Consider the following 60,948-nt stretch of genomic DNA (forward strand, 5'->3'; position numbering starts at 1 on the left):
GGACAAGTTCTGGTTGCATATTCTGACGATTAAGTTCTGAAGAGTATAACTCAGAACTTGTATGAGGATTTACTCAGATAGGCATTCCTTTTTCGAGTTAAGAAATTATGTTCTGATGACTGTTAAGTTCTGATATAAGTCTAAGTTCTGATATTACAGTCTAATTCTTTACTTGACTTATCTATGGATAAAATTTGATAACAGTCTCGGTTCAAACTAGAATATGTTGAAGTGGAAGATTAATAGTCACTATGGTTAGGGTTAATGGTATTCGTACTTGAACGGTCCACTTTTACTTGTTTCTTGTGCGCATTCAACCATGTTTTCTCCTTCCAATGAATGTTATTCTTTTTCCAAGTCCGGGGAGACGAGGTAGAATTAATTCTACCTGTCAGCATTAAATACTTTTACGTCTCCTGACATTCTCTTGCCTATATAAGCAGCCACTTCACATCAGCCTTCCCATCAAATTCTTTCTCACAAACTTACCTTCATACTTTTTCTTTCAAAAACACAATGGTCAGATACAACATGTTTTTGAACTACCAAAACTTCAATATGGAGCTAAGCTGTGCCGACTGGCAGCAGGAATGGCACGTCACGGCCATTCCTGAGGAGATATGGGACTCTGTCCCACAGGAGGTACTGACCCACCTCTTGTTCTTCTATATGGACTACCATCGCCATCTGGAGCGATTGGAGGAGGAAAGGTTGGAAGCTCTCCGCTAGCAAGAGCGAATCATCCGACTCGCCATTCTGTTTGTCGAGAGTAGGAAGAAGAAATGATTTAATCTCGTCTTCTTCCTGTTTTTCTTCATCATCAGCCTTGCCCTGCTTCTTGAGCTAGGACTAAGGCTGTTGATGTTAGGTTTAGTGGCTTAGGGAAATCTTGTATAAGTACTGATGTAATTTCAATTTCATGAATGTATTCTCTTGATATATTATTGAAATTTGTTTTTGTCTCAAGATTTTGTCTCTAAGTTATTTTGTAATGCATTGGTAAATCCTGATTTATTCATATTCTGATGACCATATAAATTCTGTTTTAATTTAAGTTCTGATTTTTCTTTATCAGCACTTACTCATCTAATTTATCTTGGTCATTTTCACGTGATTTATTTTCAGAATATTAATGATGCAATGAAAAATAATTAAATCAGTGGGAACAGTTTCAATTTTGAATTAAAACTGTTTCACCTTGATTAATGGAATATCTGGGTAAGTGGAACGGTTTTCCCTTGAAAACAGGCAAGTGGGTAAGTAATGATTACTGTTTTCTCGAGCCCAGTAACTATCCGTTATTACTGCATGTCTGACAGGTGTCCCAACGGTTACTTTTTGTGTATAAGTAACAGAGAGAAAAGATTGTCAAATCTTTTATTTACTTTTCTCTTTTATCTCTCTCTCTTTACTTTCATCATTTCTCATCTACTGACAATTTTTCATACAGACATTTTATCAAACACAATACAGGCAACCGTATTTCTCTCAAATTTTAATGGCACCCAAGGACATAATCTTCCATGGAGCAAAGTTTGTTCCTAACAACTTCTCTGCTATACTCAACATGCCAGAGGCACCCTCTGAACTTCATTTCATTTAGGACTTTCTCACTAATTCTGATATTGGGTACGCTTTAACTGAGCCTGAATCAGTCTCTGGAGTTCAAGTACTGGAGTTCTGGAGGAGTGGAGTATATGATGATGGTGGTGCTCAAGGGTCCCCGAGTATTATCTTTTCATCAGGGGAAAATGAGTATGTTGTGACTTTGTCTACGGTTCGACAAGCACTGCAGCTACCTGAGAACTGTGTTTATTCTACGGTCGACGAACCAGTTCTTCGAAACATGATGGCCAGTCTGGGTTATGAGGGAACATTGGCAAAACTTGGCAAGTTGAAGAGATCTTTCATGAGGAGGGAATGGAGTTTCTTCTTTGACTGCATTACCAAGGCTTTCGCCAATAAATGCTCAAATTTCGATGCAATTCCCATATTCAGCCAACAAATCGGGTATGCTCTTATAAATCAAACTGATTTTGATTATGCAAGTGTTGTCTTAGGTTTTATTGGGGATAGGATGACAGAAGATCGAAATACTGTATATTTTGCCAGATTCTGTCAGCTTATTTATAAATTCTGTTGTAATCAGCCCCAAAATTTTGGTGATTTAATTACATCCTTCAGAATTGCTAAATGAGCTTTCACTGACTTATTATCTACTGATAATAAGAAGGCTGTGTTAAGACCCCTCTTAATACCTTTATCTCTCAAACAAGCCTTAATCACCTATGACCCTGTTAAGTACACTGCACTTTTTCCTGATATTCAACCATCAGAACCTCATCCCTCAACATCTACTGCGAAACCTTCTTCTTCTAAATCTAAGAAGAAAAAGAATGTTCCTAAAACACTTCAGAAGAAAAGGAAGTTTGTCTTGAGAGATGAATCTGATACTGAGGAACAGGTTCCTTCTTCAGAACCTGTTGAAAGTAAAGCTGAGAAAGAGACTTCTCAGAGGGATTCTGGAATTGGGGGAGCTAGGCTTCTCAAGAGGCTTAGAAGAATGACAGTTCCTGAAACTCCCAAGGAATCCAAATCAACAAAGAGATACAAGAAACAGAGGGCACACAGGCCAGTTTCAGATGATGAAGAGGAAGCAGCTAAGGAAGGGATCAGGAATCTCTGATCTCATAAGAAAAGGAATTTGCTCCAGTCACTTCTTCTCCATCAACTCCATCTAAGGAAGCTGTTTCTGAAAAGGCTAACACACCTTCTGTGTCTCCTGTTCATCCAGGCACAAGTGTTGATATTGATGTTCAAAACTTGGTTGTGCCTGAAGTAATTCTCTTAGAAGCTCCAACATCAACTAATCTTTCAACAACACCTGTTCCTGATGCTGTTCAAACTCCAGAGTTATCTACAACACCTTCTCTGCATCAAGATGCTGATGATCAGACTTTAGGTGAGCATCAGGATATGGCTGTTGATCAGAACTTAGAACCAGATCAGCAATTAGAGGATGCTGAAGCCTCCATTGCTACTCACACTGTTGTTTTAGCAGAAGATACTGATTCTTTAAGTTCTGATGCTGCAAATGATGGAGATACTGGTGATGCTGCTCCAACTGCAAATGCTGATGCAGCAGGTCCTTCAGGACATGCTCCTCAACAGACTATTCTAAAGTCTGAACTGGTTAAGAATTTGTTATCAGAGAAGCACCAGTACCTTGGAGTGAAACTCCTGCAGGACAGGAGTGGACTAAGGAATGGAACTCAGTTTCATGTGTTCCAACTGAAAAGCATCTTGCTGAGCACTTGACTAAAGCTGATAAAATGTTAAATTCTGATGATTTTAAAACCCAGCTTAGAGTCACTGTATTGAGTACTAAACATCTACAAGGTCTTCACTCAACTACTCATGCAGAGCTACACAAGATTCAGGAAGAATTTATCAAACAGGAACAAGTTTGGAAAATTGATAAGAAAAAGTTCTTCCAACCTACCTTTGACAGGATTGCTTATATAGAGAAGACTCAAGATCATCAACAAGCTCAGATTGATGATATTCTGAAAAATCAAGCTTCTCAGCAATCACAACTGACTGAAATCCAATCCTCAGTGGAATTGCTTATCTCTCTTCTACTACCTGCTGATGCCAAAAAGGGGGAGAAAGTAATTAAGTCCAAATGCAAGACTGACAAGACACTGACAGGGAAGGATGATGAAAAAGATGATCAAGGAAACCCTGGAATGGGTAGAGATCATAGTCAAGGTAGAAGATTCATATCAAGAAAAGCTGAAATCACAAGTCACAGGACAAGTTCTGATACTGGGAAAAGAATAAGTTCTGCTGCTGGTAAAAGGATAAGTTCTGATGAACTTTTAGATCTTGATGAGGAAATGTCAAGACAGTTATTTCTTCAGGAAAATCCAGGAATGGACTTGGAAAGTTTAATGGAAGAAGAAGCCAGACTTAAATCAGAGAAAGTCACATCTAAATCTGAAGCTTCGGGTAAAAAGCCACTTCTAAAACTCAAAGGCATTGTGATCAAAGAAAGGACACATACTGAAGCAACATTGGCTAGATCACAACCGCAGATAGATCCAAGATCCAAGGGTAAAGAAAAGGTTGGTGAACCTATCAAGGTTTATGTGCCTCTTGAGGATGAAGAAATTACTGATGAAAAGGATAATCTTGCTCTGACTTCAAGAAAAGTTCTTAAAACAACCTCTGACATGACTCAAGTTGTTCAGAGTCAATAAATTGTAAGTTCTGATATTTAGAAGAAGCAAGTAACCTCTGACATAGCTCAAGTTAACTTGATATCAGAAGATAGACCAAAGACACTCTTACCAGGATTCACTAAAGCAAAATAGACTCAACCTTTGAAGACTACTGCAAGTGGTTTTGAAGCAAGAGTAGTTATTGGAAAGGAAGCAAGAGATAAAACTGGATTGGGAAGTGTTGATGAAAGAAGAATACATAACACTACCAATGATCCAACTTCCTTGAGTGAACCAGGTATTGGAGCAACTCCTGAGAGATTGAATCAACTGGAATCTGTACAGATAGTTTACTATACCTGCTTGAAAGAATACATCTTGTTGTATTTCATAACAGATGGTAGGGTTTATCATATAAGACAAAATGCCATTCCATTGAAGTATTGTGAAGAATTGGAGCATGTATTATTCTTACTTCAAGTGGATGACAGAATAACAGGAACTGCTGCAAACTATTTGAAAGAACAGATTCAGAGACAGAAAAGGCTTTATTCTGTTAAGTATGACAGCATATACGTTCCAAAGTACAGAGATCACAATGGTGATATAGTTGAAATGAAGCCCAACACTGCTAAGATTATAACTACCTTTCTGGGGTACAGGGCTGTTGAATTCAATCTTGAGTCTGATAAAGCTTATTTGATCAGACTGGATCAGGATATAAGAAAAGCAAAGATCAATGATCTCAGAGCTGCAATCTTTCAAATTGGTGAAGATACTGCAGAGCTTAAAGATGCCAAAAGGAGAATGATTGATGAACTTAGATATGCTGAGAGATGTTTGTTGAAGAATTATCTCGGAACAACTCCTGACATCAGAGAGATCAGATGATGAAGCCAAGTCGAAGATCTACAACTGCTTAAATTCTGATATTTGTACAGACTGAAGTTGTTATCAGAAGTTGAATATTGGTAAAGCTTTAAGGACTGTAAGTTGTAGTTATCTAGTCTAATTCTCATGTATTTGTACTTAATGTTTTTGACATCATCAAATATCTGTTAAACTTGTATATTATGCTAATTTACAAGTTGGGGGAGATTGTTAGATATATTTGATAATGTCATGGCTAATATAATTTATGTTTAGATTTCAGATCTTACTTAACAGGACAAATCAGTACTTAACCGTTGATCAGTACTTATACTGGAAGTCAGGACTTAAGGATATCAGTACTTATATTATTAGGAGATAATCATCAGAAGTTAGATATCAGAACTTAAGTGCTGAAGGATGATCAGATAAGGACAGTAGCTGATTAAAGAAAAGAAGATCAAGATAAACATAAGAAGAGATATGCATGAAGAAGGAGTTCCGTGAAGAATGGAATACTTGGAAGAAAAGATATCTGATTGATATATTTTAGGAAGCAGAATTATATTCCATATCAATTAGCGATTATCTTGTAACTGTGTAGTATATAAACACAGACATAGGGTTTACACTATAAGTGTTATCATATTCGAGAAGATTATTCATTGTAACCCTAGCAGCTCTCGTGATATTTGTTCATCACTGAGAGGTAACAGTTCCATACTGTAACAGAGTTTATTATTTCAATAAAGTTTGTTTTCTGTTACTTAATATTTTAAAGTTCGATTTGATTGTATTATACACTGTATTCACCCCCTCTACAGTGTGTGTGACCTAACAGTATAAATATTTGCTGCAATTTTTGCTTCAGCAAAGGATTTGTACTTCTTATGTTTAATGCCTGAGAATCCTTTTACAGCTTTCTCAGCTATCTCCCATGTAGTGTATATTCCTGCATTAGGACCATTAAACACCACATAATAGGTTTTAGGGCCTTTGTATCCGTTCGGGACAGCTGAAGTATGACCTTCAGTCTTTGTAGGGATTTGAATTCCCCCGTTAGGCCTCAAATTTAAATTAGAGGTTTTTTCTAACGTTATGGAGGTTTGAACCTCAATCTTGCTTTCTAGCAAAGTAACAGCCTTTAACGGATTTGTTATTTCTTTACCTGGAGCCGTTTGCTCAGGAATAGACTCATCTTTGTTCATTTCTGAAGATGGTGATGAAGTAACCATTTGTTGTGAGGTATAAACCTCAGTCTGGATTTTTACCAAATCCACAGGTGTCAACGGATTTGTTGAGCCTTTACCGGTAGCCGTTTGCTCCGGGCTAGTTTCAGATTTGTTCATTACTGAAGAAGGTTCTGAAATAACCTTTTGTTGTTCAGAAGGTTGAAACCTTCTTACAAATTCCATTTCAGCACGAATTATAAGAAGCTCATCTTGTAACAGCTGAATTTTCTTCATAACAATAGCTTCTTGCATTGCTAGTTTGTCCATAGCTACAGGCTTATGGTAATCTCAAAGAAAGAGATGTATGTAGGCAAAGAAGCCTTATATGTATTCAAGGTTTGGAATAAAGATTTGTTGGTGCTTTCTTTACCCTGAAATCCTCTGTATTTATAGCCTGAAAAGTGGCTTTGGATTCCTGAAAAACAGTGTAAAACAGTATAAAACATAACATCATTATAATAATGTGTTTACCTGATCTTTCTGAAATTCTCTTGTTAAAAAGTCTGCTAAGCAGTTTTTAACTCCTTCGATGTGCTCTACATCAAAACTGTAGTGAGATAACCATTGCTGCCATCTTACTAATCTTCCTTGCTTATTATCTCCCTGTAACTTAATACGAAGAAAATAAGTGAAGTTTCTATTATCAGTCCTTACCAAGAATTTGACCGGAGTTAGATAAATAGAAAATTTGTTAATGACTCTAATGACTGCCAGATATTCTTTTTCATTTGAATGATAATTTTTCTCGGCATCTTTAAAGCTTCCTGAAGCGTATCTGTATATTAATTCTTTATCAGAATTAACTGCTTTGAGAACTCCTCCCCAGTATTCGCCTGAAGCGTCTGTCTCAATGATAAGCTTGTGCTCTGGATGATAGAGTTTTGGAAAACCCTTCAGATTCTTTTTTACCTTACAAATGTAATAAGTATCTGAATCTTTCCATTCCCAAGGAATATCTTTCTTAAGCTTAACCTGCAAAGGTGCACGAATGGCTGCAAGTTTTGGAATATAATCAGATGCATAAGTTAATATGCCTAAAAACTTTTGCAACTATTTTTCGTCTTCAAGTTTGTTCGGAAATTTATTAATATGTTCCAGAATATGAGCTTGAGGACAGTGCGTTCCTTGATCAATTTCTAACCCTAAGAAATTAATCTTTGTTTTAAAAAGTTGTGCTTTCTTCTTGGATAAAATTATGCCAAGATGTTGACATCTCTTTAGAACTGCTGCTAAATGCCTTAAATGATCCTGTTCATTATCACTAAAGATAAGGATATCATCAACATAAACGCAGTAAAATGATTCAAATGACCTGAATGAATCCTGCATGTGTCTTTGAAAAATGGAAGGAGCCTGCTTAAGACCGAATGGCACCACGATCCATTGATAATGTCCTTGGGGACATGTAAATGCTGTCAATAACTGTGATTCTTCGTCTAGCAATACCTGCCAAAAACCAGATTTACAGTCTAATGAATTAAACATTTTCTTACCTCGGATAAGGGTGAGAAGTTCATCCTTATTTGGTAGGTTATGGCTGTCTCCTATTGTAGCCTCATTGATTGCTTTATAGTTGACTACCATTCTTTTCTTCCCTCTTCTCTTCTCAGCTTCATTTTCTACAAGAAATGCTGGAGACATATGAGGTGATTTACTGGGTATGATGATCTTCATATCCAGAAGCTCTTGAATTTGTATGCCAAATTCTTTACGATTTTGTGGGTTGTACTTCTTAGGTCGAACCTTGATTACAGTTTTAGGATCTCTGAGCTTGATTGCTGCTTTCATCCATTTCTTGGTCTTTGTAGGATCCAGTGGATTTTCTGAGCAGACAGAGTCTAATAATCCTTCGATTATAGTCTTCTTTTCTATATCAAGAATTAAATTTTTACAATCATTTAATTCTTTGAATCTTCTAATAACATTCTTCCCCCTCTGTAAAAGAAAAATTTATTAGTGCTGATATTAATAGCATCAGGTTTTTTGGTTTTAGAATTCTTTTTCATTGATTCTAGGAAATCTGGAACTCCAACTTTACGAGCTGTTGTTATTTTTCTGATATATACTTCTTCACCTGAAAGGGTTAGTATAATCATTTTTGTATACTGAGTGAATGGTTCATATAATTGGTAGAAATTATTACCAATTAAAAAATCTATTCCAGCTTCCTGTTGGTAAACAGTAGGAATATGAAATATTTCACCTGCTATCAGTAAATTAAGGTCTTTACATACCTTGCTCATTGTAATGGTGCTCCCATTAGCAATTTTTGCTTGTATAGGTCTTTCTGCGTTAATCCAATGTTCTGGTGGAATAACATGTTTACTTGCTATGCAAAGGCTGGGGCCTGTATCAACATAACAATGTAATTCAATCTGTTTATATCCTGTAAATTTTTACTTACCTGAGATATAAATAGAGTTTGGATTAGTGATGTTGGTCATCACTTCTTCTTCTTCAGTCGGATTCTGAGGAAGTTGATTCATTAGAATCTGATTCTATTGGTCCAGGGTCCAATTCTTCAATTGAATATACTTCTTGAGTATCTTCATAAGGGTCTTCAATAGGAATATATCCTAAAGAATAAACTTGTTCTAGCATTTGGACCTTGCCGTCATTCTTCTTTCTATTAGGGCATTCATTTGCATAATGTCCTTCTTCGTTACGGATCCAACACCTGCAATTTTTCTTGCCTTTTGGGCAAAACTTTTTCTTGTCATTAGAAAATCTCTTGGACGATTTTTTCTTGAAATACTTACCTGGTTTATAAGGCTTCTTCTTCTTGATAAACTTGTAAGTAGTCTTATGTTTATAAGACTTCTTCCTGTAGTGCTTCTTGTAAGAAGCTTTCCTACATCCATACTCAAATGGTTTTTTGACAATCTTTTCACAACACTTTTTGCTAAAAGATTTCAACTGCTTTTGTTTATTTGTTAAATCGCAAAATTTTGAGATTTCCTCTTTAACAATTCTTTGAGCATAGGCTAAACTATACTCTGCTGGACCAGTAGCTTGTAGATTAAATCTTTCTAAAGCTTTTAATCCTACCAGTGGAATTTTGAGGAGATAGTATTTTACATACTTCACATATTCCGCTTGGTCATCTAATTGGTATAGATATTTTTCATAATCACAGAAAAATTGATCTAGGAAACATATATCGCAAAGCTGCATATTAGTGATCCTAGTTCTTGCCTTTTCTTTTATTCTTAATAACTCCTGTAGTTTATCAGAAGCTTGATTAATTCCTAAGAACATTGTATAGATGCCATCTAATACATTTTCAAAGGATGTAACGGGACTCATGACTGGTTCCCAAGTGGTGTTTTTAATAAAATTATTAATGACACCTAGAGTCTTATGTTCGATCAATAATAAAACTGTGTTTTGATCATCATAAGCGTCTTTGTTAGTCTGAATAATAAGACTAATTTCTTTTGCCCAAGTGTCTATGAGCTCTTTTCTGTTTGGCTTTCCGTCAATATTTAAGATATTATTACCAAAAATATTAGAATTTCCTTTAGCCTCAGAATTATTAAAAGGATAGAAATTACCTTTTCTTTTTCTGCTTCCTTCAGTTTTCTCTGTACATGATGTTTCTCCTGATTCTCTTTTTGGTGAAGAAGATGCTGAAGGAGGTGCTGAAGTTTGATGAGTGTTCGTCCTGAGGTTTTCTATTTCCTCATCTTCAGAACTATCAACTTCTGTTTCTTGAAGGTCTTCCTGTTCTTTAGAACTGAAACTTTCAATTGTGTTAAGAATGTTGTAATCATTAAAACCAAATAAAGATTTTAATTCATTACTGTCTTCTATTTCTTGGTTGGCTTTAGATTCATCCTCTAACTCCATTAACCTGATTGCTTGTTCGAGGACTTTATAGTTGTCTTCGTTAACTTATAATTTTTCTTCTTTTATGTTATCCCAGAAGAATTTTTCTACTATTTTTATGTAATTCATGTTGATTTCTTATCAACACCGAATGGCCACGTCAGACTGCCAGGATTTTTTCCAGTTCCTAGCTCTTCGTTCCCGACACTATAGTTGGGGTAACTATATTTCCAGATCCTTGATTTGTGCTCTGGATCTTCATCTGTTGTGATGATTTCTTTTCCTTTATGCTGTCTTTCTTTGAGGGCTTCAAGGATTTCATGGTTGCAAGGACATTCTTGAATTGTTGATTTCAATTCAGTAATGATCTTTGCTGCTGCTGCCTCAATGTTACCTGTAACATGGTTAGCATGCTGAATTTTAAGCAACCTAAGGATTTCTCCTATTTGTGGCTTAATATTTTTATCGAAATCCTCTAGTAAATCCTTAATGCTCATCCTAAGATTTTCTTAAGGTATTCTATGATTTCCATTGAACGCTAATATTGAAAAATTAGAAGTAAAGATCCCAGTGAAATTTTTTCAAAATCACCTAGTATCTTCAACAGATATTCCTACAACACCACTGAAGACGTACTTCTTTGGTTCAAGGTCTATTACTTACATAATACATAGCTTAAAACCCCGTTGGGGGTTACTACTCGCAATACATTACTAGTACTCTCTGGAATTAAGAAAGAGTTTTCATTACTAGTACTAAGGCTTAGTTAATATACAAGATTAGTCGTCTTCTAATAATTTATAACGTAGATGTTTAGCATTTGTTTGAAACTTCTTTGCCCAAAACTTTCTTAATGTAACACTTCATAATGGCTAGAGTCCATAACTACCTCCATTTGTCAAACAACCGTGACGTGTCGCGCACACAAACATATATATACCAACCCTCCCCTACAGCGGAAATGAGTTTCATTGGAATAACGTCAATTTACATATAAAGGTGAAAAGACTTGTAGAGTTTATTAAATATAAAGGTTTATTAAATATAAAGGTTTATTTTCAATTATATCCAGAAGGGATTTAGTGGGTGAAAGCCCTCTACTTCACCACATTTCTACATAGTAATATTTAATTTATAAATAATAACTCATACAACATTTCTACTGCCAGTAGGGGTGTTGTTAGTTCACCCCTATTGCCAGTAGGGATAGTGCTATTTCACCCCTACTATCAGTAAGAGTGTTGTTAGTTCACCACTACTGTCCGTAGGGGTAAAGTTATTTCACCCCTACTGACAGTAGGGGTAGTAGTAGGGGTTAGCTTCGATTCCCCATATGAACAAATTGTGTAAAAATATTCATACCGCCTAAACGAAACTACTTATACTTAGACTTCAACTGACTGTCGGACTTCCGTCACAAAAATATTCACACAAAAAATGTATACTGCGTCAGAGGTCAATGCGCATGAGTTGATCGCCATCTCGGCGAGATAGTGTGGATATAATTGATCCTATTCAGGTGTGGTGAAATAACAACACCCCTACTGACAGTAGGGGTGCAAAAACAACACCCCTACTGACAGTAGGGTTGTTGTTATTGCACCCCTACTGTCAGTAAACTACCAGTAGGGAAAAACTAAACCCCTACTGACAGTTTACTGACAATAGGGATGGAATAACAACACCCCTTAGGGTGGAAAAACTAAACCCCTACGCGCAGTAGGGGTGGTTAATTTTCACCCCTACTATCAATAGGGTTTGAGTTTTTCTAGTAGGGGTGTTGTTTTTTACCCCTACTGACAGTAGGGATAGGGGTGTTGTTTTTGAAACCCTACTCATTAAAATAAAATTATACATATTATTCGGATATTCATTCCGGGCTAAAACAATACAATAAAAATACTATATCGATCTCGCTAAAAAATATTTTATCAAACCGGACGATAACATAATGTGTTGGTCGATATAATATCATCAGAATAAAATAAAATATGTTATCTATTTGGCTTAAAATAAAATAATATTTAACCAAAGCTAAAAGAAAAATAAAAACAAACTAAATTTAATTAGATGGTTGATATAACAGGATTAAGGCTAAAACAAAATAATATATATTATTGATCTACACTAAAACTAAAATTAAAATTAAATTCAAACTAAAGGTAATTCTTATATTATTGATCCATATTAAAATAAAATTAAAGTCTATCTAATTCGTTGTTACGTATAATGTAGGCTTAGGATTATGGGATAATTAGGATCCGACCCTAATAATCGAAATATTAAAAGTTTGATTGCAGATCTGTGTGTAAAATGTTTGGGTTTATATAATTACGGGATTTTTTCAAATTCTGTAATATCCAAAACTATTTAAATAAAATTAAAATAGAGATGATTCCTTAGTCAATATAATTACGTGTGACTAAAATAGATCAATACATGTTATTCATCCGGACTAAAATAAATTATACAATTAATTCATGATAAATCAAAATTAAAATAAGAAAATAATTATCCCAGCTAACATAAAATAATATGTACTTTTATCTAGGTTTATCATTGATACATAACCTTTATATCATTGATCCGGGTGTAAACAAATTAACCAAAAATAAATTTAAATATAATTAATTAGATTTGTTCGGTATACCAAAGTAAAAATAATTCGTTTACTATTAATATGAGCTAAAATTTATCTTTTAATTAAAACATAATTATCTTTTGTAAACACACCTAAGAATTTTAACAAAATTAAATCTTTAAGTCAGTGATATTTCTTTAAAAACTAAAATTTTACTAAATTATACACATGCATATATAAAATAATTATCAAATCATATTATCAAATATTTCTAATAAATAAATTTCAGAGTTTAAAATTTGCATTTCAAATTAAATTCAAAATTTATATAATATTAAAAACAAGATGCACGGGTTTTAGGCTATTATTTTTAAAGGACAATAAAATACATCATTTTTAAAAAAACTGCTACATTTGTTAATTTTCTAGAACTAAATACAATTGAACAATGGACCGAAATGTCACTTTTGAGTGCTAAATAGTCCAAAATGTCACTTTTGAAAATAGTTGCCCAAAATGTCATTTCAAAACAGTACTTCGTCTTCCGTTTTGTATTTTTAGTGCAAAACGGTACATAGTGTTCCGTTTTAGTACTTTAATTTTTTTTTAAAATCTTTTTATAATGTGCAAAACGGTGGTTAAAGTAGCGTTTTGGCTCAAAACGGTACATCATATAGTTTTTTAACCAAAACGGAACTTCATCTACGTTTTACGCATAAAAAATTCAAAATGTCAAAACGTTACACGAAATTCCATTTTAGGTGTTTTACATAAACCGTACACGATGTACAGTGACATTTTAGGGTCATTTTTAACCCAAGTGACACATAATTGATAACTGTACCGGAAAACAAGATTGATCAGAACCTCCGCCGCTAAAAATGGCTCCGGCGGCAAACTATGGGTCCCACACAACTAACTCAAGCCGGCTTATCTCTCACAGCTCCAATAGATACAAAATATCTGTATGTATTCTCTCTAATTTCACTTATTTTGATGATTTAACCTAATTTTATTTCATACTTTTATCATGACTATTCTGCCTTTTCAATGCTCATATTGGTTAAGTATTTAGTATTTGTGTACACACCTATTGTTAAGTTGTAGAAGTGACTGAGTTGTGTACGTTTCGATTTTAGCAAATTGTTTCTGGTTTTCGAACTTGAGATGATGATAGAAAGGAAGTTCGCTATAGAGGAGCTCTGTTAGTAAGTTGTTAAGTGTTTATTATTGCAATGTTTGGCGAAATATAACTCGAAAACAGATGCAGATTATAAACAAATATTAGAATGTAAAAATTAATAAAAAAGAATACTAAAAGTTACCCGTGCATGGCGAAGGATATGAGGTCATACCAAGAATTTGTGATAAATTCGACCAATGTTTTATACTAGTATCTACGTTTTCAGATTGTCAGTAATTGTTCTAGCAGTCAATTTGTCAAAATGACCTGTACCGAAATATCCTCGTGATATATCTGTTGGCATGGAAATTTAGTTTTCTGGTTCACACTTTGATACTGCATTTTTCATTGTCATCCTTTTTAGTTCTTTCTTTTATTTTGCTATGTATATGATGCTACTAAGAAAATTATTTATATTAAATATTCTTTTGTTTTTTTTGTTGCAATGAAGGTGAGATGCATGTTCAACAAAGAAACTGACCTATCTGGCTATCTATAATGGTCCACCTACCCCTCCCTGTACTAAGTGATATCATGCTCTCATGCTCTGTTAAATTCTTTTCCGGAACTGGCATCTTCATCTTCGTTGGTGTAGTTTGCAATTGGAAACCAATGCTCAAATGGACGGTCTCATGGATGCTCCATTGCTGTAGTTTGCAATTGAAAACCATAGTCCCATGGATGGTGTAATGCATGCTTCATTCTCAGTTTTGCATGCCATCAGCCCATCACTTGGAAATATTATTGGCAAATATTGGTATATCCGTTCCTGCGCGTGTATTTAGTCTCAATGTCACAGAATTGGTGGGATGGCAAATTGATGGGGCATGACTCATTAAAGCTGTAAGTGTATTTCCTTCGTTCTATACAGGTTGTGATTCAGTGTAGACCTTAGTAGCTTATACTGGGGTTTTTTCTTAAATCTCTTGGTCATTAATGATTTCAACTGATGTTTTTTTTGTGTTTTCACGATTTCTTATATATATTTCATTAATGATTGCATTTGATGCTGCCTGCGGGTGTAATGGTGTTTTTTTGGAGGTTTTACATTAAAAATATTTAAGAAGTATTGTTTTTTAGTTGGAAAAGTTAGTTGTCTGGTTTGTTGTTATTGATTAAAATATTTTTATTTATTTAGTTATTTTATTGAATAGAATGATCGATCAAAAATCAAACCGACAAAATTCTAAAATTTCGGCTTTAATATTGTTAAATATCAACAACAATTATGACTCATCAACAATCATATGTCATCAAGATATATTCTTAGTTTCTCATAAAATCCGAAAATAATATAGTATAGAAATAGTATAAATCTGTTTATTTGTACATAAGTTTAAATAAAATTATTATGTAGATTTGTTTTAGGGAGAAAAGCAAGACCATACTAAAACAATTCCCACCACTACTAACTAGTCCTTGTGCTTCAAAAATTTGTAATCATTGTTTTTCTATCAACAAGATTTCGTGCCTTTGTTTTTCTTCATATCCATTTTTGTTTGCATGTTTTAATCATAGTTTCCTGGTAAATTAATTGGCACTGGTAAATTAAAACCTCTGTTATTTTGGTTTATTCACAGATTTGATTGTCAATTTAATTAAAATCAGACTATGTATTTTTGGTTGATTTACAAATTCGTTTATAAATTTTAAAAAGAAATATTGTGTACGTCACTAGGTAATTTAGGTTAACTAAAATTGCATATAAATCTTTCTTGGTTCATATTCATAATTCATTGTTCCTTAATAATACAAAAATTATAGATCAAAATTTGACCCTCTTTTAGCAACGTCAGCTTTTGCCTTTCACAGTTTCTGCGCTTTTCGAATGTGTCGCATTTTGGAACCACTTTTTCCTCTTTGAAAAAGTTAACATGTCTGAGTGTGACAAATATCATCATACTTCCAATAAAATAGTTGAGGCCCCCAATTTTAATCATTTTAAATAATATTCCCCGGCCAAATCTACCTCTGTTTGACATATCTCATAACTATTAGACTTGTTTAATTGGTAGGAACCATTACTTGGAGACTCTTTTATTTTATTTTTATTGTTGATATATAAAATAGATAAATTATGCAGTTATATACTCTTTCTCAGAATGCAATAAGTTATATACAAGCAACAATAGTGTGATTATACTTTTGTACTTTAGTATATACACACATGACACAACACATTATTAATATTCTTATATGAAGAAAGGTAGTTTGGTCAGAGAGAGAGAAACAAGAGTTTATTGGAAGAGTTTCCAAAAATACATATTCCAATCATTTATCTCAGGATTAATAAAAAACGTAATTTATATGGTTGATTTGCATGTTCTATATGTCTTCTTAAAATTTATTGGTATTAGTTTACTTGGGTTGCACATGGAATGCATATTTGTATAGAAGATAGGTTGATAGTTGAGATATCATGTTGATTGTTGATGTTTTTTTGAAGGTTAGCTTTTGTTGTTCATTCGCTCTTTCTTATGTCTGATATGATGTTTGATGGTTCTAGTTTCAATTACTTAAGATTAATATACAAAGTAGTGAGTAAAAAATTGGTCCTTTTTGTTGCAATTTTTTCTCAGCTCTTCAAATTTATTCTTACTCTTTTCGTTTTTAAAGTTGCTGTTTTTTGAAAGTGCACAATGAAGTTCATATAGTAGCAAAAAAAATTCTTTAGTCAATGTCAATTCTATAATTTAAGTACCCACACACATATACCTCCAATAAAGTTTAGATCCTCAACCTCCAAGAGGAGAGGTTATGCGCTAGGCTAAGCCTTGTAGAAAATAACTGTGGACGCCGGGTATGTTAGTGTATGGAGAGTAATTATAAAATTGTAAATTTATTCATTGCATCTGTTACATTTCTTAAAAGCCTTGCATTGCATCTTAACATGTGATGCGTGACAAGGGCGGGACAAGGAAATATAATCTCCGCAAAGGATTAACTAAAACACACAAAATTCCGCAGATTCAAATCATAATGTTCAACTCTATTCAATAAATAAGATTACAATTGTTTATATAAACTTCTATAACTTAATCACCAAGTAAGATCCTCCTAATAAAGGAAGCAAATCCTTTTTTATTCTGAATCATAATCTAGAATATTTCTACTTATATATATATATGACATAACTATATTTTAAATAACAATTAAATCTATTTTTAACTAACAATATTAAATACATACAAACTAGTATTCTAGTTTTTTGTTCCACAGCATTCGCCTAGCATTCGCCTAGCATTCGCCTCGCCGTTGAAAAATACCTGTCCACGAGTTTTAGAATACTTGAGAATCAACGAACAAAGGGATGACTTGTCATAGCCCTTGAAGACATCCAATTCTAACTCCATAGCAAGATCGTAGGGAACAAGATGCGAAGAATAAAAGTTTTTTGTGGTAGTCGTGCTCAATATGTTGTTGATGCCTACAAAATCAAAGTGCTCCACTATGATGATGTCGGTTTTCTTGCTCACAACTTCAATTTTAGGCGCATCATCCTCATAATGTTAGGTAATAGGTCATAATGTTGGGTAATTGGCGGTCTTGTACTTTTTCTCCATCAACAACATAAAGTTTCACATTCTTTCACCATTAGGTTGATTTAGAGGCGGAGATGGAGGTCTTTATGGTGGAGAATTATGTTGCAGACCAAGTTTACCTATAATTAATTTGAGTGTTGCTTGCACATCTTGCATTTGCAAACTCATACCTTCAAATGTAACTTCCAAATTTCTTAATCTTGAATCGTTATTCTCAATATACGTATCAAGAATGCTGTTTACTTCGTCAACATGAATTATTATTAAAAAAATTGCCCGATTTACAGGTTCTGGAAAATTTATTATTGTTTTGCAAGTTCTAGGGTTTGGTTTCTGCTCTTCTGGTAGCAACTGGAGCAACTTCTGGTGGCTGCCGGGAGCAGTTTCTTGTGGCGGGCAGTTGCTAGGACAGTTTATGTTGGCTGCCGTGAAGTATTTGATTAAATTCCTGAAAGACAAGATGGCTGGGCAGTGATTTTTCATGCGTTTGTAGGCTAATTTTGGTAATGGAATGGTTGGATATGGTAATTGGTTACTGGTGAGGTTGGTGTTTGGGTGGAGGAACAAAGGCTTTGATACACTGACACTCTCTGATACTACTGGATTGGGTAAAGGGTTAAACAAGGGATAAATGACTTATCTCTACAGAGAATCAGTAAAAACACACAAAAATCCGCATATTCAAATAATAATATTTAACTCTATTCAATATATAAGATTACAATTGTTTATATAAACTCCTAAAACTTAAACACCAAGTAAAATCTTCCTTATGAAGAAAATAAATCTTTTTCTTATTCTTTACCGTACTATACTAATACTTATATATATAAAAATGTATTTTTAATAACAATGAAATCTATTTCTAACTAATACTCTCTCCGTCCCAACCATTTGTTTACATTTGGTTTGGGCACGGAGGTTAAGAAAAATGATAAAATAGTGGTGGAAAGTTTAAAAAGTGAGTAAAGTGGTGGGACCGATTAATATTTTATATATAAAGTGGGTATAGTGGATGTAAGTAGTGGATGGGTTTACTTTTTATATTATAAAAACTTTACTACTTCTGGAAAATTTTGAAATGTAAAGAATTGGAAGGGATATCCCAAAAAGGAAAGTGTAAAGAAATGATTGGGACGGACGGGAGTAATATAAAATAAATACAAACTAATATCTAATTATTTGTTTAGCATCACTATGCCTCATGTAAGGAGTTTAATTTTGAAACTTCCATTGAAAGTGATGAAACTTTTTCCTTGACATGCATTTAAAAGTCATATTCATTATTGATTATGATGTCTAAATGAATATGCATTTTTTTTAAGTTTCTCAATTTTTTAATATACATATGCTTTTATCTTTACGATAATAAAGTTAAGAAAATGGAAGGATGATGAGAAATGTGTACAGAAGTAGGTCCCATTAGATCTAATAATTTTATGAATGTTTACTATCAACATAAATTAGATATAGGTCCTATTAACTTTAAGAAATACAATTGTAATCAGGAAATCCTATTCTCAAGATTTGTAATTACTCCCTCCGTCCCAATAGGGATGACAAAATAATCCGATCTGACGGATACCCGATCCGAAACCCGAAATTTTGGATTTACCGAACCCGATTTTTTGGATTTTGGATTTGGATATGGATTTAATTTTTGAACCCGAAATTTTTTGGATTTGGATTTGGATATTAGGTATACCGATCCGAAACCCGATCCGAAATCCGAAACTCCATCTGAACTCGATCCGAACCCGATCCGAACCCGATCCGAACCCGAAATCCGAAAAAACCTGAATTGTTATATATATATTAATTATATATATAATATTAGAATTTTATATATTACACATTATAATATATATGTATATACTATGTTACCCGGACTCGGGTATGGGTGTCGGACACGGGTTCGTATCCAAGTGTCGGACTCGGCAATATTCTGAAAAATTTACATGTTTTTGGCCTAAAATAAGTGTCCAAATGTCCATACCCATGTCCGAGTGTCGAGTGTCCGACACGGGTACTCTAAGTAAAATGAAGAGTCCGGGTAACTAAGTATATATATATATTAATAATATACATTATACATATTATTATATAATTTTTAGAACATATATTTTTATATTTATGTTAAAAATTAACTAACTATAAAGTTTAATTAAATATAATTATTCAATCATTTAAACGGTTGATAAGGTTTACAGGGTTAACAAAACATCTTTTAGTAATAAATCTAAAAAATTGGGTATCAATTGAGTTGATTTTTTAAATATTAGCTATACATATAATAACACAATTAATGATGTGGTGTAGTGGTTCAAGATGACACATTAAAGCTCTTTCTCTACAAGTCGCGTGTTCGATCCCAAGCACTTCCACTATCAATAATTTATACAAATTTTCAGATTTCGGGTTCGGGTTCGGGTTTCGGGTTCAAGGTATGAATATCCAGTTCAAAAAAAATTCGGGTTTCGGGTATACCCGAATCCGATCCGAAATCCGATGGATCGGGTTCGGGTATTCATTTTCGGGTATTTTCGGTTCGGGTTTGGGTATGAATAAAATTTTCGGGTTTGGATATGGATTCTGCAATACCAGACCCGACCCGACCCGATTTCCATCCCTACGTCCCAATGAATTCTTAACATTTAAAACATTAAGTATTTTAAAAACTTTTTTTGTTTGAATAAAAATGAAATGTTCGAATTTTTATTCAAAAAAAAGGAAAATCTTAAAAATAAGTTATTGGACTATACTAGATAAGAGCATTAAAATGTGTGTCGAACTTTCCATTTCAAATGTTAAGAACCTACCGGGACGGAGGGAGTACAACTTTACAAGAAATATTGCCCATGATGATGGGATAAACTTACTATTTGTTTAAATTAGAGTTAGGCCCGTATAAATTTAAAAACTGAAAGGTTACAAGTATATCATAAAGAGGTCGGTTTTATTAGATTTTTACTTTGTTAAAAATAATGTTTATTATGAGAGAAAATTACTGAATGCGTAAATTTGAGGTAGGTCTGCTAAAAGGTTAAAAAGCCAAAAATTTAGAAGGTGGCGTAAAATGTTATATAGAGATGAAGTCCAGTCAGATACGGTAGAATATTGATAAATAAAAATTTGATAAATGAAAAACGACAATGAAAATAATATTTTTTCCCGGTTCCAACATAATAGAAATAAGTTAATTTTGCCTAAATAAGTGACGAAATTCGTGGTCTCAGGGATATTCATTCATCGAGGTTCAACTCTTAGTTAATTTATCTAACGAAAAGCATGAAGATTAATGAAGGCTTACAGTTAAATGAAAAGTAACGGAAGACAAAAGGACTATTATGACAAGTGGGTCCTATTCGTCTAGAACTTATGATATTAAGGTACATTCCTAAGGATGGAAAATATAGATTACTTCCTTTAATTTAAGCACTTAGGAACTTTTTATGATGACCGACAAATTATAATAAAGCTTACATAAAATAGATGGCTATACAAGTAAAAACAACAAGGTGATGTTTCAGTTTTATATATATACTCGCTTATAACATGTGAATGCACATGTTTTTTTCTTAAATACTTTAGTTATTAATGATTTCAATTGATGTGGGCGAAATTGATGCTTTTCAGTGTGTTTCACTAATTTGTTTTTATATATTTTATGAATGATTGCAATTGATGCGGGTGTAATTGGTGTTTTGGAGGTTTTATATTAAAAAGATGTAAAAGACAATGCTTTTTAGTTAGATAAGTTAATTGGCTAGTTAGTTCTTATTGATTATAATAATGTTATTTGTTTAGTTATTTTATTGAATAGAATGACCGACCGTAAACCAAACTGACAAATTTAAATGTTTTGGTTTTAATGATATTGTATAAATATATTGTATATATGTATATTTGTACATATGTATATCTGTACATATGTTTAAATAAATTATTATGTAGATTTGTTTTAGGGAGAAAAAGAAGATCATACTAATGCAATTTCCCCCCACTAGTTGCCAACTAGTCCTTGTGCTTCCAAATTTATAATCATTGTTTTTATATCAACAAAGATCTTGTCTCTTTGTTCTCTTCATATCTATTTTTCTTTGTTTTAATCATAGTTTTATGTTAATTTATTGGTACCGATAAATTAGAATCAGACTATGTATTATTAGTTTATTTACAAATTTGATTATTAATTTATTTAAAATCAGACTATGTATTTTTGGTTTATTTACAAATTTGTTTATAAGTTTTGAAAAAGAAATATTGTGTTTGACAATATGCAATTTGGGTCATCTAAAATTGCATATATATTAATTTTTCTTAGTTCATACTTATTGTTAATTAATACTAATACACAACATTATAAATCAAATTTTGGCCCACTTTTAGCAACGTGTTCTTTGCCTTGCATAGTGTATGCGCTTTTTGAACATGTTGCTTTTTGAAACCGCTTCTTACTCTTTCAAAAAGTTAAATGTCTGAGTGGGACAATATACATTCACGAGGAATGTTCCTTATGGTGGCAAACGTCGCACTAATAGGACCCACTCTTCAGAAAAGTTTTATCATCATATAATACTTCCAATAGAAAGTTGAGGGCCCCCACTTTTATTCATTTTAAATAACATTTCCCGAGTTTTTTTTCCAGCTAAAGCTACCTCTGTTTCACGTATCTCATAACTCTTAGACTTGTTTAATTGGTAGGACCCGTCTTTAATTGGTAGGACCCGTGTCTTTAATTGGCGGGACCCGTTTCTTGGAGACTCATTAATGTATATTTTTGCATTTGATATAAAATAAATAAATTACGCACTTACAAGCTGTTTGTAATGAGCAGCAATAGCGTGACTATAATTTTGTTCTTAGTATACAGAAAGCCGTTGATATTCTGATATAAAGAAAGGTAGTTTGATTTTTGAGAGAGAAAAAAGAGTATTTTTGGAAGAGGTTCCACCGCACATACATATCCCAGTCATTTATCTCAGGTCTTATAAAAACGCCTAGTTTTTATGGTTGATTTGCATGTTTTATATGTATTCATAAAATTTATTGGTATTAGTTTACTTGGGTTGCACAGGGAATGCATATTTGTGTATAATATATGTTGATAATTGAGATATCATGTTGGTTTTGATGTTCTTCTGAAATAAGGTTAGCTTTTGATGTTCACTCACTTTCTTATGTCTGATATAGTGTTTGATGCTTCTTGTTTCTATTACTTAAGATTAATATACAAAGCAGTGTGTTAAAATATTGGTCCTTTTTGTCGCAACTTTTTCTTAGCTCTTCAAGTTTAATTCTTCCTCTTTTCCTTATTTAACTTGCTATTTTGTGAAAGTGCAATATTTTTCTTAGTCAATGTCAATTCCAGAATTTTAATTACTCACATACACATGCCTCCTATGAAGTTTGTATCCTCAGCCTCTGATTGCCAGGAGGAGAGGTTATGCGCTAGGCTAAGCCTTGTGGAAAATACCTGTCCGTTGTGGACCCCGTGTGTATAGTATATACGTTCTGTTCTCATAGTAGTAGCTTACATTTCTCCCCCTTTTTCAATTTAATTTACATTTGACTTTTTTGCACGTATTTTATGGTGTTAAGAATAAGATGTAAAAGGTAATACTCATATATAACATTAATTTTTATTGTAAATCTTATTTTTTTACACCTGAATATGCATGTGTAAAAAGTTTAACATAGCTTAAATTAAAACTGAGGTAGTACTGGTAGTAGCTCCACCGAGTTAAATGCAATCTGCTAAATATTTTGTCCATTAACGTTTTGTCAATTTTAGTTATAGATTATAATTGTTTATACTAGAGTAGTATTTTATAATATAAGTATATAGTTTAAAGTGTGTTGAGAGTAATAATAAAATAGTAATTTTTTTTACTGCATCTGTTACCTTTCTTAAATGCCTTAATCCTCTCTACCTACTACCTACTGGCTACTACTATGCAATCATGTTAAGAGTTTACATTTGAAACTTCCACTGAAAGTGATGAAACTTTTATCTTGACATGCATTTAAAAGTCAAATTCATTAAAGATTATGATGTCTATATGCATTTTTGCAAGTCTATCAAATTTCTTGATATTCATATGCTTCAGGATAGTTAAAACAGATGCAACTATTATCTGTCACATTTAGTAATCTCTATGTCAATCTCCAGTACAACTTTTTGTTCATATATCTAAATTTATTTGCTCACAAATCTTCTTGTAACACAGGTCACATCTAAATAGTAAAGTGAAGAGAACAAAATCTATCAGACAACCTTGTTGCCAATACCATGTCTAAAGCTGAAAGAGAAGTGAAGAAACCCGTGGTAGTGTTGTTTTATGATCCCTGTGCATTCTTATTTTGTCCGATTTAATATCTTATTTTGTCCAATTTAATATCTTATTTTGTCCAATTTAATATGTTATCTTAGTATTTCCCCTCTTTATATAATTTACTGAGAAATTAACAGAATGACTTTCTTTGATATCAATGACTTCCTTTTTGTATCATTTCTCCCTCCGTCTATGTTGTTACGTGATTGAATGTTTTTCAGCGTGTAGTGACAACTGGCAATCTTAAAGCTTAATACTTAATAGTAAAAGAGTTTATTTTTTTACTTAATATTCTCAGTTCAGGGCTGTTTTTGGTTTTGATTTATTGCTCACTTTAAGAATTTAATCTCGTTTTTATAAGGGTTAAATAGTGATTTTGAAAATCTTTCAAATCAATTACCCTGAAATTTACTTATTTAATTTAAAATCAGGGGTACAGCAGAAAAAGTTTGGTTCTATAACTTCTTTGTTCTAATGAAAAGCTGAGACTGGTTTTTTATAATTACAAAATAGTGCACATATGTTCCAAAGTTAAAAAGAACACAAAATAAGTGATTTGTTTTGCTTGTGTTGCTAATAGATACAAATAATTTACAAAACTATGATACTGTGTAGTGATTGGCTATTTTTTTTAATGTTTACTAAAATAGAAACTTTTTGATTAAAAAATATAATGTGGCTCCATGGGGTACCTAACATTCCTGAAGTATTTGTGTTGAAAATGAGATCTCATGCAGCATACATAATCTGTCTTCGCTGCCATAGAGTTTGTACTCTGTACCCTAAATTCATATGGTTTTATTCTTACGATATTTTATTGTGGATTATAGGCTATGGAATCCTGTGCATGGATTCAAACTGCTGACGGTTCTGTACAAGAGGTGGAATTTGAGGTTGCAATAGCATGCCCCAGAATTCGTCATGAAATGGAATCAGGAGCTGGAACTTCGAAGAACAATCCTATAACACTACCTGAAAAAATTACACCTACTACTTTGAGTTTAGTGATTGACTATTGCAGATTTCATGCAGGACGCCACTCCCTCCAGGTTAGATATAATTGCTTGAAACTTATGATTGGTATGCCATTTCTTTTCTACACTAAGACTGCTGTAAAATCTTTTGTACTTCTCCCAACTGTAAGACGACTAAAATGAAAAATGCAACACAAAAAATCTAGTTCCTTACATCGGCAAATAAAATTAGAAGGGGGATATGAAAAGTTCATCTTTAAAAGGTTGAAAAATGTGCAGAATTTAAGGTTTCAGGTAACTCTTTGAATTCAAAGCAATGACCAGTAACTATGTAAGCAAGTGAATACAAAAGAATTGATTCCTTTGGTATATTATGTGGCAGAATTTCCTCTGCAATAGCATGAAGGACATCAACAATTTAAATTTTAGAGTTGATTTCTTTTTGAATAGGCGCACGAGAGTTTTAATGAAAACTTCCTCCAAAGGGATGCAAGAATTCTGTTGGAGTTGCTTAAACTTTCAAACCACCTGCAACTGGGAAAACTGTTTAAGGACACCAAAAATGCACTGGCCGAAAAGATTTGTAATAAACCTACTGAAGAGATATGCCGTATGCTGAACCCATATTTAACTGAGGATCTTTCGAAGGTTTTCTTCTTGTAACCAGCATTCTTATTGTCTAATATCAAGTTGTGAAACATATTGTGTTTTCTTTCTTTTGTTAATCTAATGTTGATTAAGCAATTGGGCAGGCCAAAAAGTCGAACTTACGAGAGTGCCCTAAGTATGAAACACGAACGAGGCTACGTAAGAAGCTCTACTCTAACAGGAGAGAGTCATTAGTGAAGAATGTAGAGCAACTGAAGGTGAACTTTGAACGTTTCATCTGATAAAGATTAACTGAGATTTATTCAAAATTCCATAGTTATTTTAAAAATTTGACTGTTGATTACTTTACTATAATGATAGGACTTCTTGGCTGGAGTAAACCCTAGTCAAGATAAAGATACTCGTGAAGTCGATGATCTCGTATCATTTGTTAATGGAGATGGAGGTACCTTCCTTTCTTCACCCCTTCATTTCTAGCATGCAAACCTTTTTTACTGGCTTAAATAATATATCTGAAGCTCTTTGTGTGCTACCTGGGCGCACACATCACAATAGACAAGCATGTTTAGTAAAAAGTAATGGAATTTATCTATGGTGTAATCATCTTATGGTATCTTCTTGTGATGCTTTTGGTACTCTGTTAAGTCTGGATGGTTGTTTGGAAAATGATGCTTATAATTGCATCAGAGCCTACGGTTGCACATTGTAGTTTGAAAGATGCTAAGGTGCTTTTGCTTTTCATTATGCAAACTCCAGAATTAATGAGTTCCGTTACTTTGGCAGATACCCAAGGGGTCAAAACTACAAAGGAAAAAGATAAACATAAAAAGCAGGAGCAAAAGAAAACCTCTTCCAGTAGTGCTGCTGCTTCTACTAAAGCCTCTACTTCAAAGAAAGTCATTGAAAAAAATGATGAGGTCAGCCACCTGATATCCATTGTGATATTGTTGGTTTTTTATTGCACCTCTTTCAGTAACATACTGTTTAGTTTTGGGCTAAATTTTAAGTACCTAATAAAGATGAACATTGACATTTTTCTAGGATATAAATGCAACGGATTCTGCAAATTCTAGTGGTTCCAGCTTTAATACAGCAGACCTATTGGGCACACAAGATGAAAGTTGCAATGTCAAAGAAGACACATTTTATGGTAACTTGGATCCTGTGAAGGATGCAGAGACTACTAGGTTAGCCTGTTAATCTTCTAGGTCTTCTAAGCATAATTAAATTAGTTATACCCGAAATTACATTTTGCCTTAGTTTTCTCTGACTGTGCCCCTTATTCTTATAAATCATGTTTTTTTCCAAGTTTGGAAATTTCAATTAATCCTGTTGACAGTACTTTTGTCATTTGCAATCTATTTGGATCTCATACCTTGAGATACTTATTTTGGGAGCTGAATAACAATTTGTCACTACACATGATTGATTGGGCCACTACGGAGTGGCTAAGTCTTTTATAAATGCTTCATTCCTGTGTGGAAGATGTAATATATATATGTGTGTGTGTCTGTGTGTAAGTAAGTGTTTGTGCATGTTAAATTTTAGATTTTTAAGTCTTCACCTTAGGAATAACTTTGTTTTTTATCCGGTGGAACATTAAAAAAGTTGACTTCTAGTAAGGATTCATAGGTTTGTAATCGGATTAAGTAGCAAAGTGGTCACTGAAGTGACAGCCATATATCACTTTAGTCACTGATCCCAATGGGGTATCATTTAAATCTCGGAAGTCATAATAAATATCAAACATGTAACTCTAAATATGTACTCGAGAATTAAAAATTAGTTTTATGCCGTTCTATACATTTATCTTGAATGCTACGGCAACCAAATGAAAGTTATGTATTCTACTATTTTAGATAATATATTTAGATTTTTAAAAATTTATCTACTATTTATTTATAAATTTATAGCTATTTTATTTGATTTAAATAAAAATTATTAGAATATAGACTTAACCAAATCTAGATAAATTATCATAAATACTATAATCCATAACTTTTCATTTGGTTGCAGCACCATTCAAGAAAAATGTATAGAACTTCATAAAAATAATTTTTAATTCTCAAGCACATATTTAGAGGTATTTGTTTGATGTTTATCATGACTTTAGTGATTCAAATGATACCCTGTTGAGATTGATGACTTAAGTGATATATGACCTTCACTTGAGTGATCACTTCGATATTTAACCCGTTTGTAATCATATTTTCTTGCAGGTAAATGATGAAAATAATTCACTAACAAATGATAAAAATGTATCATAAAGACATTACGATTAGCTAGCACATTAAGTAGGATTGCCTCCGATAATCATTATTATATTTGTATTCTTGTGTTTTGCCCAATGAAGCAATAACAAAATAGTTCTGAATATAGGTAATGTCACAATTTTTGAAACTCATGTTATTTGGAGAAAGTTAACATATGTTATGTGAGCCAATATTAAAGTTTTTCTGGGCTAAGGGATTGTGATCATTGAACATGACACAATTTTGACCGACTACTTTTGCCCATTAGTGCCTATGTCTAAATAGAGGTTAGTGTTACTTACCGCTAGTCTTAACCAATGTTCTGATGATTTCTTAAATGTCTAGTCTTTATGCTGTTTTATACATTTATCTTCAAATCTACCTAGTATACTAAATACATCATATAGTAGATGTTTACTTCATGAAATTACTTGGAAGTGTTGGATTGATTGCTACTTGCATGTTTTTGCTTTTTGCTAGAGTTAGCTCGGTGTTTTGTCCATCGGATATATAGTCATTATTCGATGTTTTAACAATATATCTACCCGTTGGCTTCTAGAGATTTTGTTATGCCAATATTAATCCGATTCTTTTGATTATACTCGGAATTGAATTTGTATTGGTGATTATAAGTTACAAAAGTTTGATAAAATTTAATTTTTTTGCCTCAGAAGTCAGAACTATATATGGTCAAGGGGAGATCTAGGTTCCCATATCAAATCATCACTTTCATGTGTATATCTTTTTTGACCCTTCTCTTATCATCTTTTACTCTGAACTAAAACATTCAGATTGACTACTACTCCCCCTTCAAGCAACGCTTTAACTAGAATAGCTATATGAATTAGACGTATTATCTTAATATGTAAACCTGAAATTACTTATGTTATAATATCTAGTCAATTAACAAATTTGACATTACCCATAGTATTGGATTCTCGTTACATATACTTAGAACACACCTATTAAAGGATTTAACCGTGAAAGATTAGGAAAACAGATCTTATCCATCCGGCAGAGAGACTAATATGAAACAAATTTTGTTGGATGTGATGGAAGTGAATTAGCGGTTACTAGATTTACCTGGGTGAAACATGAGATATTAGTTACTATGGAAATTAAATAAATTTAAAATGGTAAAGCTCTTTTCCAAGAAAATGTATACGTACCATTAAAGAGGTTGAACTTAAGTGGGTTACACATCCTACAGTGGATAATCTTTGTCAATATAAATTATTCCAATGGGAGTCTATTAACAACCCTTTGGACTTTTTTTTTTCTTGAAGGCTATTTTTTCCAAAACAGAATCTAGGAGTCGTTTAGAGCATTAAATGTTTATATATTTATATTTATATAAATATATAATGATTTAATGATATGCAACATTCTCTCCTTGCCCCCCAAATTCCCAAGGCTGGTCTCTTTTTTTTCATCAATATTTGTTTTGGTGATTTTTTTTCTAACAGGAGCTGACTGAGATAAAACCTAAAGGATCTTAATATAAATTTTAAAAATGTTAAGCATGTGCTTGACCGGTTGGAAGAATTCAGAAAGACAATAGTCACATACAAGACACAACACACACTTTTTTTTATGTCAGTCTTAGACTTTATTCAATGTGTGATGTATCATAATATTTTTATAGAAAATCATATTGTAGTAGTTGATGCTGTATATGGATTGTTTTTAAAATTTAACGTAAAAAAAGAATCAAAAGTAAATATCTAGATCCAAATTAATCGGGTTTCTATATTGGATCAAATTTATTTTGGATATCCGAAATTAGAAAAAAAATCTAAATTCAATCGGAATATATATATATGTATATTTGGTGCCCGTAGGAGGTTTACCTCCTGGCTCAGCCATTGGCCGGAGCTTTCATGGTCGAATATGAAAAGATGTATGGTGCCTTCATGGATAACATTTTTTCATCACAATTGCTGACAAGAAGATTTTCATGTTTGATTTTTATGTCATTGACTTGATGTATTAAACTTGTGATGATGTCGTAAAATTTTAATGGACCTCTGTAATTTTTTTGGTACAGTAGTATAGAATATATAAAATATTAAATAAACTTGTGAACATGATATAGTAATTTAGTAAACTTGTTTGACTTGTATTTTATGAAGTAGTAAATGGACTTCCCAAAGATTGCATAAATGTAAGCGCTACTGCCCCAAGATATCAGATCTTGTTGAGCTGGCTTTTGTACCACATTCGTATTGAAGGTGAATCATGCCTTGTTGCTCAACTGATAACACTATATGAAAATCTAAAATGAAGGGAAAAATACGGGATACATTCTTTAGACGCATCAAGTGTGAAAAAAATAGTACTAATTCAGAGATACATAGTAAAGATGAGTTATAGCGTGAGATTTTTTTTCTTCAGCAAGTGGCATGCTATGTTTAAACGTATGTATTGCGATAAGTTGCCATTTTACATAGGCGTTATTGAGATGCATTAATGCTATTTTCCATGCATATTTTAGATTCATTTCCTTAGTGGTATCTAGCTCACTCCCTTTCCGGGTGGTCAAGGGTTCAAGTTTTATAATATATATTATAAATATATATATAATGTTCTATATTTATTATTTTTTACTTACTTCCTACTTTTAGCTCAATGATCTTGAATATATGTAGTATTTTTGAAAATGATCTTTTTGGTTTGGTAATGGATCTTTGAAACTACTTTTGTTTTTTTTTTTTGTGATAAAGTAATCAGTCTTTTTCATACGAATTCCATTTTGTTAAATCTTGATTTCGGGTAAAACCACCTTCATTTATTGTAGTTCGCCATTTTTGTGGTAATAATCCTAACCATCTAATCTGAGATAAATTGTATTAATATTGACCTCTTAACCAGTTTTTCCATTGTGTCATTTTCACACGCATTGCGCATACCCCTGCACACAAGGAAAAACAAGCTCACATCCACATACTTGTTCTTGAACAGTTTTCTATGTTTGTCTCTTTATAAAGAATCATGATATTGCATCTTCTCAGATAAATTTCATATACTGAAACAACTATTTTTTTTAAATGCTCCTGTCAACGTTTTAGTGTTCCACTTTTATGTGCCATATAGTTAACCAGGTCTAGAATGCTGCATGCGCTCAAAGTTGTGCTATTGTTCTGCTCTCAGTTCTGTTCCGGTCACATTCCCGACATGTGATTTCTTGTCAGTTTGATTTCGACAATGATATATTGTTGTTCGATGCTTAATGATAGGGCTCTGAAGTGCGAGTATAATTATGCACCTCATTAGCATTCCTTTAGACTATTTATTTATTTGAGGGTTCACTTTAGTATCTATTTTATACATTTATCTTTGTGAAATTATTGCAGCTATTGTTTTGCATGCTTATTGGAGTAGTTTCAGTATTATTTTTTATTTTCAGCTTCGAATGTTCTACAACCTTTTTTCTTTTTAATATTAGCTTGCTCTTTTGTTGGCCATTTCAGATTCAGTAAAACGCAAGAGTGGCCTTTCTTCTTAACACTTTTGAAAGCTAGCATAATATTTACCTTTGACCTTTTTTTGTATGGTTACTTATTTGTTCTCGCCTTGTGCAGGATGGTAGAGGAATTAGCTCGGTTACTAAATTTAGATCCTACTCAGATATATGGAGACCCGGAAGTAGATTTTCATGTTACAGATTATGATAAGTTACAAATTTATATTCCTTCTTTAAGTTGTGCAATAATGTTTACTAAATTTATACATGTAACTAGTATATGAAGCATCAGTTCTAATTTCTAAAGAGAGATGCAAATTAGAATCGATGCATCGTATTTATATAAACATGTATATATGTTTCCATTAAAGTTATTATATTTAGACATGTATAAAATTTAACATGCTCATGATTGGTTTTGAAGTAAATAGCGTAAATATATTTTGTATTATGACACAGGATTAAAGACCTGAAAATAGGGTGAACAACAAAATGACTTGTGTTGTTCAGAATCTGTTGTATTTTGTTATCACACCAACTAAGTATTGCCATATAACCCTACTTACCTTGTCTTTTATGCACTAATGTTTTTTCTTAAATCATGTTTTATTCAGTAATTGTTGCATCTTAGTATCATTGGTTGTGCATATAAAAGATAATCGAATAATACAAGTAAAGTTGGATTACAGATTACTATCATGCAGTCTCTAGGAGGATGCACAAGTCTCCTTTAATTTGTTGTTTACAGTTCCCCTTTTAATTTGATATAAAAAATGAACCCTTACTTCCATTATATATTTATTGACATACTCGCTCCCTGAGAACTTTTGGATGTTTTCATCCTTACACATATTTCACTTATTTATGTAAACTATGTTTGGATGGACAGGAGTAGGCCCTATTGCATGATCGGCTGTAATCCGTATTTGTCAAGATTTTCCCGAGGATGGCTCATGTGTACTAAGTGCTTTAGACTTTAGAGTTAGTATCTTAAGTTGGGAATACCTATAGACTATAGAGTTAGTATCTTAGGTTGGGAAAAGCTTATGGTGAATGATTTTGATTGTAAGACGGTGGAGATTGGTTGTGAAGTAGTCGTATATCTTCTCTTCATCTGCCAAGTATAGTTGCTCTTCTGTCTCGAACGGATGAAGGTCATTGTAGAAAAAGAATTCATTGTGCTCAAGCCCAGATGTACTTGTGAGTTAAATTCTTTAGTTTTTAAGTGCAATTCAGATATGCAGGCTATTTAACCTTATAGTACATCGCTTAAATATCTTAAATATGTTTGGTATGAGAATTTAGAATGCTCTTTTCTATGCACATTTTTTACAGTTATAATTGAAATGTGCATAACCTATTTTAGACTTCCTTGTCCAATATATAAAGGCCCTGTTTGGAACCGTTTTTTAGGAAATGCAGTTTCCCCACTTATCTGCTAATCTCCGTAGAGAGCTGGTAGCCAATCTTTTTTTTTTGTTTTTATTTTTCTCATGTCACTTCTACTTGATATTTACACGAGCAATTGATACATGGTAGTGTAGTTTTTTAAACAATCATAGTGATCAATTGCTATTTTACTATTGCTATTTTACTATTGTAACCATGGAGTTTGTCCTCATCTATGTGTATTATATTATTTGTATTATACTAAAACAAAGTACACCTAATATCCGTATAACTTATGTGTCAAGCTCACTTATGTGTCAATCTCTCTTTCAAAAACTTACATCATCAAATCTCATGTGTCAAGCTCTCATTAATTTGATGATGTCATCATCCATTTACAATTTTCTACTCGTTTAATTTACTTTCTTTCAAATCTCTCTTTCTCTTCATTTATACCTCCATTAAGTCTCTAGCTTTATCATTTCTCATTCCTTTTTTCCTCATTTTTATATTCTTAAATTACTAATTTTCAATAATTCCCATTCAAAATTAATTTTATTTACACAAATATTCATTATTATATTTTTATATTTAATAAAAAGTTAATAATCAATATTTGTAGTTTGGGTAATATTACTTTTTAAATTTCTATATTTATAATTTTATTTTATTCTCATTATTATGTTTTAAAAATATTGTATTAATATATATTCAAATTAAGCTACTTTAAAATATTTTTTCAGAAAATAATTAAAATATAACCGGATATCTGCCCGGGAACTAATCTAGTATTATACTAAAAGAAAATAAAAATTTGACATGTGTCACTCTCTCGTTAAATTGGACATTTATCATTTCCTTATTAAATATAGTTGTTTATGTGGCAATTAACTCCTCTAACTCAAAAAAAAAAAAATTCATTCTCCACCAAATCTCTTTCCTCCTTAATTATCTTTTTTTTCTCCACTAATTCGCTCTCTTTTTCATTTTCCTACCTACTTATTTTTATTTTTTATCTCATTTTTTCTTCATTACCGTTGCAAATCTTCTTTTTTTACAAATATATATTTTAAGTGTCTATTCATAAAAATTGTCGGAGTGAGTTAGAGTCGAATTCAAAATTTGAAATGACATAGAATTAACTCATAACAACTTTAGTTATTCAATTGTGATTCATCATTATAAATCTTCACATAACATATTTAAATAAAATATAAAATATGTATATTTGTAATTATATATATTTTATTTCGTAAATATAAAATATACCATCATTAATATATATTTTAAAACTATATATATTAATTTTTAAATATTAATTTAATTAAAATAAATATTATATAACCGGGTATATGTCCGAGAATTAATCTAGTGATCTAATCATTGAAGTCCTGGGAATATTTCTTCGAGATGTTTCCTCGTGCCCTACAAGACTTCAAACTACTCCAGAAATAATCAGAGTAAAAATTAATTAAGTTTTATATTTCAGGTTTTTTATGGTATGCACGTGCACACGTAATTAGTATAAACTCTCGTGAGTCTGACTTGTTTTTATTGGTGGAATTAGTTTTAATCTTAATAGACCCTCCCACATTCATACCAAATTCACCAATAAAAATAAGTCAAACTCTCATAAGTTTGACTTGTTTTTATTGGTGGAATTAGTTTTAATCTTAAAATACCCTCCGACATTTATACTAATTTCACCAATAAAAATAAATCAAACTCACGAGAATTTGTGCTTATTATATGCACACATTAGAAAAATCCTTTATATTTTTTAGATTAAAGTACTACAAGTTTTCAACTAAACCCCAAAATTTGATTGGTTAATGTCCAACTCAATATATGTCTTTATATTGTTGAAGAGTATAAGGCTCGAAATTTTAGAAAGACCGGCTATTTAACATGATATCAATTGAGACATTTCCGAACCATCTTAAGGTTTTGGACTTGGTTGATTATTTAACATACACCAAAATCAAATTTAGAGCTATAAAATTATGCAACAATCACAACAAATAACATGACATAAATTTTACAAAAAAATGTTTTATTATCAGATCAATCTATCTATATCTATCTATATATATCTATATAAAGGAGGATCACAAGTGTCTGACGTGGCACCCCAAAACTCTTATTTTCCTATCCTAATTTCTCAAATTTTCAGTGATTTTATGTGTCTTTTTATTCATGATCAAAGATAAAATCAAAGGTCCAGGTTACATAGGAAAGGTTTGGTCTTTTTTTTGACGAAATGTTATTTTATTATTCCAATGACTCATTCGAGATACAAGATTTAACATTAACTGGGATAGATCCCCAGTCAAACACACGATCAGGGTTCGTGTACATATGAGACACATGAGCTAATTCATGTGCCGACATATTTGCAAACCGTTTAATTAAGTACAACCTTCTGTTGTTTAACTCGTGTACTAAAGTTCTACACTCCATTATCACCTTTCCAAGTCTGGATTGCAGAGATGTAGCACTTCTGATCAACTGAACAACTACTAAGCAATATGACTCAATAATGATAGTATTATTCGTCCAAGCAATATGACTCAATAATGATAGTATTATCCGTCCATTCCTTAGCCTAACTCAATGCTTCTTTAATTGCCAAAGGTTCAGCTAAAGTCGGGTTCATTACCTCTAAAAAGTATGTGGTTTTAGCCGATAACATATGACCTGCATGGTTCCGCACCACCAATCCTATTCCTGAGCTCCCTGGTTCTCAAAGACTGATGCATTCGCATTGATCTTTACTTCATCTTGTTGTGGCTTTGCCCAGTAGATTGCACCATCCCTGCAATAGGAGGTCGAAGAGGTGCACCAGTATACCTACCCTGACTTGTCGTCCACTGTGAAAGATACTCTCATGCCTTAGAAACAATTTTCATCGAGTTCCAGCTTTTATTACTCCACACCAAATCGTTTCTGGCTCTCCAAATAGACCAGCACAAAGTGATGATCTTTGCAGTAGCTTGTGTCGGTTGTCCTGATAAGTTTCTCTCCAGCCACTCAGCAAATTTCATTGTCTCATTCGTACTAATATTAGGATTATGGATTTGCCAACACAGAGCTGCAGCCTTACATTGCACCAAACTGTGGAAAACTGATTCAGCCTCCTCATGACAAACCGGACAAATATTGTCGATTTGAATATGCTTAGTTTGCAAGAGCATCTTAGTTGGTAAGCAGTACGAGAGCGCTCACCAAACTAAATTTAGAGCCTTTTGAGGAGCCTTAATCTTCCACAAACTCTTCCAAATGAAATTAATATTAGCTGCATTCCACACACCTTTCTGTTCCTATAGAAGCTTGTACGCACTTCTTACTGAATCCTGCCCAGAGTTTTCCAGCTTCTAGTACAAAGTATCTTTATTCAGAAGTTGTTCCACCCTCGTGTTTGCAATATGGTGCTGATATCTTGTGTCAAAAATATCTTTAATGATCTCTCTATCCCATTCTTTAGTCCCAGTACGAAACAGAGAGGCCACTCTTTGATTTAATAACGATGGTGAATTAGTAGAAATATAAGGATTATCAACATTATTCAGCCAAGGTTGTCCAATGATTTGTATCTCCATGCTTGTGCCAATCCTTCAACACGACCCTGAAAAAATCACTTGTCTTGCTTCCATGATACTCCTCCAGATAAAATTAGGACTACTCCCCAGTTTTGCTTCCATAAATTCTGTGTTGGCAAAGTATTTAGCTTTATAAGTTCGGGCCACCAGACTTTCTGGATTAGTAATAAAATGTCAGCATTGTTTCCCCAACATCGAAAGGTTTACATCTCGTAAGCTTTTAAAACCTAACCCACCAGCATGCTTGTGACGGGACATTATTTCACAGGCTATCCATGTGATTTTAGAGTTGTTTTTCTGTGAAGTATTCCAAAAAAACTTTGCCATTATTTTTTCCATGTCACGAACAAGCTCTAATTGGAGAAGGAAGACATTCATGGCATAATAGGGCAAGGTTTGAGCCACCGTTTTAATAAGGATTTCTTTTGTTGATTTAGACACTTTCTTTTCATTCCAGCTATGGATACTGACATTGACTTTGTCCTTCAAGTAGCCAAAGATTGCAGTCTTGTTCCTTCCTAACAGATTTGGTAAACCCATGTACTTTGAAAAATTATCCGCTTCAGGAATTTGAAGCACCTGACAGAGCTCCCCTCCTTGTTATATGGAATAACATTTGCACTAAAAAAAATAGTGGATTTACCTCTATTAACTCGCTGGCCTGAAGCTTTTTCATATATCGACAATAACTTCAGCACCTTCCTCGCTTCTTCTGACTCTGCCTTGCAGTATACATAGCTATCATCAGCAAATAGCATGTGACCGATGGACGGGGCTTTCCTGCAAATTTTTATCCCATGCAACCATTTTGTAGTTAAGTTTTTGGTTAATTTTACTTATAAGTCAGAATTTTTTTTAACTTAAATGAATTAAAATAAATAATTTTTAAATATAATTATCTTAATTCATGACTTTTAAATTAACTTAACATTTAAAAACATAAATTTAAACACTAAAATTAATAAAAATTGAAAATCAAAATAAGTTGAGAAAAAGTACGTCGTTACTAACATTCAACTTGTCAGCTTATAAGTTGTAAATTCAACTTATAAATTGGGTCGACAAACACTCATCGATAGTACTTACGAGCTTATAAGCCAAAAACTTACTTATTTAGCGGTGGCCAAGCATGCCTATTAATGTGTTCGTTTACTTTTCGCCCAAATAAGTTGGACTGGTTCAAATTTTAATAAATATTAATCCTCATCCAATCCATGAATATATTATATGGCCCACTTCGAAGCTTTCTTCTTTAATTGTCCAATCCACTTCGAGTTTGGGTTAAATGAAATACTGCTTCATCTATTATTGAAAATGCGATTTGCTGCAAATTAATTTATTTATGCTGTTGTAGTGTTGGTTTACTACTGACTATTAGTATATAATATAAAAATTAATATTGAGAAATTTTTAAACAATTACTTAATTAATCCATAAAAATAATTTTAAAATATAAGAGATGTTTCAGTATTAAATTGATCATTGTGTCATCCTTTTACTAATCTATCTATATAATAAATCCCGATGGCAAAAAAACATGACTATTTACAAGGCCTACCCCATAAGTTGGCACTTAATTACTAATATTGTCATTGAAGTGCTCAAATCCAGCTGCATGCACACGTGATACATAAATCCTGATGGTAGAAAAAACATGACTATTTACAATGCCTACCCCATAAGTTGACACTTAATTACTAATATTGCCATTGAAGTGCTCAAATTCAGCTGCATGTACACGTGATACAATTTTAATAAAATTTAAAAAAAACAAATTGCCTGAGGAATAAAGCAGAAAGCAGAAAGCATCAGATCTCAAAATTTGTTAAACAAAAGCTGCTTTATTGCTGGCCAAAAACACTGTTACTGTAACTTTAATTTAAATTTCAAAATTGAAATCTCTCCACCTTCAGATCTCACTTCTTCAGAATATTGTCTTCCTTTGTTTTGAAGCAGAATGATGAATGAGGTGTTTTTTTAGTCCCAGCCTCTTATATCCTAATTTATAGATTGTTATACTTGCTAATTGTATTTTATCATCTACTTCCTCATCTTTTGCAGGGAAGCTATTCGCATTTGAAGCTCGCAACTTCACATCATTTCATTCAGATTTTGGTAATAAAACTCTGTTAATTAAGTAATAGAGTCACAAAGTAGATTAGGATTTTTAATTTATTGTGTTTGTTTTAATGTAATCATTTCTTTTATTTATCGTAATTTATTGGTAATTATCTATTACTTTGAAGTTATCATTTCTTGATAAACCTAAAAATCTTCTTTATTAACATCAGATTTTGGTCCCTCGCCTGTTTCACATTTCAGTAATCATAAGCTCAGTGGTAATTAATTTTGTATCCTGTTTTAAGTATTTTTAAATTGTTAGGCTTTTCACTTTAAAGTCAGCAATTGCTTACATTGCAGGTGTCACCTCAACTAATTACAAGGCACCTCTTAGTGATATTTCTAACAAATTTATCGAAGGTACATATCTGAAAAATCTCATTTATATTCATATTAGTATGATGTTGTACCTTTAGAATGATTAATTCGATAGGTTGCCTTTTAAAATAATGATTTGTAATGTTTGTTTGTAAGATTCAAACAATCATGGGGAAAAAGAACCCAGTAGTATTAGTGGTTGCACCACTTTCAATCAAGAAATTACGGTCAATCACAGTAAAAGATTAGAGTCTACGGTTAAGTCTTCTATGTCATTGCGGTTGTTTGAAGGCATGGATGATGGAACTGACTTTGATTCTGCAAGGGAAACATTAATTTAATGTCCATTGAAATTTTATTCGTACTTACCTCAAAAAATTATTTGTAGAGAATTTCACGATTGCTGATTTTCAAGCGGAAGAGGGGGAATTATTTTGGGATGATGGTACTTATCTATACAAAATTTTCTTTTATAAAATGGATAAATATTTTCTGTAATTACATCCTATATTCATTTATTTCAGAGTGTCATAATGATCAAGTAAATGATATAATTTTGGATAAAAATTTGGAAAACTCTGAAAAACTTGATCAACCAGGTATGTTTATAGATAAAGCAATCATTTGTCATATTGCTCTTTTTGTACAATAGTGGATTACTAAATCCTATTTTGGTGCAGTTCCAAAAGGTTATTTAACTTTGGGTCCTCCAACCGAAACGTGTTGCAAATGTGGAGCTGTTATGTGGAAAGAGGAAAGATCAAATAAGGATGTGACTAAAGGTACTCTCAAGTTTAGCTTGTGTTGTAGTCAAGGTCAGATTAAACTTCCACCCATCCCAGCAACTCCTACATACTTAATTCATTTGTATAGTCACCGTCGAAAGAGCATTAATTTTAAAAGAAATTTCCGTTTGTATAATGCCATTTTTGCATTCATGTCAATGGGTGGTAAGGTGGATCACTCTCTAAATTGTGGCAGAGCTCCAAATGTTTATCGGCACAATGGCCAGAACCACCATGTTTTGGCTCACTTATATCAGACGAAGGTGATGATCCAAAATTCTGTCAACTCTATATTTATGACACGGAGCACGAGGTTGTAAACCGGATGAAATGGGTCAAAGTTGATGATGGTGAATCTATTGACGCTGAAATTGTAGAAGGGTTGGTATAGATGTTAGATGAAAGCAATCAGTTGGTTAAGAAATTTCGTTATGCCCGGGATAGGTTCAAGGAGCAGCCTGTTAGAGATTTGAAAATAAAATTAAAAATCTGTCGTGCTGAGAATGGTCGTGAGAATCTCATAGGTCCGTCAGACGAAGTTTCTTGCGTAATGGTTGGTGATATTGATACCACTGTAGGTGATAAAGATATTATTGTTGAGAAGAAGAAAAATGATGATTTGAAAGATATTATAATGCAGAAGTGTGGCAAACCGCTTGAACGTATTTCAAGCATTCACCCATCGCTCATGGCTCTACAGTATCCTCTACTCTTTCCTCTTGGGGAAGATGGTTACAATAATCAATTTCCGTATGTAGATTCTGAAACACAAAAAAAAGAGGGAATTACCATGAAAGAATATTATGGATATCGACTACAATATCGGAAAAATGAAGGCAATTTTGCTAAATCTTGAAAGCTATAGATTTATTCTTGATTTTTTAGTCCTCATTCATCAGTTTGCTAATGAATGAATACCGTTCAATTGTTTAGGTCTTCATGTTCGCTTAGCAGGTCATCTCTACCAGCAGTATGTTGTAGATGTTTTTTCATGCATTGAGCAAGCGAGATTGTGGTGGTTGAGAACTCACCAAACTAATCTTAGGAGTGATCTTTATAAATCTATTGTAAATAAGGCGGTTAGTGGAACCACTGATGCCTCCAATGTTGGAAATGGATTTGTATTGCCAGCAAACTTTCTTGGTTCCAGACGATACATGCAACAAAATTTTCAAGATGTCCTAGCTGTTTGTCATGCAGTAGGTCACCATGACATTTTTCTGACCATGACCACTAACCCTTTATGGGATGAAATCCTTCAAATGATGAAAATCATGTCTGGATGTTCTGCTCGAGACTCTCCTGATGTAATTGCACGTGTGTTTCATCTCAAACTAGAACAATTATTAGATGACATAAGGAAGAAGAAGTATTTTGGCACTTGCATTGGTGGTCAGTAATTTTTTACAATTTTCCTTTGATTAATATAACTGACTTTCCCCAAACTAGAATATTAAATACTAAAAAAGTTTGTTAATTTTTTAATGCAGTAATGTATGTTGTAGAATTTCAGAAGTGTGGACTCCCTCACGTCCATATGTTAATTTGGCTTGATTCTGAATCGAAGAAGAAGCTGTCATCTAATGTCGATACTTTTGTAAGTGCCGAAATTCCCGATCCTATCACTGATCCTGTTGGTTATGAAGCTGTTAAATCTTTGATGATTCATGGGCCTTGTGGCCTCCAAAACACCCAATCTTCATGCATGAATAATTGTCGGTGTACCAAGCATTTTCCTAAAAAGTGAGTATTTTTTTGGATTTGAACATGATCAGTGTCGTCGCTTCCTGTTTTTTAATATTTTTACCATCAATTCCAGGTATTGTCGGGAAACTTATTCTGATTAGTCTGGATTCCGAATATATCGCCATCGTAATACTGGCATCACCGTAAGTAAAGGAAAAATTGATCTTGACAATCAATCGGTGGTTCCTTATAACAGAGATTTATTGGTCAAATTTCAATATCACATGAATGTAGAGATTTGTTGTCATGCGCGTAGTTTAAAGTATCTTTTCAAATACTGCCTCAATGGGCATGATCGTTGTACAATAGAAATTACCAGTTAGAGTAAATCTTCTGCAGTTGATGAACAAGCCCCGATCGATGAAATTAATGTATATTTTGATGGTAGATACATTTGTGCCTCTGAAGCTGCCTATCGTATATTTGGTTTTCCTATACATTACCGGTCTATTTCAGTGCTTCGTTTATCTTTTCATCTGCCTGGGGAGAGAAGTTGTACCTTTACTGAGAATGAGTTGCTAGAAAGAGTTGTTCGTCATGAAAAAAACAAACACAGTCAGCTAAAGGCCTTTTTCTTCTTAACCAAAAAGATCCCAGTGCACGCAAATACACCTTTGATGAGATTCCCGAACATTATGTGTGGAATGATACATATAGAATTTGGACCATTCGGAAGAAAGGCAAACAAATTGGTCGTATGTTGTATACGCATCATAGTGCCGGTGAGATTTGGTATCTCTGTCTGCTGCTTTCAAATGTACGTGGCGCTACTTCTTTTGATTCGATGAAGAATGTTAACGGTGTGCGTTATACCACATTTAAAGACGCGTGCAAGTCTTTAGGGTTGCTAGACGATGATAATGAATGGCATTCAGTACTAAAAGAATGTTCAGTAGGTGGTTTTCCTGAACAGATACGACAACTTTTCGTACATATTTTAATTTTTACATCATCTATATATTAAGTAAAGTGCACTTCGTTACTGTTATGTATATTATATTGGGCAATGTTTTACTTTCGAGGTAGATCATCATTATGAAATACAAACATGAATAGCAAAATAAAACCTAATAGGTATTTGCAATTAGCACTTCAAAAAAATCTTTACGACTACACCCAAAATCTGAAATGTGTCTTGACCCCAAACCACCAGTTTCGGCGAATTAGAGGGTTGTCTGTTTATATTTCTCTATTATATATGTCTGAGGAATTATTAGAAGCAACTAATTAATGTTAACTACTGTAAATCTATAAATCTGATAATGAAAGTGTTGCAATATAATTGATTAAGGGCACTTCTCATGTTTGACAACTCGGTAACATTTTTGATGAATTGTAATGTATCAAAATTAAAAGCTTTCCAGGTTTCTAACTTTCAATGAAATAAATTATATTAACATTCACATTAACTAATGTCCTAATTATCCATAAATTTTGTCAACATTTACTGCTAACTAGAAATATGCACTGATTAAAACTCTATATCCTATACGTATGAAGGATAATAAAAGCAAATGTTAAATATGAAATACCAAAAATTAATAAATTCGGTAATAACAGTGTTGGTACATAATTTAAATTTTACATCATTTATATATTAATTAAAGTGCACTTCGGTACTGTTATGTATATTATATTGTGCAATGTTTTACTTTCGAGGTAGATCATCATTATAAATTACAAACATGAATAGCCAAATAAAATCTAACAGGTATTCAGAATTAGCCCTTCAAAATAATCTTTACCACTACACCCAAAATCCGAAATGTATCTTTACCCCAAATCACCGGTTTCGACGAAATAGAGGGTTCTCTGTTTATATTTCTCTATTATATATGTCTGAGGAATTATTGGAAGCAACTAATTAATGTTAAATACCGTAAATCAATAAATCCGATAATGAAAGTGTTGCAATATAATTGAATAAGGGCATTTCTAATGTTTGATAGTTAGGTCACATTTTTGGGGAATTAGAGGGTTATCTGTTTATATTTCTCTTAAATATATGTCTGAGGAATTACAAGAGTTATTTATAAAATTCTAAAATTCAAAATCTTCAATACAGTGATATTAGATGGAAAGATCCATATATAAAAATGTACCACATACACGACAATAATGTCAGGCTGTATAGTCTATAGAGTGAAACTATATGTTTCTAGATTAATTTTACTTTTTTTTTAGTTTAAATTCATTGCGTGACAAAAACTTACAACAGATCTGTGCGAATATGAATTTTAATTTAATTTATATGTTTTTTAGTTATTAAATAAATTGAACAACTTAAATAATTTAAATACAAAATCCCCATTGATTTTACTTTAGATGTAATGGTTGTAAGTTGTGGTGACAGACAATCGTAGTGTGAAAGTTAATATTATAATATTGTATTATTACATCCAAACTTTGCAATGTATTTGAATTTTAATGTGAAGGATGTAATTTTAATATTAAATCAACATTTCCCATGTATCTTACTTTAGAATTAAAATTTCCAATTTTTGGTTACCAGCGGAATCACCCCAATTAAGCGGTGACTGCCAACAAGATGGTTTTTGGCTTATATTCCTCTATTATAATTGTTTGAGAAATTATTGGAATCAACGTCTAAATGTTAAATACCATAAAATATTTAATTCAATAATTAAAGTGTTACATTAACAAAATATTTTTTTGGAGTTGCTTGGTGAGACATAATGTAACGTTTATAAGTTGTAATGATGCATAGTTGTACTGAAATACGAACAAGAATAGCACAATATAATTTTATTGTTTTTCGAATTATCTCTTCAAATAACTATTTGCATGTTTAATGGAATTCTTTTATTTTTATAAATTTGTCAATATTAAAATTAAATCAACATTTACCATCTATCTCACTTTAGAATTAACATTTCAATTATGTGGTTAACAACAGAATCACCTCAATTAAACATTGACTCCCAACTAAACTAAAGGGTTTTCGGCTTATAAATCTATATTATAAAATTATGAGGAAATATAAGAAGCAACGTCTAAATATTAAATACCGTAAAATATTATACTCAATAATAAAAGTGTTCTTGTAACAAAAAAAAATTATTGGAGTTGCTTCGTGAGACATGATTTAATGGTTGTAAGTTGTAGTGATGCACAATTATACTTAAATACGAACATGAATAGCACAATATAATTATACCGTTTTTCTATATTACCACTTCAAATAACAATTTACAAGTTTACCGGTATTCCTATATTTCTAAAAATTAGTCAATATTAAAATTAAATCTACATTTCTCAGTTATTTTACAGTACAATTTACATTTAAATTTTGTTGTTGACATCAGAATCACCCCAATTAAGCATTGACTGTCAAGTAGAGTGTTTTGGGTTATATTTATAGATTATAAATATCTCAGAAATTTTTACAAGCAATGTCTAAATGTTAAATACTGTAATATTCAGTTCAATAATAAAAGTGTTATATTAACAAAATATTTTGTTGGAGTTGCTGGTGCAGACATAATGTAACGGTTGTAAGTTGTATTGATGCACAGTTTTACCAAAATACGAACATGAACAACACAATATAATTTTACGGGAATTCCTATATTTTTAAAAATTAGTCAATATTAAAATTAAATCAAAATTTCCCATCTATCTAACTTTAAATTTAACATTATGCAATATTACAGTTATATGCTATATAATTAAAATCAATAATAAATATTTTGTTAACAAAGTTTTATATTAACAAATGTTTGTATTGGAAAACGGTGCAATTTTTTATCATTTCAATTTCTAATATAAAAAAGTTTGTTAATATACAATGTAACAATTGACCTCTAAAATGTATATACTCACCTTTAACATTTTAAGTAATAGTGTATTAACAAGTCCCAATACTATATTAATTATATGCAAAAAAAAATTCAAATTGGTGAAAATTTTACTTGGTAGCAAAATTGTTCAAATAAGTACACAAAATATTAAAACAATATCTTATTATTGCATCCAACGTTTCCAATGTATTTGACTTATAATTTGAAGGTTCTAATATGTCCTGAGTAAGAAACATTACTGCCATAAATTGTATGGTATGCTTTTAAGTTTGGTATTTAGATGTATAAGGGTTTTTTAGAAGCGGAAACTAAGTGTGAAACATCGTAATTTTTAAAGTTTAATACCAATTTTTTAATATTCAAATAATATTGTCTTTCACATGCGTATTAAAACATGGTATAGGTTTTATATCATTTAAATTCTTCAGCACAATGCACTTTCTTATTATTCTTTGTAGGATATTGTGCAATGTTTTACTAACATGAATACCACAATATAAAATAACAAGCTATTCGTATTACAACTTAAATAAAGTATGTACCATTTTAAAATATAAGATTCTGTACTTTTCTAAAATATATGTCCAAATACTTTACATAGATGCTGTATCACATGTCTCACACTTTATCACGTTCACTTTTAGAAAATATCTTATTTGAAGACAACAACTGTGCGAGGGAGCAAAACGGAGAAATGGAAAACATCTACCACACTTTGTTAGAACTTACAACTGAGAAATTAGTTTGGTCCATTCATGTAAGAGCACAAACCGTGTGGAAAGGAATCAATAGGAAAACCAACGAGTTCCGTGAATTCAATATCTTATTCATTGATGACCAGGTTTGCATACATATATACCTTTTCAAAGATATTTATTATTTTCAACCACATCTGCATTTTCTGATTCTCTTTGGCTTATAGGGTTGTAGGATCCACGCATTTATTAGTGAGAAGATAGCGGATGCTTTTGCAGCTATTCTTACTGAAGGTCAAGTGTATAGAGTTTCTAATTTTAAAGTTATGAAATATAACGGGGATGAGACAAACAGGTGTGTTCGAAATGAAAAACATATATACTTTGAAAACCACATTGAGATGAAGATTTTGAATACTAGTGTTGGTCTACTGAAGGATTATGCTTTCGATCTATTTTTCCTGAAGGATATTCCTAAATTCTGTACTGAAATTAATTATTTCTTAATAGGTACAACTACTATTTATACTTCATAGCATGTAGCTTATAAATCATCCTGGTTTGGGTAGAAAAGAATTAATGTGTGGGTCTTAATTGATCAGATATTGTTGGAACAGTGCAAACGTCTACTGTAAGAGTTGTTTGTGCTAAGGATGATAACACTAAACTACATGTCAAATTTGTCATGTCTGATGGAAGGTACCATGTTTAATATAAATTCCTGAAAGTATTAGGTTGTTGGATATTAATGATACCCTGTTTTAATTGTGTAGTGATGAGGTTAATGTCACCCTTTTCAATGAATTTGGAAAATCTTTTGAGAAAGCTTTGGACGGTTTTATCGAAGAACAAGTAGTTTTAGTCCTGGAAAGTGCCAAAGTAAATAAGTATGAAGGTATAATCTCATGTTACGTAAAATTAAATCCTGTCCATTTAGTTTTTTACTTATACATAATTTTTGTCAATGAAACTCTAGCCACAAAGGAAATCTACTTGACTAACTATCCAGCAACAAGGTTCTATATCAATCCACCACACTGTAGTGTACAATTGCTTCTTAAAAGGTTATATTGTTTTCGCTCTCTGATTGTTTTTAGTCCATATACTTATGTAATAGAAATAGTTATCTAAAGGTTGTTGTACAAAATATAGGATAGAGAAGCTGCATGGCAGAGATGAAATTGACTCTACCATCTACACATTGAAGCAAGTAAAGCAATTTACTGATGAATTTATTGAGGTATTTAATAACACAAATTACATTTGTATAAGTTACATATTTCAGTCACAACAATTTAGCAATTCCTCCTTTTGAAAGGGCGATTTTGTGTGCAGCGAAAGGTTATATGCCACGTAACTGTGAAGACAATTGATGAAAAATGTAATTGGTATGAAAATTTCTACGTTAAATGTGATAACGAGGTGTTTCTTGAACAAGACCGTTATCGATGCCCGGAGTGCAAAAGGAATTTACCATGTCTAGATAAGAGGCAAATAACTTAAAATAGGAATATTATTCATATCTTCTATTATTAATATCTTCTTAGTATTGAATAGAATATTAAATTAATATCCAAAAAAAAATATACATTATTTTATGGTATGCAGGTTTAAAGTATCAACTGTATGTGCCGATGACACTGGTTTTGTTGCTATTATGTTCCCGGATGATGAACTTCAAAGAATAACTGACAAGTATGAAACTGAGAATGAAAACTGCCAGGTAGAACAATGCGGAATGCTTCACATAACTGTAAACTCATATCAGTTTGTAGTAACCTTTTTTTTTGCAGGTTGGTGATGAAAACCGCTTCCCACCAGTTCTTAAGGAGATGGTTAATAAGCAGTACATTATAACTTTGTTGCCTAATGAAGATAATATAAAGAACAAGTCGAATGTTTATGTTGTTAAGTCAATCAACCTCCCCTAGGAAATCACACACAGTCACAATCCAAATGAGTCTTTAAGCCCATGTTAGATATATTTGAGTTGTCATGTCTAATATGATTTGTGTTTAGTTTTCAGAACTTAACAACAGGACAAATCAGGACTTACTGGAAGTCAGAACTTAATATCAGAACTTAAGGTCATATCAGAACTTAAGTATGGGAAGACTTTCATATAAGGAAGGAAGCTGATTTATAGTAGAAGATTGAAACTAAAATAATAGAAGATATGCATGAAAAGAGTTAGAAGACTAGAAGACTTGTAGAAGATATCTGATTGATATATTTTAGGAGACATAATTGTATTCCATATCAATTAGAATATATCTTGTAATTGTGTAGTATATAAACACAGCTTAGGGTTTACACTATATGTGTTATCATTATTGAGAAGATTATACATTGTAACCTAGAAGCTCTTAGTGATATTTGTTCATCACTGAGAGAGAACAACATTTCATATTGTAACAGAGTTTATTGAATATATTTGATCTTTGTTACATACTTGTGTTTAAATCGATTTGATTGTGAGAACACTGTATTTAACCCCCTTCTACAGTGTTGTGTGACCTAACAAGTGGTATCAGAGCTTATCTGTTAACACACATACAGTAAAGATCCAAACAATCATGTATGAAGAAACATAAACTCTAACCAAGCCCACCAAAACTTAATAAACTCAAAACACCCAAACCCACAGTCGATATGAGACTATTAGGGTTCCCATGCTCAGATTGATTGTGCAAATAAGAAAGTGAAATTGCAGACTGAAGAAAATACAACGGTAATATTTAAAGGAGAAAAACAAAAGCAGAGATTCTTAACAATGATGCAGATAAAATGATTGCTACGTCAAGGATGTCAAGCTTATTTAGCCTACGTGTTGGATACTGACAAAAAAAGCCCGAAGATTGAAGATATTCCTGTAGTTTGTGAGTTTCCCGATGTCTTTCCAGATGAACTTCCAGGACTTCCACCGGATCGAGAAATCGAGTTCACTATTGATTTGGCGCCAGTGACTGAACCAATTTCGAAAGCTCCATATTGAATGACACCTGTTGAAATGAAGGAATTAGCAAAGCAGTTGCAAGAACTTCTGGACAAAGGAATTATAAGGGCAAGTGTATACCCATGGGGCGCACCAGTATTGTTCGTGAAAAAGAAGGACGGTAGTATGCGACTATGTATTGATTATCGTGAGCTGAACAAGTTAACTATCAAGAATAAATATCCTTTGCCTCGCATCGATGACTTATTTGATCAATTGAAAGGAGCAACATGGTTTTCGAAAATCGACTTACGATTAGGTTATCATCAGTTAAAGATCAAGGCAGAAGATATTCCAAAGACGGCGTTCAGAACGAGGTATGGACATTATGAATTTCTCGTGATGGCTTTTGGACTGACGAATGCACCTGCAGCATTTATGGATTTGATGAACCGAGTATTCAAGAAGTACCTGGATAAGTTTATCATTGTATTTATTGATGACATCTTAATTTATTCAAAGACGGAAGAAGAACATGCAGCACACTTAAGAACGACATTGGAGACGTTACGAAAGGAGCAGCTCTATGCGAAATTTTCGAAATGTGAATTTTGGCTAAATGAAGTGCAATTTCTAGGACACATCATCAGTATTGAAGGAATTCAAGTGGACCCAGTGAAGATTGAAGCTATTTTAAATTGGGAAAGACCGAAAACGCCAACGGAGGTCAGAAGTTTCTAGGGATTAACTGGTTATTACAGAAGATTCGTTAAAGATTTTGCAAAGATAGCCACACCATTAACGAAGTTGGCACGAAAGAATGAAAAGTTCGAATGGAACGAGAAATATGAAGCAAGTTTCCAAGAATTGAAGAATCGACTAGTAACCGCACCAGTGCTTGTTTTACCTGATGATCAAGGAGACTTTGTCATATACAACGACGCTTCGTATCGAGGACTCAGATGTGTTTTAATGCAACATGGCAACGTGATCGCATATGCTTCCAGACAATTAAAGCCGCATGAACAGAAATATTCGACGCATGATCTCGAACTAGCAGCAATCGTATTCGCACTGAAGCTTTAGAGACACTATCTATACGGCGAAAAATGTGAGATTTATACGGATCATAAAAACTTGAAGTATATTTTCACCCAGAAGGAACTTAACATGCGACAGCGACGTTGGCTAGAGTTAATCAAGGACTACGACATTTTAATCAATTATCATCCAGGCAAGGCCAATGTGGTAGCAGATGTGTTAAGTCGAAAGGAACGATTGAATCTGTTAACATCTTCAGAAGACTTAATCAAGGAATTCGGTAAATTAGAAATTGAAGTTCGTGTTCCAGAAAGCTCTACTGAAATGATTTACGCTATGACTTTTCAGCTGGAACTATTAGAGAAAATAAGAAGGTGTCAAGAAGAAGTAATGGACCAGGAAATCGACAATTTGACAGGAGAAGAGATTACCAGTCAGAAGGATACTAAAGGAATTTTTCGAGTTGCTTCAAGAATTTGGATACCTAACGTACCGGAATTAAAAGCGAAAATTTTGCAAGACGCTCATAATTCAAGATATTCGATTCATCCCGGAAGCACAAAGATGTACAGAGACCTGAAGAAAAATTTTTAGTGGCCAAATATGAAGAAAGAGATAGCGAAATGGGTCAGTAAGTGTTATACGTGCCAAGGAGTGAAAGCTGAACATCAACGCCCGAGTGGACTACTACAACCACTAGATATTCCAGAATGGAAATGGGAGCACTTAGCCATGGACTTTGTAGTGGGACTTTCAAGGACGAAGGCAAATCATGATGCAATTTGGGTTATCATTGATCGATTAACGAAGTCAGCACATTTCCTTCCGATTAACGAAAGGTTTTCACTGGACAAGTTAGTGCACTTATATCTCAAGGAAATCGTAATGCATCATGGAGTACCCGTATCGATTGTATCGGATCGAGATCCCCGCTTCAATTCAAGATTTTGGAGACAATTCCAAGAATGTCTAGGAACCAAGTTGAACATGAGTACTGCTTATCATCCACAAACGGACGGGCAAGGTGAAATGACAATCCAAATAATCGAAGATATGCTACATGTATGCACAATAGACTTTGAGGGCAATTGGGACGAGCACTTACCGCTAGTGGAATTTTCTTACAATAACAGCTATCAAGCAAGTATCGGGATGCCACCTTATGAAGCTTTATATGGGAGAAAATGCAGATCACCTACATGTTGGGATGAAATTGGAGAACGTAAGATTCTAGGTCCAGAACTGATTCAGCAGATCAAGGAAAAAGTAGAACTTATCCGAAAGCGACTTGAAGCAGCGCATAATCGATAGCATAAATATGCAGATCAAGCCAGAAAAGATATGGACTATCAGGAAGGGGAACATGTACTGTTAAAGGTGTCGCCATGGAAGAGATTAGCTAGGTTTGACAACAAAGGCAAATTGAAACCTCGCTACGTTGGCCCATTTGAAATTTTGAAGAAAGTCAGAAAGGTTGCGTACGAGTTAGCTTTACCACCCCATATGCAACATATTCATAACGTATTTCATGTATCTATGCTTAAGCAGTATAACCCTGATACAAGGCATGTAATAGAATATGAGCCAATAGAACTTCAGGCAGATTTGTCGTATGTAGAGCAGCCGATAAGAATTCTAGATCGTCAAGAAAGGGTATTAAGAAATAAGTCTGTACCATTAGTAAGAGTTTTGTGGAGAAACCCAGTGGTTGAAGAATCAACCTGGGAGCTCGAGAGTGAAATGTTAGAAAAGTATCCTCAGTTATTTACATAGTGTGATTCTGATGACAGAATCCTGTTAAGGGGGGAGAATGTAACGACCGAGAAATTTCGCTTGTACTATATTATAAAGATAAATTATGTGTATTATTATGTGATTAACTGTGTTGAGTTGTTAAACCCTAATTTCTATGTGCTATGTGTTGTCTGTTTTGATCTGAATGTGTTTTGGATATTTATTGAGTGTTTTATCGCAAGTTATATATTTTATATCAAAACCCGTACAACTCAAACAATGTTTTAAAAGCCCGTATTTCAAACAAAATCATTGGCCCTATTTTTCCAAAAACAACCTATACCATATCGCTATTCTGAACCCCTAGACGTTTTACAAATTTACCTTTTTCGCGAAAAACGACTTTTCTGGACCCCTTCGGGTACCAAAAACCTCACAAAAATCACATTTTTATTTTTATATGATCATAAAATCATCATACATAATTTTTCTTTGCATTTTTGTAATATTCATAATTTTTGGGAATTTTTGACATTTATTTTGTATTTATTGGATATTTAAAAATTCCTTATTAATACCCAAAAATTATAAAAATTGGGGTCAAATATTTTTATTAGATGTGTAATTAGACCCTTAATTTTATTTAGGGGTATTATTTTAATAAATATAAATAGCTGAATTAAGGTTAATTAATTAGTTAATTATAATTAAAAAAAATCAGAAATTCAAGAACAAGTAGTGTTGGTGAAGTTCAAGCAGAGAATTAAACATCAAATTCCATAGTGATTATGTTGCTCAAATCTTTCATGTGAGTAACCAAAATGATCCTCTCGATCTCTACTTTCTATTCATATCATCAATTTCATGTTTTGTTGCTTCGATTTTCAATTTGTATTTTAGGGTTCATTAACTGAATTTGGGGATTTTTGATTATGGGGTTCTGGGTTGATTTTGATGCTTGGTATAGTTGTATATACTTGTTTACAATCGATTTATGCTATTTATTTGAACAAACGATTGTTCTAAGTGTTAGTTCTTAGTTTCAAGTTTATACAATTTTATTTTAGTTCGTTTTTAATTTTGTATGAATCTGAGGTTAATATAATAATAGGGGTTAAATTATTCAAGTGATAAGCTTTATTTTGAGATATTATTCGTGATTTTTTCATGTACGAAATCGTTGGTTTAATTTTTGGCCGGAAGTTTTGTGTTTTTGATCGGAGAATTGGTTCTAGGGATTAGTTGGCTGTGATAATGGTGTAGTTGTGTTTCTGGTGAGTTCCTGAGTGAAAACCGTGTTAGAATCGATTTGAACGGTTGTGTTTTGACCCTGGATTGAGCTCGCCGGACCTGGGTTTCAAGCTCGTCGGAGTTCGTGGCGGTTCTAGCCGGAGAATGAGACCTGGGTGTCGGGGATTGAGGAGGATGGTAGAGCCACGTTCCTGGAAGGCTGAGGAATAAAAACCCCCAATTAATTTTGTCATTCCATCTCCGTTTTAGCCGGATTAAGTCGCCGGAAAACCCACCGGCGTCGTTGCCGGTGGGGCTGTTCGTCCCGACCCGAAAACCCGAGTTTTGACCCGTTTTTCTGTAATTGTTGACCCGAGTTTAATCCCCCAGAACCTAAATTCAATTCCCTGTTTGTGTTTTTGATTTATTAACTATTTATTTATATTTTAGTAAATCAAAATCAGATTTTAATAATTCTAAAAATCTAGTAAAAATTAGATTTAAATTCTGAAAATTTTTATAATTAATTCCTAAATTATTTTATTAATTAAGAAATTCGAATTTAGTTATTTAAATAATTATTTAATTATTTATCTAATTATTTATTTGTTATGTAATTAGTTAATAATTAGGTAATTAATTAATAATTAGTTAATTAATTAATAAATAAGGATTAAAAACAATCAAATAATATGAATAATAATTTGATAATTAGTTAAATATATTCTGAGTAACTCGTACTTATTCGAGTAATAATTCGTTAAGTTAGAATTATTATTTAAGTAAAAATTATTCGAAGAGTGTCGTAATGATTATTCATATCGAATAATTGAACACAGATAATTAATTAATTAATCGTATAAGTAATAATAATAATGGTTCGATAGTTATGCGAAAATCGCGAATAGCTCGTATTTATACGAGTAGTTGCTCGTTGAGTTAAATTATGATTCGAGTAATGATTATTTATTCGATGAATAACGTATCAGTTAATGGTATTGATTAATTATTTGTAAATAATCGATCTGATCGAGTAAGTATTAATAATTTGTAAATAATTGTAATAAATTGTAATTAATCATAATAATTAGGGATTAATTATTTTAAAATACAATAATTATTAATTAATTATTTAAAAATATAATTAAGGATTATTTAATTATAATTAATTATTTATAATTGATTATTAATTAATTAAATCTTGTTTAATTCATAATAATTAAACCGTTAGTCCAATTTGAGTGAAATGAAGACCCCTAGAATCAGAAAAATGAAACGAATCCAATAAAAATAATTGTAAATCACAATTTCTTCCGAAAGAGAGTGGTCTTGTAATAGTTAATTGTTTATAAGCCCTATTAGGGGTAGAATCGAGTCAAATAAATTCCGAAAAATCGTAATAAAATCAGATAGGGTTAGTTAATACATGTATGAGTCTAGTGTCGATTCTAAAAATATTTATAAGTCCAAAAATCAATTATGTGCCCTATATGCTATGTGCTTTACGTGGTTATGTGAACCTTATGTGTTATATGATTATATATGTATAGATGCGAGTCAGATAGAAACGCATGGGTAGATTGATAGGGTTGCGTAGTATCAATTCGAGATACGCGTATGTAGTAAGTTATCTAAACGACTATCTTTCTATGATTGATTCAGTATCATCAAGGCAGATCGAGCAGGAAATAGAAGGCGGTGAGTTGAACCAGGTTAAGTACGCGCAAGGCAAGTTTTTCTGCTATTCTAAATTCAGAATAGTGAATTATACCCCATTTTCCATATCAGTTACACTTTGATAATTCTTGTTCATATACACTGATATACAATTATTGATTCTTGTTTCTATTTTATTTCGATTCTTGATTTTTCTCAATTTATTGAATTCCCTATTCATATCCTAATACTTTTACCCTTGTTACATATACTCGGATATATCCTGATGTTAGAATACATCAAAAGCATTCCGATTACTCCGGATATTAAACCTTGGACTGGATGGTTACGATACGGGCTGGGTTTTACCCAGACCTTTAATTAATAGGCCATAGTTGCCTGAGTACTCCTTATGTTGGTTGGGTTTATGCAGTTGGGTATAGATCCGCACTGTATCCTGACTGATCAGCAGGTTATAGTGCATATGTTGGTTCTTGTTTCCAGTCTTGTTCATTTGGAACTCGCCAGTATTGGCAAATTATTATTCCTTACAGAAACAAATGGTTGTTCAAACCAGCAGCTTATCAATTCAGTTATTCTTCTCTCTTTATACTATATATATATATATATATATATATATATATATATATATATATATATATTGTTGCAGGCTTGTTGAGCAATTTTGGCTCATCCCCTTTTATTGTTATTCCTATTGTTTTACAGTTAAGGTAGAGAATGAAACCCATCAGGACCCGCGTAGTCAAGAAGCGAGTCAAGCAGCGGGACCCTCTTATACCAAGAGTGTTCCTCCCTATTCCAGAAGAGAGCTTTGAGTTACCAGATCAGGTGTAACAGGATAAGTAGTAATGTTGGGCTGAATAAAAGTTTTGTGTGGTTGAATAAAAGTTGTGTGATGAGAATGTAGATAGAATAAAGTTTTGTAACAAAGAGAGTTCTTGAGACAGATTGTTTTTATTTGGGTTTGTAATAAAGTTAGTGTGTCGTTCTTGTTTTCAACTCTTAACCTTAAAAGATCCTGAGTAGCCGTAGTTCGGGGTAATTATCATATTTATATTCCGCTTGTGCAGGTTTAGTGTGTAGTTAATGTTAATAATGCCCCAAATCTATACCCCAGATTTGGAAAGTGTTATATGAAAGATTAACTTCTGAAAATCTTGCTTTTAAAAAGAGAAATGACTATTTGGAAAAAGAGTTAGTTATGTTCCATCAAACTCAGAAAGAAAGAGATGATGCCTTTTATGTTAGAGATGAAGTGCTAAAATTGAATGAATCTCTAAAAACTAAGTTAGAAAAGGAAAAAGAAATTATCAGAACTTGGACTAACTCTGGCACAACAACTCAGAATTTACTAAGTAGTGAAAACTGGAAAGAGGGCTTAGGTTAATAAAATTGAGAAAGAAAATGTGCAAATTGAGCCAATTATTGTTCAACAGACTGCTAAACCAAAGGTAAATCCTGTTAAGTTTATAGCAAAAACTGTAAAGTCTGATTCTGAAAAGATGAAAGAGTCTAAGATAGAAGTCAAAGAAAATTCAACTTCTAACAAATTAAAACAGGGTAAACCAGCTGAAGTTAACATAGGCTTAATGACAAAGAAGTAGCTTAAGCATAAGCTGAAAGAGATTAAGAATGTAAACAAGGTCAAGGAAGCTAGGAAAAATAGGAATGGAAAGGAAGGTGTGAATAAAAGCAATAATTATATGCATGTTCCTAATGATCCTAGAATTAAGTATTATAACTGTGGAAACTCTAACCATCTTGCTTCTTTTTGCAGGAAAAATAAAGATATAAACTCTTTACCTCCTAAATCAGGAGTTAAGAGTCAGTCTGTTAGGTTTAAACCACAAAATCCTTGTTTTCATTGTGGTAGTTTATGGCATTCCATTTATACTTTTAAGGAATATCATAGTTTGTACTATGTTTATTATCAAATAAAACCTTCTTTGAAGAAAGTTAGTATTATTCCTTCTAGTGTAAAGTCTGATGCAAAGTCTGATATAAATTCTGATAAACAGCATGTTAGCATAAACTCTGAAATTAAATCCGCTGCAATGCTAACAAACTTAATAAGGCCAAAGGATCCAAGCAAATCTGGGTCCTTAAAACTAACCAATAGTGGTCTTTGTGATTGCAGGGCAACATGAAAAACATCCTAGTTCTTGACGGTGGATGTTCAGGACATATGACTGGAAATAAAGTCCTGCTATTAGACTTTATGGAGAAAGCTGGCCCATGAGTTTCTTATGGAGATGGCAACATGGTAAAAACTCTGGGATATGGCAATATCTATCTTGGGAATGTCATTATTGAAACAGTAGCTCTTGTTTCAGGACTTAAACACAATCTGCTAAGTGTGAGTCAAATCTGTGACAGAGGTTATCATGTAGATTTCTTTGAAGAACACTGTGAAGTGTAAGTAATTCTATAGGCAAAGTAGTTCTGAAAGGTTACATGCATGGTAACATTTATGAAGCCAGACTTTCAACAAGTTCAGATGGTTCTGCAATCTGTCTGTTGAGTAGAGCATCAATTGAAGAAAGCTGGAATTGGCATAAGAGACTCTCTCATTTAAATTTCAACAACATAATTGAGCTAGTAAAGAAAGATCTTGTGAGAGGACTGCCAAAATCAGTATTTGCTCCTGATGGTCTTTGTGATTCATGTCAAAAGGCAAAACAAAGAAAATCTTCATTCAATAGCAAAACTGAATCCTCAATTCTTGAGCCTTATCACTTACTGCATGTTGATCTATTTGGTCCCAGTCAATGTCATGTCCATTGCAAAGAAGAAATATGCTATGGTTATAGTGGATGAGTTCACAAGATACACTTGGGTGTATTTCTTGCACAAGAAAACTGAAACTACATCTACTCTAACTGATCATGTCAAACAGCTGGATAAGTTGGTCAAAGATTATGTTAAAATAATAAGAAGTGATAATGGCACTGAGTTCAAGAATTCAATCATGGAAGAGTTCTGCAAAGAGCATGGAATCAAGTAGGAATTTTATGCACCTGGAACTCCACAGCAAAATGGAGTTGTAAAAATAAAGAACGAGACTCTCATTGAAGCTGCAAGAACTATGCTTGATGAAGCAAAGATGCCAACCTACTTTTAGGCTGAAGCTGTGCAGACTGCTTATTTTACACAGAGTGCAACACTCATAAACAAGCATGGAAAAACACCATATGAGATGGTGAAGAAAAAGAAGCAAAATCTGAAATATTTTCATGTATTTGGATTCAAGTGTTTTGTTCTTAAGACTCATCCTGAACAGCTGTCAAAATTTGATCTAAAAGCTGATGAAGGAATTTTTGTTGGATATCCACTTTCCATAAAAGCCTTCAGAGTCTACAATTTAAGAACAAGGGTTGTCATGGAATCTATCAATGTGTCTTTTGATGATAAAAATATTACAGGACTTGAAGATTTCAATGATCATGATCAACTGAGATTTGAAAATGAAAATTTAAATTCTGATTCTGCAAATTCTGATGACTTAAATCCTGATCCTGTAAGTTCTGACGAGTTAAATTCTGATGTCATTAAAATTGTGGTAACAACTCTAAAGGAAAATGCACCTGTCCAGGGGGAGCAAGCTGAAGATCCTACCATAACTCAAGACTCTCAAGAAGCATCATAACCTGTCACTGGCTCTTCAACTTCTGATTCATCAAGTTCTGATGAGCCAAATTCTGATAATTCTGGAAACTCTGATCCTTCAAATCCCGATGGATCCGACTCAAATTCTGAAATCTCAGAGAGCATAACTACAGGGGGATCATCAGAAAATGCTGATGGAGACAGCATGGATCATGGGGGAGGATCCAGTTCTAGAGAACAACTTCCATCTGCAAGGAAGTGGACTAAGGCACATACACCTGACTTAATAATTGGAAATCCTGAAGCAGGTGTCAGAACTAGAACTGCAACATCAAATGAATGTCTCTATCATTCCTTTCTATCTCAGTATGAACCAAAGAAAGTGGATGAAACTCTTCAAGATACTGATTGGGTGCAAGCAATGCAGGAAGAGTTAAATGAATTTGAAAGAAATAAAGTCTGGACCTTAGTGCCAAGACCAAAGAACGGATCTATTGTTGGTACTAAATGGGTGTTCAGAAAAAAACTGACAGTGATGACATAATTACAAGGAATAAAGCAAGGTTGGTTGCTAAAGGCTACTCTCAACAGGAGGGTATTGATTATGATGAAACATTTGCACCAGTTGCTAGATTGGAAGCCATAAGAATCTGTTTGGCTTATGCTGCTCACAAAAAGTTCAAAGTCTTTCAAATGGATGAGAAAAGTGCTTTTCTCAATGGAGAATTGGAGGAAGAGGTATATGTTGAACAACCTCCAGGCTTTGTAGATCCTAAATTTCCCAATCATGTCTACAGGCTTGACAAATCACTTTATGGCCTTAAGCAAGCTCCAAGAGCATGGTATGAGAATTTAGCTCAATTTCTTCTAGAAAGTGGATTTAACAGAGGCACAATTGACAAGACTTTATTCTACCTCAACCATGGAAAGGACTTACTTTTGGTACAGATATATGTTGATGATATCATTTTTGGCTCTACAAATACAAAGCTTTGTGAAAGGTTTTCAAAGCTAATGCAGTCAAAATATCAAATGAGTATGATGGGAGAGTTGAGTTATTTCCTGGGACTTCAAGTCAAACAAACTGAAGATGGTACTTTCATCAGTCAATCCAAGTACACCAGAAATCTACTCAAGAAATTTGGAATGCAAGACAGTTCTACTACTTCAACTCCCATGACCACTACAACCAAGTTAGATAAAGATACTGGTTCATCAGTAGATATTACTAACTACAGAGGTATGATTGGCTCTTTACTCTATTTAACTGCAAGTAGACCTGATATCATGTATGCTACCTGTCTTTGTGCAATATTTCAGGCTGATCCAAGAGAACCTCATCTAATAGCTGTGAAAAGAATTTTCAAGTACCTCAAGGGTACAACTGATCTAGGATTGTGGTATCCCAGAGAATCAGATTTTAAGCTAATAGGTTACTCAGATGCAGATTTTGCAGGATGTAAAATAGACAGGAAAAGCACTAGTGGAAGCTGCCAATTTCTTGGAGGCAGATTGGTTTCTTGGTTTAGCAAGAAACATAAATCAATTTCCACATCAACTACAGAAGCAGAATATATTGCTGCAGGAAGCTGTTGTGCACAGATTCTTTGGATGAAGAATCAGTTACTGGACTATGGGTTAGAATTTTCTAAAATACCTATTTACTGTGATAATCAAAGTGCTATTGCTATGACAGGTAATCCAGTTCAACACTCAATGATAAAGCACATCAGCATTAGGTACCGTTTTATAAGGGAACGTGTGATGAAAGGTACAGTGGAATTGCATTTTGTTCCAACAGATCAACAACTAGCAGATATCTTCACAAAACCACTATATGAAGCTACTTTTACAATACTGGTAAATGAACTTGGAATTTTTTCAGATTCTTTTTCTAAATCTGCTTAGTTTTTGTTTAGTGTTTACAGATTGTCTTATCTTCATGTAATTTGTGCTTAAATTGTAATACATTATATGCTGATTGTTATCTGATGTGGATCTATATACTCTGATAGTGATTTGAATGTTCTGTGACTATTCAATCCAATGAGGATTATTGTGCTAGATGCGGACCTAGTAGTCTTTAACATACTAGAAATCCAATATTTGAATTAGTTGTTTATGTGGAAATTTATTAACACAAGCAAATTCTGATGTTGAGCTTAGTCAAATTTACTTTGTGTATCTTATTACTAAGTCACAAACTAGATTCTTGCTTCTTATCTGTCAAATTCTGATGTCAGTAAATCTTAAGGATGAACCACATGCTTGATAAGCCTCACTTATCTGAAGAAAAAAAAAGAAAAGAAAATTGAAGTCAGGTACTCCTTTGAGATCTAGAGTAAATATGTGGAAAGGAAGACCCAAGTGCATTGCTGGTATTAAGTAATATGCATTAGAAAAGCAAATAAATTTTTCTTGGTGACTTTTCACATTCTCTGATTACTGGAGAAATACTCTGATAATAGCATAAATTCTGATAGCAGTTGTGACTCACTTATACTGAGAAGCCACTGTGAAAAAAAATGTTAAAAGATGCATAAAATGAGCACAAACAGGTGAGGTAGATTCTTGCATAAATTTATTCTATAGTAGACTTCATTATTAATGACATATTTTAAGCACTTTTCTTAGTTATGCCTTATTTCTAAGATGTACTGAAGTTTATCAGACTTTAATCTTTATCTGATATTTTTCTAAATGCACACACTATCACTCCATATGAATGATGAAAATTACTGTGGTGATTAAGTTGTTTTTGACAAACAGTTAAGTGTCATTTGTACAAATTCTGAGGACAAGTTCTGATGGAAATTCTGATGATTAAACTCTGAAGAAACAAGTTAGTACTTGTATGAAGAATCACAGATACAAACATTCACTTTTTGAGTAAAGAAGCCATGTTCTGATGACTGTTAAAATCTGATAATAGTCAAGTTCTGATATTAAATCCTGATGCAAACTCTGATGCTTACGTGGCATTATTTATTTACTTGACTTATTTGTGGTAAATACTGTAACGGTCATAATTAATCAGAATATAATTAGGTGAGATAAAAAACAGTCATAATCATTTGGGTTAGTGGTAAACGTGTTTGTCTTGAAAAACTGCATGTGCACAGTAATTATTACTTATTTCCCGTGCCCACTAACTCCTGC

General features: G+C 32.8%; 5 protein-coding genes across 8 annotated transcripts; 3 read left to right on the forward strand and 2 right to left on the reverse strand.

Moving 5' to 3' along the window:
* Positions 1–6,656: 6,656 nt before the first annotated feature.
* Positions 6,657–8,769, reverse strand: LOC141663833 (uncharacterized). Its single transcript, XM_074469667.1, has 6 exons — positions 8,730–8,769; positions 8,560–8,672; positions 7,819–8,260; positions 7,700–7,771; positions 6,797–7,317; positions 6,657–6,740 (listed from the first exon to the last, which is right to left on the reverse strand). Exons 1-6 carry the CDS (start codon positions 8,767–8,769, stop codon positions 6,657–6,659), a joined length of 1,272 nt encoding a protein of 423 aa, XP_074325768.1.
* Positions 8,770–13,558: 4,789 nt separating this feature from the next.
* LOC141668324 (SKP1-like protein 21) lies at positions 13,559–32,350 on the forward strand. 4 transcript variants are annotated; one of them, XM_074475140.1, is made up of 11 exons: positions 13,559–13,699; positions 14,369–14,760; positions 23,690–23,790; positions 24,625–24,843; positions 25,219–25,416; positions 25,521–25,634; positions 25,738–25,822; positions 26,161–26,294; positions 26,419–26,564; positions 31,211–31,303; positions 31,982–32,350. In XM_074475140.1, the coding sequence occupies exons 3-11, from the start codon at positions 23,752–23,754 to the stop codon at positions 32,070–32,072; spliced, it is 1,119 nt and encodes a 372-aa protein (XP_074331241.1). In that variant the 5' UTR covers positions 13,559–13,699; positions 14,369–14,760; positions 23,690–23,751; the 3' UTR covers positions 32,073–32,350. The 4 variants fall into 4 exon arrangements, with proteins under 4 accessions (XP_074331241.1, XP_074331242.1, XP_074331243.1 ...); XM_074475141.1 differs by having other exon boundaries at positions 23,690–23,787; XM_074475142.1 differs by having other exon boundaries at positions 23,690–23,784.
* Positions 32,351–36,254: 3,904 nt separating this feature from the next.
* LOC141663849 (uncharacterized) lies at positions 36,255–36,838 on the reverse strand. Its single transcript, XM_074469686.1, has 2 exons — positions 36,724–36,838; positions 36,255–36,676 (listed from the first exon to the last, which is right to left on the reverse strand). The coding sequence occupies exons 1-2, from the start codon at positions 36,836–36,838 to the stop codon at positions 36,255–36,257; spliced, it is 537 nt and encodes a 178-aa protein (XP_074325787.1).
* Positions 36,839–37,617: 779 nt separating this feature from the next.
* On the forward strand, positions 37,618–42,061 carry LOC141663852 (uncharacterized). Its single transcript, XM_074469691.1, has 11 exons — positions 37,618–37,645; positions 38,142–38,195; positions 38,372–38,419; positions 38,502–38,561; positions 38,676–38,841; positions 38,906–38,964; positions 39,044–39,118; positions 39,200–39,301; positions 40,238–40,696; positions 40,795–41,047; positions 41,124–42,061. The coding sequence occupies exons 1-11, from the start codon at positions 37,618–37,620 to the stop codon at positions 41,149–41,151; spliced, it is 1,332 nt and encodes a 443-aa protein (XP_074325792.1). The 3' UTR covers positions 41,152–42,061.
* A 4,040-nt stretch (positions 42,062–46,101) lies between these two features.
* Positions 46,102–47,973, forward strand: LOC141667133 (uncharacterized). The gene is made up of 5 exons (XM_074473508.1): positions 46,102–46,265; positions 46,340–46,461; positions 46,543–46,630; positions 46,719–46,806; positions 46,902–47,973. The coding sequence occupies exons 1-5, from the start codon at positions 46,252–46,254 to the stop codon at positions 47,067–47,069; spliced, it is 480 nt and encodes a 159-aa protein (XP_074329609.1). The 5' UTR covers positions 46,102–46,251; the 3' UTR covers positions 47,070–47,973.
* The last annotated feature ends 12,975 nt before the right edge of the window (positions 47,974–60,948 follow it).

This window comes from Apium graveolens, chromosome 6 (genome assembly GCF_009905375.1).
Source record: "Apium graveolens cultivar Ventura chromosome 6, ASM990537v1, whole genome shotgun sequence".
Taxonomy (NCBI): Eukaryota; Viridiplantae; Streptophyta; class Magnoliopsida; order Apiales; family Apiaceae; genus Apium; species Apium graveolens.

What these genes read in the sequence shown, in the direction of transcription:
- LOC141663833 (XM_074469667.1), bottom strand. Translation starts at nt 8,769, where the DNA reads ATGACCAACATCACTAATCCAAACTCTATTTATATCTCAG. An exon ending in ACTTCTCACCCTTATCCGAG is followed by an intron (nt 7,772 to 7,818) that starts GTAAGAAAATGT and finishes GGTTTTTGGCAG; the next exon opens with GTATTGCTAGACGAAGAATC. An exon ending in GACATTATCAATGGATCGTG is followed by an intron (nt 7,318 to 7,699) that starts GTGCCATTCGGT and finishes CAAAACTTGCAG; the next exon opens with CCATTCGTGCACCTTTGCAG.
- LOC141668324 (XM_074475140.1), top strand. Translation starts at nt 23,752, where the DNA reads ATGTCTAAAGCTGAAAGAGAAGTGAAGAAACCCGTGGTA. An exon ending in AGAATGTAGAGCAACTGAAG is followed by an intron (nt 25,635 to 25,737) that starts GTGAACTTTGAA and finishes CTATAATGATAG; the next exon opens with GACTTCTTGGCTGGAGTAAA. An exon ending in CATGTTACAGATTATGATAA is followed by an intron (nt 31,304 to 31,981) that starts GTTACAAATTTA and finishes TTGGATGGACAG; the next exon opens with GAGTAGGCCCTATTGCATGA.
- LOC141663849 (XM_074469686.1), bottom strand. Translation starts at nt 36,838, where the DNA reads ATGCTATTTGCTGATGATAGCTATGTATACTGCAAGGCAGAGTCAGAA. An exon ending in AGGCCAGCGAGTTAATAGAG is followed by an intron (nt 36,677 to 36,723) that starts GTAAATCCACTA and finishes CCATATAACAAG; the next exon opens with GAGGGGAGCTCTGTCAGGTG.
- LOC141663852 (XM_074469691.1), top strand. Translation starts at nt 37,618, where the DNA reads ATGACTATTTACAAGGCCTACCCCATAA. An exon ending in TTCTAACAAATTTATCGAAG is followed by an intron (nt 38,562 to 38,675) that starts GTACATATCTGA and finishes TTTGTTTGTAAG; the next exon opens with ATTCAAACAATCATGGGGAA. An exon ending in GGAACTGACTTTGATTCTGC is followed by an intron (nt 38,842 to 38,905) that starts AAGGGAAACATT and finishes AAAATTATTTGT; the next exon opens with AGAGAATTTCACGATTGCTG.
- LOC141667133 (XM_074473508.1), top strand. An exon ending in GTACAATTGCTTCTTAAAAG is followed by an intron (nt 46,631 to 46,718) that starts GTTATATTGTTT and finishes TACAAAATATAG; the next exon opens with GATAGAGAAGCTGCATGGCA. An exon ending in TTACTGATGAATTTATTGAG is followed by an intron (nt 46,807 to 46,901) that starts GTATTTAATAAC and finishes TTTTGTGTGCAG; the next exon opens with CGAAAGGTTATATGCCACGT.